At 35.3% G+C, this 66202-nt stretch overlaps 1 long non-coding RNA gene across 1 annotated transcript; it reads right to left on the bottom strand.

The window, feature by feature from the left end:
* Nucleotides 1-25078: 25078 nt before the first annotated feature.
* LOC108544365 (uncharacterized) lies at nt 25079-53461 on the bottom strand. Its single transcript, XR_001889815.1, has 5 exons — nt 51478-53461; nt 47674-47767; nt 35516-35567; nt 31698-31742; nt 25079-27712 (listed from the first exon to the last, which is right to left on the bottom strand). It is a non-coding gene; the product is annotated as an uncharacterized LOC108544365 (long non-coding RNA).
* Nucleotides 53462-66202: the final 12741 nt, after the last annotated feature.

Below are 66202 nucleotides of genomic sequence, written 5' to 3'. Positions count from 1 at the left end.
TTTCTCTTGCCTGATTGCCCTAGCCAGAACTTCCAACACTATGTTGAATAGGAGTGGTGAGAGAGGGCATCCCTGTCTTGTGCCAGTTTTCAAAGGGAATTTTTCCAGTTTTTGCCCATTCAGTATGATATTAGCTGTGGGTTTGTCATAAATAGCTCTTATTATTTTGAGGTACGTTCCATCAATACCGAATTTATTGAGCGTTTTTAGCATGAAGGGCTGTTGAATTTTGTCAAAAGCCTTTTCTGCATCTATTGAGATAATCATGTGGCGGTGCTCTACACGTTCAGAGAAACTTCTCTAGTAATCAACTATAGAAATGATCCCTGAAAGTATAGTCTAGAAGGAACTTGTATCTCTGAAGACATTGTTCTACTAAACCAACATCTGCAACCACTTCCAAACTTCTTGTTATGTAAGAAAAAATTTGCTTCTATTTGTTGTATGTTACCATTGTCCAGTTATTCTTTTATTTTCAAGTTTAAAAAAAGTTCCTAACTGATATACTGGGTTTAGCCACATAAAATTGCTGATATTAACCACATTTAAGTTATAACAATAATAAATTTCATTTGGTCAATGTAATATAACTTATTTCATTTGATTTAAATATAGGTCATTGAGCAAGACTTCCATCTGGTATCACAAAGCTAAATATAAATACAAGTTTCAGTATATAAAAGTATTTCCTTACAATTCATAGTAAACCAATTTCCATCTTTACAGATGTTCATTGTGCCAATGATATGATACATTGGATATAACACTCTCCTACAAAATATAAACAAAGAGATAGAGGAAAAGAGGGAGAGAAAGTCAATATAAACACTCAAGTGAAAATTTAAGATATAATAATGAAGGTTAAGATGTACATAAACTCGTATACATTATTTATTTTATGATCTCTGTGTATTTCCCAGAAATTAATTTTGAAAATATGTTCTGAGGGAATTGTACAAGATAATGACAACCAACGAAGAAAACTCCATTACAACATTGAATATAAGAACAATGTACTACTTGGAAACAGAATAGGTAAACAAATTCTGGGGCATCCACTACAATGTCCACTATGTAAAAAAATATTGATAAAAAGCTTAAATTGGCAAAGTTACACTCTGTAACACATATATTGCTGTTCCTTTCAAATACTATCCCTTTCTTGTAGAAATTATGTCTACTTTCTTCTAGAAATGATCTATCATAATTCTCTTCTGACTTATTTTTTTAAATGTGGGATCAAAGAGATCATAAATAGTTATTTTTGCCGATAAAAGCTATAACATGGGATGTTCAGCCTTAGCTAGATATACAAAGAGAAATCAAAAACATGTCAGAGAGAGTCCAGCGATGGTTTGAGTGCCTGGTAGTTCTTGAAACTAAGTAAGAGCATTCATCTTTTCAGAGACTGAAGGTTAAAATTTCCTTCAGTTGTTTAATATAAGCTTTTATCTTTATAACAATTGCCTTTTACCCCCTCAAGCAGTTTGATTTCCATTTCTGTCACGTGCGTACAAATGTATCTTGATATAATCACATTAGAATGTTAGGTGAAAAAGAATATACAGCTGGACATAAAACTATACTTACATGTACAGAGACAGCAATTACATATAAATAAATATATAAAGTAAAATGTTGTTTAAAATTCTACAAAAATTTTGAACTCATTCAAGTCAATAATTACTATTGAGCACATACTCTGTACCAGATACGCATGTCAGAAACTGAAGTTACAAGTAATTTTTGTCTTTTGGTATTAGGATTATTGTTAATTTTGTATGTCTTGTTTTTCTTTCAAGATGTTGTAAAATAAATTGGTATTTTAAGAAAATATTCATAGCAGAGAATGGGGAAAATATAATTTTGCTACACTATGCTTCTAGTGTGTATAAATGTATATAAGTATAAAAATTTTAGTTTTAACAAGTATGCTAAGATATTATATTGTTAAAATTATTAAAAATGAAGACAATAAGACATTAATTTTATTTATCAGGGTTTCCTAACATGCGTGCTGAAGGAACACAATGTTCTTACAAATAGGTTAGAGGAGTGCAGAGTTATGATACCAGCTTCCCTCATAGCTGAGTGGAGATTGGGTGGCCAGATGCCTAAGGTGATTGCCACAAAGTAAAAGGAGGCTTATACAATCTACATCAGTAAGCTATAGATTTATTATTACCTTACGTATGGGTTATAATTGATGTTTGGGAACATTGTTTTATGTGATCATCTTGGTTCTTCCTCTAGTTAGGATGTCTACTAATTTTGAGTATTATATCTCATTCCATCAAAATAACAGATGGACAAAATGTAAAATTCATCTGCCCAAATGGCTAGAAATCCTTGAAAGAAAATAATTAATTAAAATAATCTTTAATGCAAGTGGGAGTTGCTAAAATGGAAGGGAATCGAAGAGAAAATGTAGGAAACAATGAAAGACAATTTGTAAACTGTCCATGGTTTCAGTGGAGAAAAATTTGGTATCCAAAACATAGGGACTCTGTTTATTGTTCATATGGGGGCTAACGTCTGGGTGTTAGGTCCAAAATAGTCAGTGCTCAAAATAAATAAATAAATAAATAAACAAACAAACAAACAAACATTTGTAGGAAAGTAGGAAGTATACCCAACAATTGGCTCAAATAAAAGATAAGAATATTATTTTCTTTTTGCCTTGTCCCTGGGCAAAACAAAAATATGTCTCTTCTGAGAAATCAAAATCCATAAACTTCATCTTGAATAGATTCAGGTTCAGAATTATCCATGAGGTCTGCATAACTCCAATAAAAAATTAACGTTAAAATTTTGTACCCTCTGGTGATAAATCTGGGATATTTGGCAGAAGCATAGGAAAGGCACTTAGGAGATAATTTCCACAACCAATAGTACAGGGATAGCAACACACACATATACGAAGAAATAAAGTTAAGTTAAAATATAATGACAAAAATGTTACAAAATGTAAAAGAGAACAATCTACTTGGCCCCTGAATCAACAGACTCAACAAATATGGCAAACTCAGCCCCAAGAAGTCAGTAGAGTACAAACAAACAAACAAACAAAAAACACTATAAAATAATTAAATATGCTTAAAAAAGTTAATAGGAGAGTTTTAATAAAATATCCATAAAAAAGACATTTAGGAAGTATAAGCCCATTTGAAAAACAGCAACATTTTCATGTTTCCTGAGAAACTCATTGGATGGGATAAAACCCTTTAAGGAACAATTCAGTATGAAAATGCTAAACTTTTAAAAACCTGGAAAATTTACAAAGGTGAAACACAGAGTGATAAAGAGGTGAAAAATACCAAAGACAGTAATACACAAAAGTCAACAACTTTCTTATATACAAGCAATGAGCTGGCAGGATTTGAAATTAAAAAAATATATACTATTTACGTCAACCCTCCAAATAAAACACTTTTGTGTAAATCTGATAAAACATGTTAAATGTTTACATGAGGAAAATGACAAAACTCTAATGAATAATATCAAGGAAGACCTAAATAAGTGGTGAGATATTCCATGTTCATGTACAGGAAGACTCAATATTGTCAAGATGTCAGTTCTTTCCAACTTGAGTAATAGATTTAATGCCATACCAATCAAAATCCAAGCAAGTTATTTTGTGGATTCTGTGAAGGGCAAAAGGTCCAGATTAGCCAATTTAATAGTGAAGAAAAAGAGCAAAGTCAGAGGACTAACACTACTGCACTTCAAGATCTAGTATAAAGCTATAATAATCAAGACAGTGTTGTTGAAAATATAGATGAATAAATCAGTGGAACAAAATAGAAAGTAATACACTGATGTGATTATAGTCAACTGGTCTTTGACAAAGGACCAAAGGCAAGACCTGGTCAACTAAGCTTCTGCATTCAAAAATATGGATCTAGAAATAAACTTCACATCATTCACAAAGATTAACTGAAAATGCATGATAGACCTAAATGCAATCCACAAAACTATAAATAAATAAATAAATAAATAAATAAATAAATAAATAAATAAATAATAAAACTGTAGGAAGATAACACAGTAGAAAATCTAGATGATCTTGGGTTTGGGGATGATTTTTTGCTACAATACCAAAAATACAGTCCATGAAAGAAATAATTGGTAAATTAGATTTCACTCAGATTGAAAACTTCCGTTCTACTAAAGACAATGTCAAGAGAAAGAGAAGACAATCACAAACTGGGGACGGAGGGTATATGGAAATTTTCTGTAATTTGCTCAATTTTACTGTGAACCTAAAACTTTCTGAAAATAATGTTTATTAAATTTTAAAAGAAAGGAAATAAAAATATTGCAGATATATTATCTACAAAATATGACAGCAGAAATAAATCCAAATACATCAGTAATAACAATAAGTAGACACAGGCCAATGTCATCAGTTGACAAAAACTCTCAAATTGAACTAAAAAATAGAAATCTGTAATATGATATACACTAGAATTACACATAAAACAAAATGACACGGAAAGATATTATATGAAAGGATATAAAATGATGTAGGCAAATACTCAAGAGAGGAAAGCTAATATAATATTAAGCAGACAGTTTTGAATTTAAGACAGGACCATTTTTATAGATAAAGTCACTACTGTACACATGATTAAAGGAAAAATTTGACAAGATAGTGTAATTCAGAACAAGTATGAGCTTCAAAGAGAGTCTCAAAACACATCATTCAAAATTTGTCTGTATTGTGAGAAAACTGGACATATCTTAAATTAGTATGGGAGATTATAATACCACTGTTTCAGAAACTAATTCATCAAGCAGAGCAAAAATAAGAATATAAATTATTTAAACAAAACAAATAAGTTTGGTCCTCACAGATTGGCATGTACATATAACTCACCTTTATGATTAGTGAATAAACATTACATTCAAGCAAGCATTTATAAAAGTTAACCATATATTAAACTATAATACAGTAAATACCAAATATCATGTATGGACTGTACCTACTATAGCCAATGTTTTAGAAAGTAAACTCAAGACATAGCCACCCTAGGTAACAATAATAATTATAATAGCAAATAACAATTATAATAAATACTATATAATAATTACACACGTTATCACTTTTACACAAAATACGACAAATTGGTATTTATCTGAAATCTTGTTTCCAGTTTCTGGAACAGCCCTTATGTTTTTTTACTTCTAATTGGATGTTAAATGTTATATGATTTATTATTATTTCTTTAAGATTCATAAATATGAACTTTTAAGAGGAAAATATAAGTAGGACTAATGAAAATTAGCCATATTTAATAATAAATAAGATCATACTGTCTTCTAATCCATAATAAGGTAAGAAATTTTATCCTGTTTCCTTTTCCAGTAATATAGTAGTCTCCCCTTATCCACGAGGGTTAAGTTCTAAGACCTCCAGTGTATGCCAAAAACTGTGAATGGTACCAAACTCTCTCTATAGTCAGCCATTCATATGTGCGAGTTCTACATTTGTGGACTCAAACAACCATGGATCAAAAATACAGTATTAACAGAAAGCAAGACCCACAGATATGCAGGGCTGATTTTTCATATCTAAGGTACCGCAGTGCCGACGGAGGGACTTGAGCATTGAGAAATTTGGTATCAGCTGGAGGTCCTGAAACATCCCACACAGATATCAAGGGAAGACTGTATTGTTTTTTTCCATACATGATATAGAATGATAAAATTTAATGTATAAATTAGGCACAGCTAGGAGATTAATAACAATATCATAATAAAATAAAACAATTATAACAATATGATGTCAAAAGTTATGTGCATGCAGTCTCTTGTCTCTCAAAATCTTATTGTACTGTACTCACACTTTTAGATCACAATCGACTGTGATAACTAAAATCACAGGCAGCCAAGCAAAACTACAAAAAAGAGGAAGCTACTGTATTTGCCTTAACTGCCTTCAGCATTTACGACATCATTCTTTATTTTTATTTAGAGGTAATACTACAATCAATCCTAAGATTCATTGTGATTTCCAGCTCTGTTTTTAACAAGTCTCCATTATGCTGATTTCTGGTGTCAGTCTGATTGATAACAAGAAGCTAAGCAGCCTCTATGCAAAAGCATTTGAGCATAAAATACTTAGTATTTTATCTTCCTGCAATAGCAAATTTTAAAACTTAGGGGAATTTTCTCAAAACACCCATATACTCTATCTACAGGCCTGTTTTGGTAGACTAGCTTTTGCAATCAAGTCCTTTGCATCTATGAATTCATAATACAGGATATCCATCTCTAAAATATCCATAATTTTAAAACTCACATTGAATGACATCAGAATTTAAACTTCTTCTTCTTCTTTTTTTTTTTTTTTTTTTTTTCAGGAAAAGGGGATTTAAAGCAGGGAGCTAATTAGAACTTGTGAAGTTCAAAGTAATAGCCAATTAAGTAACAGTTTTAGTGAAAAAAAAAATTGAGAAATCCTGCTTACCCTTACCTTTGCCATTTTCTAGTCATATATTTTGGGACTCTAAAGCAGTCTGATTTCTATTTTAAAAGGTCGTGTTTTCCCAATCCGTACTTTTATCACCATCTACACATAACAACAGCAAATATTCCAGATGCATTTCATTCATCTTTTTTTAAGACTGCTCATGGCTTCTTCAAAAGACTGTCATAGAGTTTTGGGGGAACAGTACATCAAATTCTGTTTTGCTGTAATCATTTTCTTCTATTTTCATTGTCAATGTATTTCCAAATCAGAAATGGGCATTCTTTTTCTCATACTTTGAAAATATACTTTTACAGGAGATTTTAAAATTGTTTCTATGGTGGGCAACAATGATGTACATCTTGTAGGCCACATGTTTAGGACGTTATCTACTTTTACTTCTACGAATTGAAAATTTTATTGTGTGGTTCTACACATTTTGAAGAAATGAAAAATGACAAAATACATTCATTATGAAAGCCTCAATATCACAGATAAGCAAATTACACCTCTTCTAGTAATCTTGCATAGAAAGCATGCAGGACATTTAGCTAAGTAAGAGCTATTCATTTTCCGTGGTTGAAATTTATGGAGAAATGGAATTCGCCAAAATTTGTATTTGTAATTTTTGCTGAATATGCAGGTAGATGAGCCTGGCCTAGTTTGTATTTAAACAAAATATCAGCAATCTATTCTTTTCTGGTTTCAGTGGTTTTATTAACTTTTTGTAGAATTAAGTGCTGTATTTGATTTTACAAACTGAAGTACTTCAGAGTACCCTGTTGTTTTTGTTCTAATGATCTGACATATCACTTGATATACTAAGAAAGCATGATCATTAATATTAATAAAATCTGACAGAATCAGCTCTACACTATAAGGGGCTGACTTCAGACATTTTAGCTACAACCTCTGTATCAGGAAATGTAACTTTATTCATTTTCATAGAGCAATCAAGGGATAGATGTGATATTATGTATTTGTTTATGTGGTATGTCCACACTAATGCAGCAGTCACTATTTTCAATAGACCATCTGTGTCTTTTGCTGAGATAAAAAAGCATTTTGATTGATTTAAAAGTACTTCCTGGTGTTGGCTTGTGAGATTCAATCTTTATATATGCTTTCTTCACCTCCTCAAACCCAGAATGTTTTCTGTATATTTTATAGTAAGCTCTGCTTTGGTTATTTACCTCCTGAATCCTCTTTTATATATTCTTCCATCTGCCATTAAGTTGTACAGCCATTTAAGCTTCTTTTCCACTGAAGGTTATGTCATTTTGATGTTGGTATTATATTTGTTCTCATTTCCATTATGGGAATTGTTAGAAAACCTGGTCACAATATTCACAATGCTAACAACTAAACTAGCAGTATCTTGATACAAATCATGATAGTTAATCCATCACCAAGATCAAGGACAAATTATGCATGCTCACAAATAAAAACACACTTAAGTTATACAATTAACTTGCTTCAGTCAGGTGATACAGCATTGGATGATCCATTATTAGAAACTGCAAAGCATGATTGCCAACGTAGGTGGCCGGGGAAAAAAACAGCAATAGGGACTATAGGACGCAGATGGCCCAAGCTGCATGCATTTAATGTTAAAATAATGCTGCTTTCAGATTCTATATTTTGGCTGTCCTAGAACTTCTATACCGTTCTCCCAACCTTCCACACCTATTGTTGAAAATGGCTGTTTTGAGTTTCAGGGAGGGATTCCCTGGTTGTAGAACTTTCAGTGCTAAAATCAAGACAGTCCCCATAAAATGAATAGTGGGCCAGCCCAGCTCCCCATGATGCAATAATATGTAAAATTATTACAGAAAAGAAAACATGCTCCTAATCCCTATGCATTTACAAAATTTAAGGCATGTTTCTAGATTTCTAAATGTATCTTCTGAATTCAGATACTGAATTTTAGATAATCCACTAACATTATTCACCATATTAATATATTAAAGGAGAAACCCATAGGATAATGTCACTAAGTGCAGAAAAAAAAGTAATACAACATTTGTTTATAATCAAAACTCATAGAAAACTCCTAAAATAAACTTCTTTAACTTGGTAATGTGTAACTAAAAACAAAACATGGAGAATATACTTACTGCTGGATTTCTAGAAATATTATTTTTAAAATCAGAAGCAATAGAAGATTTTCATGATCCTTGTATCTATTTACATGACACTGGAGATTCTAGTAAGTATAAGAGAATAATAGAAATCTTGATGTGGAAAGTTAACTAGCATTATTTACAGTTTCTAGATAATCTATTAGAAATAATAAGAGATACAATCAGGTTTGAAGAATCTAAGAAAATTTTCTGAAAACAATAGCACACTTTACCACAATAAAATAATTAGGAAATCGAAGTAATAAAAATACCATTCTCAGTACAATCCCAAGTCATAAGGTTTATGGAAATTAATCCAAGACTACATGTACCCAAAGTACATGTTCTTTATGAAAGAAAGTAAAAAAATTTATTAAAGAACATAAAATAAGGCAAATAAATGGAGATATTATAACTTAGTGATAAATTAGAAAATTTAAAATCATAAAGATTTCATTCTCCCCAAGTAAAATAAGAAATTAAATACAATTTCAATCAAAATCTTATCAGGATATTTTACGAACTTGAAAAACTATGCTAAAATGTATATGTAAATACTAAGGGCCAAGAACACCCAGCCAAATTTGGATATTTTCCCAACAACATATCAAAATTTACTACAAAACTAGAACATTTTTAAGAATCCTATAGAAACAAGGCAATGTAATAAATGTAAGAACAGATACAGAGTCATGTGTTACTTAATGACAGGATACATTCTGTATTATTAGGCAATATTGTCATTGTGCAAACATCACTGAGTGTACTTACGCAAACCTAGATGGTGTATCCTACTAAACACCAAGGCTATATGGTACAGCCTACTGTTCTGCTTCCAGGCTTCAAAACTCTATAACATGGTACTGTACTGAATTCTGTAGGCAATTGCATCAGAATTGAAAGTGTTTGTTTATCTAAACATATCTAAATATAGAAAATGTACAGTAAAAATATGGTATAATCTTATGGTACTAACCTTGTCTATGCAGCCCGTGATTGACTGATGCATGTGGTGCATTACTTTATACTATGAGAGATGGAATTTTAAACCCCTGAGAAATAACAGAATATTAGCAATCTAGAGAAAAAATTAAAATTGAATTCTGAAACACCAAATGTATTAAATTCCAAATGAATTAAAAATATAAATGTTAAAATTATAATATACTTTGGAAGATATCTATATGACATTTAATAATGCTGTTAAATGACATTTACACTTAAAATTTTATTTCAATGAGCAAACAGAAAAAAAGATCAATGAAATGAAAAAAAAAAAGAAAGCCTGGGGAAAGTGTTTGTAACACATAAAATTACCAAAAATACAAAATTGAGAGACTATGAAAGTCCTATAAATCTATTAAATTAAAAGAAAACACTCTTCCTCAATTAAATAAACAAAGTTAGGAAAAGACAATTTATAAAAGGAAAATCAAACTAAAATACCTTCAAATTTGTTATTAATTAGAAAGTGCAAATTTAAATTTCAAGGTACCATTAAAACCATATGAGGATTAATAAGTTTGTAATCGTTAGTAAGTTTGAAAACAGTGTTGACAAAGCTGTGGGGAAATAGAATCTTTTATGCTTTCCTGGAGGTAGAGAGGCACAATAAATTTCGAAAGCAAGATGACAATATCTAATAAAGTTGTTAACTTGTATGAACTTTATTATTTCTGCGAGCTCACAAGGGAACAGAGTTAAGCATGTTAATTGCATGACTATGTGTAATAGAAAAGAGATGGTAGCAACCTAATTATTCCTCTGTAGATTAATAGATAAATAAGTGGCTTCAGTACATGCATTCAACATAGGTGAATAAAGAATAATTAAAACGAACAAACTAATTCTACTTTATGAAGTATGGATAAACTTTAAAATATTTTGATTTATAAAAGGAAATTACAGGCCAAGCACGGTGGTTCTTGTCTGTAATCCCAGCACTTTGGGAGGCTGAGGTGGGTGGATCATGAGGTCAGGAGTTTGACACCACCATGGCCAATATGGTGAAACCCCGTCTCCACTAAAAATAAAAAAATTAGCCGGGCATGGTGGCATTCGCCTGTAGTCCCAGCTACTGAGAAGGCTGAAGTAGGAGAATTGCTGGAACCCGGGAGGGGGAGGTTGCAGTGAGCCAAGATCCCGCCACTGGAATCCAGCCTGGGTGACAGAGCAAGACTCCATCTCAAAAAAATAAATAAATAAATAAAATAAACAGGAAATTACAAAGCAGTATATACATTATACATTTTTTTGTATGTTTAAACCATAGAAAACAATGACACAGTGTTTATGGATGCATGTATATCTACCAAGCGACCAAAGCATATAGCAGATTGACATACACCAATTTCAGGTGAGTGTTCCTTTGTAGGGATTTAGGAAATGGGTAGGGATGGTGAAAGTGAACTTTAATATACCAGTCACATTTCACATCTGCATGAATCAAAAATAACAAAATGTTAACATCTGTTGATAGTTGGGGGGTATATTGCTATCCATTTCATTGTTTTATGATTATTTGAAATATTTTGTAATAAAAATTTGGTGTATGTGTATGTGTTTGTGTGTCCCTGTGTGTGTATTCCAGACAAAGTATGAATTCCACTGAATTGTTTGCTTATTATTCCACATACAGTTTATTACGCCTAGCTATTGTACACTGATTTCAGTGCAATATTTTAAGAGAGATGTTGACCATTGACAAAAGAAGTACCTCTACATGTACTTGAAGAAGAAGATAAGCATTAATTGAGATAGGTACCCAACAGTATTTTAGTATCTACTGTATTCCAGATTTCCTGTATGTGTGTAATTAATGTGTGTATATGTATAAATCAAATAAGTCAATATGTAGAAAATGAAACAACTAGAATTGCTGAAGCCAGTGTTAAACCCACTTATCTTGATGAAAATATCCATGGTCTTTTCTGTAATTCATATTTCCTTCCTGAAAGGATGTGGAGCAAGATGGTATAGTGAAATTACCCTGAAGGACTGGCAATCAAGCAAAACTGAATACATGTCGCCTTAAGAAGAAAATCGTGAGAGTTACAAGGAGCCAGAAGAAAGAAAAACAAATTAACATATTTTTGGTAGTTGAGACATCTAGATAGGATTAATTGGTGAGTAACAATTAGAGTGAGGAAAATATCAATTCACTAGGTATTGCTCTAGTTTCCAGTGGCTGCTGTAACAAGTTATCAGAAATGTGGTGGCTTAAAACAAAGAAAATTTATTCTCTCGCAGTTGTGGAGGCCAGAAACCCAAAATCAGTATCACTGGGCCAAAATCAAGGTGTTGGTAGGACTGTGCTCCCTCCTGAGACAATAAAGGAGAATCAATTTCTTTCATTTTTGGAGGTTCTACTGGTTGTATCCCTCCAATCTTTACCTCTATGGTCACAATGGCTCTCTCTCTTTCATCACGTGTCAAATTTCTCTCTTTCTGCCTCCCTCAAAAAGGATACATGTGATTGCATTTAGGGACCACCCTGCTGATTGGGGATATTCTCCCAAATCCTCATTGCCATTTTAGATAACATTTATAAATTCCATGGATTAAGATGTGGACATCTTTGAGGGACCATTATTCAGCCTACCACAGGTATGAGGCAACATTTTTACAAACTAATATGGACACCTAATCTTTCTAATTGTCCACCATTTCTCCACCCTTTTGCTGATTATGGGCACCCCAATATTGTGAAACACTTCTCCACAACTCCATATAGGTTTGATGAGAGGCGCCTAATCATAGCTCTCCACTTCTCTAGGATTGTGCATATGCTGTGGGTTTCTGTCACATTTTGTAGGTGAAGAGTCATACTGTGTTCAGAATTCGTGGGTTCTTGGTCTCACTGACTTCAAGAATGAAGCTGCAAACCGTCACAGTGAGTGTTACAGTTCTTAAAGATGGTGTGTCCTGAGTGTTAGGCAGGAATCTAGACCTAACATGGCGGTATCACCAGGCATGGCAGGCCCTTTGTTAGGACTCCCCGCCCTTCACTTCCTGCTAAGACTCTCAGCACCTGAGAAAAGCCTGCGCCCGCCAAAAATCCCCACTCTGCGCAAGCTCCTGGACACGTCATTCCTCAGAGATCCAAACCTAACTCAGGAAAACTGAAACCTACAAACTCTGCCTACCTCGCCCTATAAAAGGCCCCAATACCCGCCCTGAGCGTGACTTCCTCGGCCCTCCTCCTAGGGAACCGGTGTACCTCGCCCGCGAGCCCAATAAAGGCTACCTCTGTTCTCATCTGCCTCATGTCTTCTTGCTCAGGTCCCCATTACATTACATTGGTGCTGAAAACCCGGGAGGAGACCCCTCCCCGGACTCCTGACGGTTTGGGCAGGCTGTCCTCTCCCTGAGCTAGGACCTCCTCTCCGAGCTGGGAGCCCTTTCACCAAATCCAAGACTCAATTCGATCACTGCTGGGTAAGTTTTCCCCTGTCCTGCAGGCTCCGGGAGGCCCTGCCCGAAAACGTGGCCATGTCAGGGCCTCCCCCATCCGTCACTTGTGACCTCAGCACCGGGGACTAGGAGACGTCCAACCTCCCCAGAAGCTGCCATACCGCGCACTCCGCGTGACAGTGGGAGGATGCTCCCATTGCCTCGGGACTGCCTGCCTCAGGATCATGGGGACTGCCCAGTCCAAACCAGACCCAAAATCCCCTCTGGAGTGCCTCTTGGCTAATTTCCAGGCTTTAGGTCTCAGCCAAGACCTAAAAGGAAAGCAGCTTATTTTCTTCTGCACAGTGGCATGGCCGCAGTATAAATTAGATAATCAGTCTCAGTGACCTGTAGAGGGCACTCTAGACTTTAACATCCTCACAGACCTGACCAACTTCTGCAGGAGACTAGGCAAACGGTCCGAGGTACCCTACGTTCAGGCCTTTTAGGACTTGAGCTCCCGCCCAGACCTCTGTGCCCAATGTTTCTTGGCCCAGGTCTTGCTTGCGACATCTTCTTCCTCAGGCCAGAAGAAGAACAATCTCCCCTCTTTCTCTGAGCTCCCTAATGCTTTTTTCCAACTCCCCTTCAGTCCCCCGCTCAATCCCCCCCTCTTACTCTGACCCCTCGCCGTCTCCACCACCCCTTCTCTCCACTCCTCTTGTGTCCCCACCAAATCTGACAGACCCTGTCTCTCCTACCTCCCCCTCCTCCTCACCTGCCTCACCCCATACCCAGTCCAGGACTGACTTCCTGTGCCCCTTGCAGGAAGTGGCAGGCACCAAAGGAATAGTCTGGGTCCATATGCCGCTTTCGCTGGCAGACCTAAGATTGAAGAGCGTGCAGGCTCTTTCTCGGCCAACCCCACTCTGTATATCAAAGAGTTCAGATACCTATGCCAGGCGTATGACCTCACCTGGCATGATCTCCATGTTGTTATGACCTCAACCCTGTCCCCTGAGGAACAGGAGCGTACCCTAGCAGGAGCCAGGCAGCATGCTGACCAGGTTCATTTAACTGACCCCGCCATGCCAGTCGGCACCGAGGTGGTGCCCCTGGCCGAGCCCGGCTAGGACTACCAGGTTAGGCAGGCAGGACGCTGCTGCCAAGACATGATGATCCAGTGCCTTCTTCCTGGCCTGCAGGCCGCCTCCAATAAGTTGGTCAACTTTAATAAATCAAAGGAGCTAGTCCAAGGCTCAAATGAAAATCCAGCCGTTTTTCTTAACCGACTGACTGAAGCACTCATTCAGTACACCTGCCTTGACCCTGCCTTCCCCGCAGGAAGGACTGTCTTGGCTACCTACTTTATTTCTCAGTTGGCTCTGGATATCCGAAAAAAAAAATTAAAAAAGGTAGAGGACGGCCCTCAAACTCCCATCCAGGATTTAGTCAAACTGGCCTTCAAGGTCTACAACTCCAGGGAGGAAGCAGCTGAGGCCCAGTGACAGGCTAGGCTAAAACAGAAGTTGCAACTCCAAACCCAGGCCTTGGTAGCAGCCCTGAGGCCGGCTGGCTCCAGGAGCTCTCAGAGAAGAGGTACTCCCCAAGTGCCACTTGGTGCCTGCTTCAAGTGCGGCAACGAAGGCCACTGGGCCAAGCAGTGCTCCCACCCCGAGGAACCAACTCGCCCTTGTCTGAGCTGTTGGCAGATGGGCCACTGGAAGTCAGACTGCCTCAATCTGAGGACAGTCGCTACACCTCCACGTGACAACCCTCCTCCAGGTACTGGAGGCACCTTCCAGCTCCTAGACACTGACGAAGATTAAAAGGCCCAGGCTGGAAAATCCCTCCTACTCTCGCCGAGCCCAAGGTTATGCTCCAGGCAGCGGTTAAGTCCATATCCTTCCTTATGGACACAGGAGGCTACCTACTCTGTTTTGCCTTCCTCCAGTGGCCCCAGCCATTCCTCTGCTCTCATGGTCATAGGAATTCATGGCACTCCCTCCACCTACCACCAGACTCCTCCTCTGTCTTGCCACTTGGATGGCTCCCTCTTCTCACACTCATTTCTTATCATTCCTTCGTGCCCAGTCCCCTTTTTAGGACGAGACCTCCTCTCCAAGCTAAAGGCCTCAGTTCACTTCCAGCCCAACCCCTCCTCGCACCTCATGCTTCTCTTTCCTCTCCTCTCACCTAATAAACCCCGCCAGGCTGATACTTCACTCCTGGTTTTCGGTCCCCAGGACTCCACCAGAGAAACCTCGGATCGGGGCCCTCATTTAGGTGGTGGCAGTTGTCTATAGCAGGTTAGGTCCTACCCATTCTAAGCCCCTTACTAATCATTGGCTTCTTGCTACTCATAGCTCCCTGTGTCCTCTGCTTCATCCAGGACCGCATAAAGGAAGTCTCCCAGGTCACTTTCAGTCAGATGCTACTCCACCCCTATACCCGAGTTGCGACCTCCAAAGAACCCCATGACGGCCTATATCAGCAGGAAGCAGCCAGATGAATACATCGCCCCCTTTTCTTATTAGAAAGAGGTCAGAATGTTAGGCAGGAATCTAGACCCAACATGGTGGTATCACCCGGCATGGCAGGCCCTTTGTTAGGACTCCCCACCCTTCACTTACTGCTAAGACTCTCAGTGTGCAAAAAAAGCCCGTGCCCACCAAAAAACCCCTGCTCTGAGCAAGCTCCTGGACACGTCATTCCTCAAAGATTGAAACCTAACTCAGGAAAACTGAAACCTACAAACCCCGCCTACCTCGCCCTATAAAAGGCCCCCAATACCCACCCCGAGTGCGACTTCTTCGGCCCTCCTCCTAGGGGACCGGTGAACCTCGCCCGGGAGCCCAATAAAGGCTACCTGTTATCATCTGCCTCATGTCTTCTTGCTCGGCTCCCCATTACATTACACTGAGTTTGTTCCTTCTGGTGGGTTCGTGGTCTCACTGGCCTCAGGAGTGAAGCTGCAGACCTTCGCAGTGAGTGTTACAGTTCATAAAGGTGGCACATCCATAGTTGTTCTTTCCTCCTGGTGGGTTCGTAGTCTCACTGGCTTCAGGAGTGGAGCTGCAGACTTCCGCTGTGAATGTTACAGCTCATAAAGGTGGTGTGGACCCAAAGAGTGGACAACAGCAAGATTTATTGCAAAGAGCGAAAGAATAAACATTCCCCAGCATGGAAGGGGACCGGAGCAGGTAGCCACTGCTGGCTCAGGCAGCCTGCTTTTATTCCCTTATCTGACCCCACCCACATTCTGCTGACTGGTCCATTTTACTGAAAGGTGATTGGTCCATTTTACAGAGAGCTGATTGGTCTGTTTTGACACGGCACTGATTGGTGCATTTACAAACCTTGAGCTAGACACAGCACTGATTGGTGCATTTATAATCCTTTAGCTAGACATGAAAGTTCTCCAAGTCCCCAGCAGATTAGCTAGATAGAGAGTGCTGATTAGTGCATCCACAAACCCTGAGTGAGGTACAGAGTGCTGATTGGTGCATATATAATCCTCCACCTAGATATAAAACTTCTCCAAGTCCCCACCGTACTCAGGAGCCCAGCTGGTTTCCCCTAGTGGATCCCGTGCTGGAACCACAGGCGGAGCTATCTGCCAGTCTGGCGTTGAGCCCCTGCACTCCTCAGCCCTTGGGTGGTTGATGGGACTGGGTGCCATGGAGCAGGGGGCGGCACCCATAGGTGAGGCTCAGGCTGTGCGGGAGACCACCGGAGGGGGGGTGGGGGGGCTAAAGAAGTCAGTTCCACTCGTGACTTCTTTAGCTCTGTGAGGCAATTAAAATCCTGTTGTTGACTTCAGTTAGCTTGAACTGGATTTCTGACACTTGAACAGAATTATTTATTCTGTGGGGGAAGCAATTCACAATGGATGTACAACTGGACAGGAAGATCTCAAAGTTCCCACCAAACTCTACAACCTCTTGCTTCCAAATGTGCTTAAAAAAACTAGGTAAAATAAAAAAAATGAAAATATTGTCAGTTACGATACTGCACTTTCTGTGACTTTTCTGAAAAGGGATACATATAACACAGTTATGCTACAAAGTCACTGTTGAAGAAAAGGATACAATGTCAAACACAGACAACCTAAACTTTTGTTTGCTATGGAGGATATCTCAATTATCAGTAGAAGCTATAAAAATAAGCATCCATAAACCAGCTTCTAAATAAATAAATAAATAAATACTCAAAATCCAGCAGCTATCCCTGAGAGTCCTAAAAATATCTTGAAATTTCCTGAAAAAATTGCTCCAAATGATTCATTTAACTTCTATGTTCCCAATTAATGTTTCCTTTACCTCATTTCTTAAAAACATTCTAGAATTCTGTCTCAGAATTTACAAAATTTTATATATGTGGATACTATGTTGTCCAATTCAATAAACACACTGAAAAAATCATACTATTGCTCTTATAAGTATATTTTTATATGTGATTTGAGAGTTGATGAGATAGTTTATTTCTAGCCATTTATAAAATAAAACAAAAAAATTCATCAGGAACTTCTTGTGGAACATAACTTCCTGTTATAATATTGTTTCTATGGGGACATCAGATCTGAGATCCATCATTTCAACCTATAATGCCTTTCCAGTAATGGAAGCATAAGAATATTTGAAAGATAGTTATAAAATATTACTTCTAAAACACAATTTTTGAAAGCATAAGATACCACATTCTAATTGAAATTAAAAACACCACCACTGTGAACACATTGAACAAATAATCAATAGATCTTGATACCCTGAATGTTATCCCCAGTCATCTAATGGATCACCCTTGAGATAATTAGCCCAAGAGTTTAAGTTGGATGTGAAGGATCATGATATTAATTAAATATGTACTTGTAAGATTTGTAAAGCAAAACATTATCCACACTAACAGAGCAGCTCTTGTTCTTTGTGCAATGTGGAATAAAGCTGCTTTTTATCTTAAGAAAAGACACTGGACAAAAGATTTTGCTTCAAAAGAAGATTGGTTGTAGTGAGCAGGTTGATCACTTTTGCAGCCCTTTCCCATTTAATAATAAAAATTTTAGTTTAGTTACGATATCTTAAGTTTTAGCACACAGCCAAGCCTTGTATATACCTGCCCATATCCACATTTCCTAAGATAGGCAATACTTGACTTAAGTTAACCAGTATATTCTATATTCATGAGCAGCATAGGGGCAGACATGTTGTGAACATTCCAATCATGAGGAATCTCAGAGTTTTCTTGGAGTGTTAAGACAAAGCATTCTCTCTTCCTCTGCATGCTATAGTGTGCGAAATGTGAAAACTAGAGCCACCTTGAGGAATGTTGCCTGAAATTTAAACCAACATGCACAATTAAGATTACACACACACACACATACACACACACACACACACACCAGGACACTGAAATAAACTATAAACTGTCACTAAAATGTACCCTATCTTTTGACTTCCATTGATGAGCCAACAAATTCTCTGTTGTTGGAGCAGTCTGAGTCAGATTTTCCATAGCTGAATTCATTTTATCAGTTACAGTCACCATTAGTAAATTATGCATATTATGTTACTAGTATCTTTACCTCCAGTGTTTAAAGAAATCTGTAAATGAATGATAAATTGTTGATATTAAAACAGAATTTAAAGTGTATCAACAAAATAAAAAAATAGTTAAATCTAATTAACCAGAAAGTCGAGGAAGAAAGGAATTTATTTTTCAAAATGTTCGTTGTGTTGTGTTCACACAGGTTACAAATAATATGGATTCATTGATTAATAATATTTCTATGCAAAATCCCCAGGAAGCATCTATGTATTTAAAGAGAAAGAACAGCTTACTTCAACTGATCATGAAATTCTTCTAATTTAAGGACTAGTCGTAATGTCTAAGGACACTCAAAATGGGCCTTGCTATAATGGGACTCCTTAGACATTTCTCAAAGAAAAGGGTTGCTTGGCCTTGGAACAAAAGAAGAAAATACAGATTCACTCAAAACAATAGTCTCTTAGAGTTTCAAGAGTAGAAATATATTAAAATAGTATATAGATTTAAATTTTGCTGAAATTACTAATATTGAAATGAGACAGGTCAGAGTAAATTATGACAGTCATGCAAGAAGAATTATTCATGTTTAAGCCTCAGAAGTATATTTAGCATCTCTTTTGGTATAAATGGTCTCTTGATCACTAAGAAACTGGGATACATATCTAATCTCCCAAATATAAGCAGACATCATAGTATAGGAGAATATGCCCTTTCTATTTTCTGCATCTATGATAAAGAAATATCTCCCTATAATCTCTGCTGTTCCAAGAAAGTATAAGTAAAAAGTTCCTCTCCTTCCTGCACCTCTTACAGGCTTTAACCCCTCCCCGTAATACAGTAGTGACTTATTCTCTAATCCACAGAAAAGCTAGTATTTGGACTATTGCTGAACCTATCTTACCTCAATTTGTTCAGAACCCTTAAAGGTCAACTTAGAGGTCAAGTCACATCTTCAAATTCCAACAGAGAATGTATATGTGTTGTGGGAAGTCAGGGACCCCAAACAGAGGGACCGACTGAAGCCATGGCAGAAGAATATAAATTGTGAAGATTTCATGGACATTTATTAGTTCCTCAAATTAATACTTTTATAATTTCTTATGCTGGTATTCACTGCAATCTCTGAGCATAAATTGTGAAGATTTCATGGACACTTACCATTTCCCCAATCAATATCCTTGTGATTTCCTATGCCTGTCTTTAATCTCTTAATCCCATCATCTTCTTTGTAAACTGAGGAGGATGAATGTTGCCTCAGGATCCTGTGATGATTGTGTCAACTGCACAAATTGTTTGTAGAGCATGTGTGTTTGAACAACATGAAATCTGGGCATCTTTAAAAAAGTACAGGATAACAGCAATGTTCAGGGAACAAGGGAGATAACTTTGAACTGACTGCCGGTGAGCCAGATGGAACGCAGCCATATTTCTCCGCTTTCAGAAGCAAATAGGAGAAATATTGCTGAATTCTTTTCTCAGCAAGGAACATCCCTGAGAAAGAGAATGCTCCCTGAAGGTAGGCTTATAGATGGTCCCTTTAAGCCGTGCTGCCTTTTACGGTCTAAGCCGAAGGGATGAAATAAACCCCGGTCTCCTGTAGTGCTCCCAGGCTTATTAGGAGGAGGAAAANAAATTGTTTGTAGAGCATGTGTGTTTGAACAACATGAAATCTGGGCATCTTTAAAAAAGTACAGGATAACAGCAATGTTCAGGGAACAAGGGAGATAACTTTGAACTGACTGCCGGTGAGCCAGATGGAACGCAGCCATATTTCTCCGCTTTCAGAAGCAAATAGGAGAAATATTGCTGAATTCTTTTCTCAGCAAGGAACATCCCTGAGAAAGAGAATGCTCCCTGAAGGTAGGCTTATAGATGGTCCCTTTAAGCCGTGCTGCCTTTTACGGTCTAAGCCGAAGGGATGAAATAAACCCCGGTCTCCTGTAGTGCTCCCAGGCTTATTAGGAGGAGGAAAATTCCCGCCTAATAAATTTTGGTCAGACAGGTTGTTTGCTCACAAACCCCGTTTCCTGATAAGATGTTATCAATGACAATGCGTGCCCAAAACTTCGTCAGCAATTTTAATTCCGCCCCATCTTGTGGTCCTGTGATCTCACCCTGCCTCCATTTGCTTTGTGTTATTTAATTACCTTGTGAAGTATGTGATCTCTGTGACCCCCACCATTTTTCGTGCACTCCCTCCCCTTTTGAAAACCGCTAATAAAAACTTGCTGGTTTTACAGCTCAGGGAACATCACGGATCCTGCTGACATGTGATGTCTCCCTCGGACACCCAGCTTTAAACTTCTCTTGTGCTCTTTCCCTTTATTTCTCAAACCAGCTGAGACACTTAGGAAATAGAAAAGAACCCACGTTAAACATTGGAAACGGGTTCTCCCGATATATATGTACTTTGAACCACTTAAAACTTGTATTTATATGCTCACATTTTAAGTACTGAATGAATACTTTTTGATAAGTAATAATTTCACTAGAGAAAAAAGAGATTTCAAAAAGGAACACTGATAGAGTTAGATGATTACTTATAGGGAAAAGGATAGATGTAAAATAATGTCTAAAGAGAAGAGTAGGAATGTGGCTGGATTATAATGTAATAATACTATGCTATATCTTTGTCATCACAGTAATAGTGTTAAAATTGTACCATAGGCATACACTTTGTCATTAGATTTTGATTTGGATTATTACAGCAGCGTCTGTGTGTTAACTGCTTACACTGGTTCACATATTTAAATCTATGCAAATATCTCATTTAATCCTCACTACACTCCATAAGAATGATAACATCAACCCCATTTGACAGACAAAATTGTGAAGAATAGTGATACAAATATCTGCAAATTCTAGAGCACTAGTGGGAGATAAATATAAGAATTATTTTTCAATGCATAGGCTTTCACTATAAATTATACATTTTACTATTTAACATGAACTTATGATCTCCTATGAAAAGGAATTTTCAGGGTTATCAAGTTTCCTAGGAAAATAGGCAAAAGTACTCTTAATGCTTTAAATAAAAGACCCCTAGAAACTGTGATATTTTAATGAAAACACATTATTTAATAGGGTTTTATTAGATTTTATTATAACATTTGAAAACAATGAACATATAATTGAGTAAAACCATTCACTCTACTTTTCCCAAGAAGCAGTGAACATAATCCATAGTATGTCTTTGTGCTTGTTTTAGTATTTGGATTGTATTTGAGAAAATAAATAATATTGAATCACAAAATGACACATCTTGACTGAGTCATTAAGTTTTCAGTTAGACTGGCAAAGAAATAAAAATCTCTTTCAGACTCATCAGAATTTTTCTGCATAATTTTCAATCCTGAGTCCACAAAGCACAATAGCATTTTCCATAAAGTTATGGTGGAGAGGACATGCTTAATTTACTTTTTTCCAAAAATTATTGTAAAATAATACCATTTTATCCTATAGTCTCATAGCGCCCTATCTTCAATTCATTGCATTTTACTTATGGCATTCCTCCATTCTTTTTGTGTTTCCCTCTTCCTCTCTATTTATCCAAAACTTACGCATTTGTAAAGTCCATTATTTATCATGCCTGGAAAAGTTACTTAATAATTCATGCTAAGAACTACTCTTTTACATTTTGTATCACCAATATTAACATTTTTTTTGCATATTAACACCATTGTTGACAAATTAATGTATATTTTATAATCATAAAAAAGTTAAGTTCTATGAGGATATTGATTTTTTAATTAATCCTACCACAAAACGTAACACTTTTAGGTTATAATAGATGTATGTTTACTAAATTGAATAAATTGCCTCCATGAGATAGGTGGGTCCAAGCAGAGTACATCTATTCAAACCTTCCTTAAGATACAGCAAGTTCCCATGACTTGTGTTATTGTAGAATGATAGATATGAATGCAAATCTTTTCTCTCACCTTTTGCATAACTTCAAGGAAATTTCTGTGGCAAACTCATGGATCAGATAACAGAGAAGATTCTATTATTGCTGTAGTTACGATTCTATTATTGCTGTAATTACAATTCTATTATTGCTGAGGTTCTATTTTATCTAAACACTTTGTTATATTTTGATGAAGTTCTGAGGCATTTCTTATAATACCAATGAACTAATATATACAGGGAAGCCTCCTATTCCCGACAGCTGATCATGACACAAACAAGATAAGATAAAAATGCTCCTATCATTTATTATAAAACAATAGCTAAATTCATATAATGCAGACATGATTATTTTGCTTTTCCAGTTTAGAATTGAAAACCACTATGGTTTTCCCATTTGAATATAAAATATATGTCCTCCCTCTCACATAAGGACATCTGAATGGATGAGGAAGACCACTCTTCCAATGATGACCAATCCATCAATTGATTGATTCAATCAGACAGTCTCTTCTGACAAATTGGAGACAAAGATTCTGAAAAGATAAGAAGATAGTTAAGACAGAGAAAAAAGCTAAAACCAATCTATTATCAAAATATGACAGTCCACTTTTTTCTTTCTGATGACCTAATCAGCTTTTGTTTTATTAATATGTGCTTAATAAATCTCACTTTACTTGGACAAACTTGAACAGGCTTATGGTGATTGAAATTAAACAAGACCCAGACATCAGTATTTATTACTTGTGTTGGAATTGCAATACATTCTCAGAGAAAACCTAGAGAATGTAGAATTACTTTTGGATCAAGCTGGCCTTACGTCTTAAATTGGGAAATAAGTTTTCATCTGTAGTCACTTGACACTATATGTCCACTAAGGTTGTAAAATTAGGGAACCAAATACTTTCTCCTATAGGATAGTCCAAATGGATTAGTAATATAGAAATATATGGGTCAGATAAGTACTTATCAAAATACTAGGCAAGATTTTGAGAAAATAATTAATTTAATTGCTGGATTGGCAGTATTAGCACACAAAAAGAAGCACACCCATCCTGCAGTAAGAAGCCTTTACTACCTGTAGTCAACATGTTGAGATCTCTAAAAAACAAGTTCAGAAAGAGGTTTACATCATTTCTAAATTTTTCCCAACATTTTTTGTTATGACAGCTTTAAATATACAAGAATATTATAGGAATTATACTGTAATATCTGTACACCTGATGTCTAGATTCAGTAATTGTTAAATTTTAACTATATTATATACATGTTATGTACTCAATTGTTTTAGCACATGTTATTTTATATATTTGCTCATAGGTTTCAGATGTCAGATTTCTTTTTCTCTAAATCCTTCATGTTGCGTTTTCTAAGAATAAGATATTTGCCTATATAAAGGTCATTTGCATACCTAATAAAATTAGCAGTAATTTCCTAAAATCATCTAATATCCAGTTCTTCCTCAAAAATTTTCAAACCTAACAATTTAGCATGAGGCTCATAGAACTAAGAAAAATAAATAATAAAATTCGTAACTATGATAGAAAAAAGAGACTCACATAAGTAGCTTATTTGTCAAGGTAGAAAACATTGGAAAGTAGAAAATATTTTGAAATGTATATATTGCAAAAAAGTATGTTTAAGTCAGTTACTTAAAATGTCTGTAAAAGTTAAAAGAGCTAATTAATGCTATCCCAAATTGAAAATGGAAAATAAAATAAAAAAGATTAAAAAATTGAAAAGGAAATAACAAATATTATTTTAAAAGAGCACAATTTCATGAACTAGAAAGTCAACAAATGAGAAAACAATGTACAAGCCCAATTTTCTTTTTTTTAAAATTGACATTAACAATCCCATAAAACTGAACTAAAATAGGTATTAAAAGGGCACAAATATTAACAACGAAAAGGATAAAATATTACATCAACAAAAGTGAAAAGAAAATGAGTATGGTAGATTGACTGCAAAAATGGCTTCTATGCTTTTCCCCTCTATCTTTTCTTTCACAATGTGACTTTGCAGGTCCCCCTATAGAAAGGTTGATTCTACTTCCACATCCTTTGAAGTAGGTCTTGTAGTGTTTCTTGACTGACAAAATGTGGTGTAAAATGTTGACGTGTGAGTTCTAAGCAAAGGTCTCAAAAGGCCTTCCACGCTTCTACTCTCTCTCCCTCTTTCTGTTAGGCACCTACTTTCTCCTTATGAACAAGCTCAAGTTGGTCCAAATGGATGAGAAACCATGTGAAGCAAAGCCATTCAAGCCATAAAGGCATAGCAGAGGCTCCAGAAATGTAAGAGGGCACAGCCAAGAAAAGCAGAGCTGCTCAGCTTAACACAACTGACTGCTGCTGCATAAATGATCCCTCCAAGCCCAGCTCAGACTACAAGAACTGTGCCATGTTGCCAAGCAGAAAATACAAATTCGAGAAAAATAAACTAAATAAACAAATAAGTAAACATGTAATAGTGAAAAGGGAGAAAGAAAATTTTCACTATTTTCACATAAAGTGATATCTTCGCACAGTAAATCCAAACAAATCTACATTTAAACCAAAATTAATGAATTTATGTAGTTCATCAGACCAAAAAACAAAAACAAAAACAAAACAAATCCATCCACACAAAGCAATATATATTGTTTTAAGCCGGTAAATCTTAAGATAGTTTGTTTCACAGGGTGATTGTGGGAATACATAATCAAAAAAATCAGAATATTATAAACAAATTTATGCCAATAAATAGAAAAAAATAAATAAAATTCTAAGAAAAAACACAGATTTCCAAAACCGATAGAAGAAATAAAAAACCCAATTAGAATGAAATTTAGAAACCTATTAGAATTGAATCTAATTAAAACAATTATCTGAATAAAACTCCATATCCAGAAGAAACTCCATATGAAAACCTTTAAACAAATAATAAATTATACCAGTCCTAAATAGCCACTTTTATAAACTGAGAATATGCCACATTATTTTTATGAGTCCAGCATAACCTTGATACCAACATCCTAAAAATATAATATCTTTCATGACTAGGTACAATGATAAACAAAATATTATCAAGAAAAAATTTATCAATTAATAAAAATACAATGTGTAATTTTAAAAAAATGAATTGATTCCAGGACTTCAAGGTGGCTTAAAATTTTTAGATCAATTAATACAATTTTCTAAATTAACGAAAAAGGAGAATTATCATAATCATCTCAAAACCCATTTGTAATGTTAAATAACAGAAAACTAGAAATAAAATAGAATTTTCTTAGTCTGAAACAAGGCATTTATTTTAAAAATGAAAAGAAATATTAGATTTAATGGTGAAATAAGGGAAGATATATGGCTTCTGTAATGAGATAAAGATATCTCCTATGACCCGTTAATAGTTATCTGGCAAAGCCTGGCCTGTACAATAAGCCAAATAATTATATTGCAGAAATAAAAATCATCTTATGTGCAGACATGATTTTTTTTCATAGAAAATTTAAAAAAAATACCTCAAGTTATCGGGATTAGTTAATTGAGCTGATCACTCTACTGGACATGAAACTAGTATAAAAATAAATTGTAGTTACATATATACTAGCAACAAACAATTAGAAAGTTTTTTTTTATGATACCATTTATAAAGGCGTGGATCTAATGAAGGCTAAGTCAAAACTTCAAGTAGAAAATAAACCATTGTTAAGAGATATTAGAACAGATAAAATAAATTGGGATATACTATATTTATGAATTAGAAGACAATTCTCTTGTATATATAGATGCAACATAGTCCCAATAAAAATGGTAGTGTTTTTTATAGGGGATGGGAAATGACAAGCTGATTCTAAAAGTTATGTAGAAACGCAAAGCAGGAAATAATAAAGTCAATCTCGAATAATTACAAATCAGAGATTTTATACTATTAGCTAAAAATCGTCTTATAACACTTTGCTAAGTAAACATTGTGGATTGAAACAAGGGTTGATAAATAGGCCACTGGAACAGAATACAGGGTTTACAAACAAACCCACAAAAATGGATAAACCTAATCTATGACGAGGGAGAAACTGTAGAGCCATAGAGGAAGCTTCATCTTCTCAATAAATAATGCCTCCTAAACTGGACACATATATAAAAATAATGTTGGCACCTATGTCAGACCATATGCAAGATTTCATTTTAGATGGCTTGAATTTCTAAATATAAATAAAAAGTTAAAATGCTTTTGGAAGACTTTGAAGAAGAATTTTTCCAGCAAATTCTTAAACAAAAAAAAAGTCAAAATTTTTTTTGTAGATTCAGGAGGTACATGTACAGGCTTGTTACGTGGGTATGTTGCATGATGTTGAAGTTTGCGGTCCAAACAATCCTGTGTCCCAGACAGTGAGGATTCTACTCATCAGTATTTCAATCCTGTTAGTCCTTGTAATCTATTGTTCCATCTTTATGTCCATGAGTACCCAATGTTTAGCTTCCACTTTTAAATGAGACCATGTGTTGTTTGGTTTACTGTTCCTCTGTTAATTCACTTGGGATAACGGCTTCCAGCTGCATCCATGCTGTTGCCTCAAAATACATGATTTTGTTCTCTTTCATGGCAGCATAGGATTCTAAGGTCTATATCTACTACATTTTTTAAATCCATTCCCCTTTTGATAATCACCTTGGTTGATTCCATGTCTTCACTATGGTGAACAGTGCTGTGATAAACATACAAGTGCATGTGTCCTTTTGATAAGAATTTATTTTCTTTTGTATATATAACCAGTAATGGGATTGCTGGGTAGAATGGTATTTGTCTTTTATGTTCGTTGAGAAATCTCCAAACTGCTTTCAACAGGTGCTAAACTAAATTACATCCCCATTAACAATGTATAAGCATTCCCTTTCCTCTGTAGCCTCACAAGCCTCTGTTGTTTTTTCTTTTTAATAATAATCATTTCAGTGGTGTGAGATGTTATCTCACTTTGGCTTTTATTTGCATTTATCTGATGATTAGCGATGTTGAGCATTTTTTTCATATGTTTAGAAACTTAAACAATTCAACAAGCAAAAAACCAATAACCTCACTAAAAAGTGGGCAAAAGACATGAACAGACACTTCTCAAAAGATCACAGCAAATTTTGATGATGTTCCATTTGTATCCCCCAGCCCTCATGTGAATACACCTACTCGTATTATGGACTGGTTCTGTGTGTGCAGATAACTTTTCACATCAAGCATTGAGCTTGTCTTCTCTGTGTCAGGATTTTCCCTGGCAATATCGCTTGAGGTAATGATTCTACTCCTGCTGTTTTGGTTCTTCTTGGTTAAGAACAATAATATTTGAATCAGCACACCGTCTATGTTTTACTGATATTATTTTCCAATTTTCCCAGTCAGTATAAGCTAATTAGCTTCATAAAGGTTTGTATTATAGCGGAACACACTATACTTCTTCTTCTTTTTTTTTTTTTTTTTTTTTTTGAGACGGAGTCTCACTCTGTTGCCCAAGCTGGAGTGCAGTGGCGCCATCTCAGCTCACTGCAAGCTCCGCCTCCCAGGTTTACGCCATTCTCCTGCCTCAGCCTCCCGAGTAGCTGGGACCACAGGCGCCCACCACCGCACCCAGCTAATTTTTTGAAGTTTTTATTAGAGATGGGGTTTCACTGTGTTAGCCAGGATGGTCTCGATCTCCTGACCTCGTGATCCACCCACCTCGGCCTCCCAAAGTGCTGGGATTACAGGTGTGAGCCACCGCACCTGACCAGGAACACACTATACTTCTTAGGAAATATACTATTTATTGAATTCTGCAGAAAACAGATGTTGTTAACTTTCCCCCTGTTGGTGATGATAAATTTGATTACTTCATTAAGGCAGTGACCACCAAATGTTCTCCATTATTTTTTAAAATATTTTTCAAAATGCAAATAATCTGGAAGTGACATTTAATGATCACGTGAATCTTCTTCTCCAAAATAATTCCTCTTTAATTTTAGGTGAATGATAATTTTGCCTGAGTCCATCATTTCATTAACAGTTGAAAATGTCTTATTAAAAGAATTTATTAGCTAATGTTGTTCTGTAAAAACATTTTCCTCACCACTTGGGATTCACTGTATCTTCTCATTACACAAAGTAAATGTCTGGTTTCCATTTAATTATCAATATTTAGGGTAAGAAATTGGTGTTGTAACCACTTCTGAAGATGAATATTTGTTATGTTAATTTGCTTTTATTATTCTTGCTTTTTTTTTTTCTTTTGTTTTTTAGAAAATCATGGCTTTCTTTTTCTTATTCTTTGGGGGACAGGGTCTCACTCTATTGCACAGGCTAGAGTGTCGATCATAGCTCACTGCAGCATTGAACGCCCAAACTTACGCAGTCCTTCCACCTGAGGGTCCTGAAGAGCTTGGGACTTTTTATTTCTTCAACCTTTCCTTCTCTGTCTCTCCCTCCATTCTGTCCTTCTTTTATTCACTTGATTCTTTTTTTTAACTTTTAAGTTCAGGGGTACATGTGCAGGTTTGTTACATAGGTAAACTTGTCATGGGGGTGAGTTGCAGAGATTATTTTATCACCCAGGTATTAAGCCTAGTAACCATTAGTGATTTTTCCTGATCTCCCTCCTCTCACCCTCCACCCTCTTATAGGCCCCAGTGTGTGTTGTTCCCTTCTATGTGTCCACGTGTTCTCATCATTTAGCTACCACTTATAAGTGAAGACATGCAGTATTTGGTTTTCTGTTTGTATGTTTGTTGCTAGAGAGAACGGAATCCAGCTCCATCCATGTCCCTGCAAAAGACATTATCTCATTCCTTTTTATGGTTGCATAGTGTTCCTTGGTGTATATGTACCATATTTTCTTTATTCAATCTATCATTGATGGACATTTAGGTTGATTCCATGTATTTGCTTTTGTGAATATTGCTGCCATGAACATACATGTGCATGTGTCTTTACAGTATAATAGAATTATTTATATTCCTTTAGGTATATACCCAGTAATAGAATTGTTGAGTCAAATAATATTTCTGCATTTAGGTCTTTGGGAAATCACCACACTGTCTTCCACAATTGTTGAACTGATTTACACTCCCACCAACATTGTATAAGTGTTTATTTTTCTCCACAATCTCGCCAGCATCTGTTTATTTTTTCTTTTTGCTTCTCAATAGTAGCCATTCTGACTGTTGTGAAATGGTATCACATTGTGGCTCTGGTTTGCCTTACTCTAATAAGCAATGATATTGAGCATTTTTTCATATGAGTTGGCTATATGTATATCTTCTTTTGAAAAGTGTCTGTTCATGTCCTTTGCTCACATTTTTTTCTTGTAAATTTGAGTTCCTTGTAGATGCTGAATATTAGACCTTTGTCAAATGCATAGTTTGCAAAAATTTTCTCCAATTTTGTAGGCTGTTTACTAAGTTGATTCTTTTGTTTTGCAGAAGCTCTTTAGTTTGATTAGATCACATTTGTCAATTTTTGCTTTTGTTGCAATTGCTTTTGGCATTTTCCTCATGAATCCTTTGCCTGTGCCTATGTCCTTAAAGGTATTGCTTTCCAGCGTTTTCATGGTTTGTGGTTTTACATTTAAGTCTTCAACCCATCTTGAGTTAATTTTTGTATATGGTATAGGAAAGGTACCCAGTTTCAATCTTCTGCATATGACTAGCCAGTTGGTTATCTCAGCACCACTTATTGAATAGGGATTTCTTTTCCCATTGTTTGTTCTTATCAGATTTGTTGAAGATCAGATAGTTGTAGGGATGCGGTCTTATTTCTGGGTTCTCAATTCTGTTTCATCCGTCTATGTGTCTGTTTCTGCACCAGTACTATGTTGTTTTGGTTACTGTAGTCCTCTAGTATAGTTTGAAGTTGAGTAGTGTGATGCCTCCAGCATTGTTCTTTTTGCTTAGGATTGCTTTAGTTATTCATGCTCTTTTTTTTTTTTTTTTTCCGTCTGAATTTTAAAATATTTTTTTCTGGTTCTGTGAAGAATGTCAATTGTAGTGTAATAGAAATAACATTGAATCCATAAATTACTTCGGGCAGTATGGCCATTTGAATGATTTTGAATCTGTGTCTAACTAAAATCTTGTATCCTTTGACCAATATCTTTCATCTCAATCTACCATCTTCCCCCGATCCCTGGTAACCACCATGACACTCCCTGTTTCTGTAAGTTCAAAGTTTTTAGATTCCATGTATAAGTGACATCATACATTACTATCCTAGCTTATTTCACTTAGCATAATGTTCTTCATGTTTATCCATTCTGTTGCAAATTGCAGGATTTTCTTTTCTAAGCTAAATAATGTGTCATTTTTGTGTTCATGTGTATACATATACAAATGTATACAATATTTTCTTTTTACATTCATTGATTGATGTTAATTCCATATCTTGGCTGTTGGTAAACAATTTCATAATTAACATGAGAGTGCAGTTATCTCTTTGACATATTTTATAAATATTATGAGTTAATATGAAAGTATCCAAATTAAATTAGTTATTACAGGTTGCTAATTTTCTTGAACTTATATTTGTATCTCTTTTCAATTACATTTAAAGTTTAATTCCTAACAATATTAATATAATTACTAGTTTGCTTTATCCTATAATATTTATAAAATGATTTAAAATTGTATTATCAACATAAATATGAACAGTAACCTAATAAGTAAAGTGTAAGATTATTTTGCAGATTATTAAATGTACTATGTTACTAATATCAGAATCTGTTTGATAAAAATCTGCTTCATGCAAGTGAGCACAGAAAACAATCTGCAGAGAGAACAAATAAAAAGACAGTATAGAAAGAGAAGTGAAGATGTGAGACCATGTATCCCTAGATATCACAGAGAATATCCTTGGTTCATTTTTGATTGATGTCTTTATGAGTCTTTGTTTCTAGATACCATGAGGCCTGTTGCTTGATTCATCTTTGGTTATTATGACACATATTTTAATATATTAAATATTTTAAGAATAAATAATTAATAATAAAATGTTAATATTCCACATGACCATACTTTGTTTTTTTGTTTTCTTCACATGTTGTTTGTCTGTTTGTTTCTTGGAAGTAATAAATTCCTTGATAAATAAACAAATTCATTTAAAAGTTGATAAATCTAATGATTAAGGCTATGATAAAACTAGCACAAAGCTCACAAGTAGGATAAACCGGTATTAGGTTTATTTAACACTATACCAATATTATCCTTTAAAATATTAGACACTTCCCATTTTCCCACACGATCCAAGAACTTATTTTCAAGGTTTACCTTGGCTCTTCGGTTTGAAGTAAGTTAATTACCAGAATTTTCTTCCTGCAAAAGATTTGGCCATTGAGGATATATCTTATGAGCAGAGGAGAATATTTTGGAAACTACACAATTGTGAAAAACTGTAGCTCAAATGCATTTGGCCTCTTACACTTAATCCAAATAATTAAGAAATAAATATGCAAGAATCACTACAGGCATGAGAATCAAAATAGGTCTGTTTCTAATGATACCAACTTAGCAGCAGGAGTCACTGGAAAATGACCAGAAATTTTTTGCTCTTTACCGTTTTCAGAAGAATAGAACTCTCTCAGCATTAGGTTTTTCATGCCAGCCAAAGTGAAAAGAAGAAGCAAAGTTTTCCTATATTTACTTTATCCTATACCTATCTCATATAAGAATATTAGCAAAGTTTTCTCTCTGGATTATAAAAACAGAAATCTGGTTGTGGTAGATAAGTGAGAATCTATGTAAGAATATGTATAGTTATAGCAAAAATTAATTAGTTGCTGATTTATGAATTTTACATACAGTGTGTCTAGAACTTTTATAGTAATCAGGACATTAATATTTTAGGAGTCAAATAACCCACATAAAACAAATCTATTTTCAATAACTTTTAGTACCTCACACGTTAACTTCTAATTGTTAATTTTACCTCAGTGTCCTACTAGGACTATTTCCTCATTTGTATGCAGTTTTATAAAGTTATTGGAATATTTTAGATTTGTATTTGAAGAAGTATTCTGTAGGATATTTTAAAATATGCATTGCTGAAAAGCAATTTAAAAGTACATGATAAGTGATACCTTTAAAATAAGTTTCAAGTTTTGATAGAAGCAAGTAGTTAATGGCAAAAAAAAAAATGACTTTCTTTCTATGACAATTCCAAAATTATATGTAAAGCCATGGACAATAATATTAGCTGTTATCTGCACAAAATATGCCTTATTTCTCAAGTCCATCATTTATCTTTTATGGATCAATTTGTAACTTTATTCAATAAATTTTTTCCTTACTTTTAAACTGCTTACTTTACATTACCTTCCAGCAAATTGTGATGATATTGTTCAATCTTAAGGCAGATAGATTTAGAATTAGAGTATCCTCATAATGTAATATTTCACTATTAAATTTTATATTAGCACCATATATATAAACTTTTTAAATAATTTTTGTAAAAAAGAACATTTTAATATATTATAACTATACAGAGTATATAAAATATCATATGATTGATATGAGATTGATTATTTTTAAAGGAAATAACTATTTCATTGATAGAAAGAAGCAAATTGTATAGAGTCATTTTAGGATTAAGCACCTGCAATATATTCTGATATCCAAGAACAGAACTAGGCTGAAGCTAAAATGAAGCCTTGTGTGATCATTTTCAGCATTATAATTTTCTGCAAAATTTGAGTGATTTGCAAAACTGTGATAGATTTCCCTGAATAGGATGGTGGCAAAGGCTTTGTAGATTCAAAAATAGTTTTGCTGAGGCAATGAGAAGTAATATACTATCATATGAGAAGTTGGTTTACCAAGTTAAAAAAAAAAAAAAAAAAGCTGAGAAAATTTTGCCTCTAAACATTGCAAAGTTCTACTTCCCTTATTTTTTATTATTATTTTCATTTTGTTTTAATATCTCTCTACTGAGGAAAATATAATTGTATTTGCAATTCAATAATAAATGTTGTCACTAAACTAATAATTTTATGAATGTAGTTATAAAAATTGTGAGTTTATATTTCTGGAATGATTTGACAATGTTTCTAAACTGAAATATATAAATGTAGTCATCATTTAGCTTTCGCTTATACATGAGAACATGCAGTATTTGGTTTTCTCTTCTTGTGTCACTTTGTTAAGGATAATAACCTTCGTTATCCTTATTAAGGATATCTGGATGATGAAAAATTCTGTACAACAAACCACCATGACACAAGTTCACCTATGTAACAAACCTGTACATGTGTCCCTGAACTTAAAAGTTAAAAAAAAAGAAACTAAATTAAGAACAATATTTTTAGATGCTGGGCTTTTGAATATTTAACATAGGGCAATATCTCATAAGCATGTTTTCACCTTATCTGAAGTAATATTACCCTCTGTTTTTGCTAACCTTGAAAAAGTTACTTCATGTAAAATTTTAATATTTGTAGTTGTTTTTTATAGGATGATAAGGCTCCTATCATAAGAATATCAGCTACTTCATCATGGCCAGAACCAGAAGTCTCAAGTACAGGTAAATCATAACTTTCTTCAAAAGTTTATAGCTTAAACTATTTCTAAATTTTTTTTATAATTGTAATATCTCATTTGAAAACTTTGAGTTCTGATATCTTGTGTTTTTTTTTGTTTTTTTTTTTCCCTACAATTCTTAGAAATTGTAGAAGGGAGCACAAGCTTCCCAACTGAACTAGAATTTCCATAAATAGCAAAGACTCTGAGCAAAACTTATGCCTTAACTCATTTAACTGTAGACCCAGTTGAAGCTTTCAGTCAATTATGGTTTTAATTTAAAGTAATAAAAATAACGTCTTCCTAAAAATTAAATTGAGGCAATTAAATATTTTGTGTCAGTTCTAGAATGATCATGAGATGTCATAATACTTGATCACTGACAATAGACACTGAATTTACATGTAAAACTTAGAGGTAAAAGCCTTCATATCCCATGATGTGTTCCCTCAGCCATGAAACTGAGACTCTTTAGAAACTGCAGTATAGAGATTTTGTGCTTATTAAGGAAGGCCAAAGTGTGATGATCTAATGAAATGTGACCAGTTTAGAGGGGAAACAGTCACTCTTTACAAATGGTGAAGGATTTAATAATTTATTTAAAATTTAGGAATATAAGGAATGTTAATAAGACTCCTACAATACATATTCATCAGGCTAAACTGCTTATGGTTAGGTGCCAGTAAGCAGATTTGTTTATGTGGCAGGAATTTGTTGTTGTAAACTATGTGCTGGAGAAAGAAGAGGTCACAAATGTACAATTAATATTTTTTTCCAGTTTAGGCCATAGGTTTTCTTGCTTGAATCCTTGAACGATTCAAGGATTCAGCAATTTGGCTGTGGTTTGGATTCTTAATTTCCTGCCAAACTTCTTGTTGTTCAGAACAGGCAAAAATACATCTATTTTGACTGTAATTATGCCAAGCATCTTTAACAGCCTATACACAAGACATAAAGAAAAAGTGAAAGGAAGATGCTTACTTAATTCAGCTGAAGACTTAATTAGGAACTCAATTCTATCATTTAATATTGTATTTTATTCTCATTTTTTTTTTCTAATAGAAAATAATGGCATGCCAATTGTATATGATTATGGATAGCTATTTATGGAACCGGTTCTTGCGTCTACACTTAATTATATTTTGTTTGGAGGTTAACATTATATTACAACTGTAGCTTTTATTTCAATCTATTCTTACAGTTTTTCTTTCTCATTAGGACTTAGATTGCTGGTTTGTTGGATCTCTTGTTTATGATTTTTTCTATTTTTGTTTTCTATTTCTAGGCCTAGTCTCTAGTGCATTATTCTCGATGACTTTAAAGTCATTTAGAGGTAGAAGAAAAGAAATAATTCATTTTTGCTATATGCTGAAGTCTTGATAAACAATGTATTCATATGCTAGATAAAAACATCCTGTATATTTTGTGATTCCTAATGAATACCTATGATTTTTGTTTAGCTTGTCTTCTGTCTTTACCCTGGTATCTACCTATCCTGCTACAGGATCATAATTCCTAAAGCCTACCCGTCTCAAGTCACACAAATATGCATTGAAATAATCATGGATATTCACCATAAACATGGAATTGTTCACTATGTTTCATGGCTTCATGTTGCTTTCTAATCTGCAACATAATTTGGAATCATTCCTTTATTTACAAATATCATAGAACTAATGCATTTTATGTAACCAATAATAAGTCTCAAGAAAGATGAGACTAGATTCATGTTTCCATTAACACCCCTACTTGACAGCGGCATGATTTCTGTAACATCTAACACTATACCTGACCTAATCATTTTCATTATTTAGTGATCCCTTGCTAAGAATTTTACAAAGTTACTCTAAATTATATTGGATGAGTCTATTTAAATGAATAAATCACATAGTTACATTTTATTGTTATTTTATGTTACCTAGGAATGAAGTCAATATTATACTTTATAAATTGAAAGCATGTCTTGCTAACATGTTACAATATGCCAACCAACAAATAGATTCTTATTTTTATTCATGGAATTCTATAACCAATAACTGGCTGGTAAAGAATGTGTCGAAATCAATCAAGTTGTAGATACACACTCAATGGATGGAAAAGGAGAGGCACTAAGTCTGCTCATAAAATTGCACTTTACACCTAACAATAGAAGCTATTTTTTCATTAGAGTTCCAAATATCTCAGTGTTTGGGGAAGTCTCCAGGTAATATATGCAGTGAATAACATTACTAGGCACTGGGAAACAATAGGCTTCCGTCAATCAACATGTATTTGAATATGAACAGCTTTTAGGGAAGCTTTGGGTATTTTTTCTTTCACTGACATTGATGTTAATTAAGTATCATAATTTAATGAACCCCCAAGAAGATTGACATTTGTACAATTAATCTTCACCTGGCACATAAACCTGATCCTCTGAATCAGAATTTCAGACAACGGTACTGCCGCTGTGCACATACAATTCTGACACCGACTTGGCTTCTAAGTCTCCATTATATTCCTAAGCATGGCAGCATAAAATAAATGAAGCTACACAAGGCTTCAGACACAATTCTTGCTTTACTCACTTGAGATAAGTATATAGAATGAGTAGGGACACCATCAACTCTGCTAAGGTTTACTAAAGGTCCAGGGCAGCCATGGTGGGATAACAAAATAAGAATTTATAAAGTGTCTTCCATTATATTTGCATATGTTTTTATATGCATTCTCATTTATTCTAGATTCCAGTTGAGGTATTTGCTTTTATCTGCTCAAATTTGCCAAGTAATTATCCCACTGGAGGACTCATTACTTCTGAATTTTTATTCCGCCTTTGTTTTGGGGGGCAAAATGCTCAGCTTTCTTAAAATAGTAACTGGTCAGATAATAGAATCACAATGAATGGCTTACTCCAGTGTTTTTCAGCTTCTAGGGTGATGCACTGATGGGTTTTTTATAACAATTTGTTGAAGTGTAACTAGCATTTGTTTACTTATGGAATAGAATGGAGTAGACTAAAGTAGACCAGAATAGAATAGAACAGAATAGAGTGAATTGCACGTAGTAAAACTAAGTGTTTTTCAGTTATATATATGTGTGTGTGAGATTAGGTCACTTTATAATGCAAAGACAAATGGATTTTGCAGATATAATTAAGGTTTCCATTGAGTTGTATTTGTGTTAATCAAAAGAAAGATTATCCTAGGTGGGTCTGACATAATGACATGAGCCCTCTAAAAAAGGATCTAGAGGTAAAAGAGAAGAAGCAGTAGTAGATTTGCTTTCCTTGGCCTTTGAATATCAAATTGCCATGTTGTGGAGAGGGTCATGTGGCAGGGAATAGTGGATGAGTTCTAGAAATCAAGACCTTCTATCCTACTACTACAAGGAAATGAATTGTGGCAACAACCAAGGAGCTGAAAGGGGACTTTTAACTTCAGATAAGATTGCAGTTTCGCAGCTGACATGTTGATGTCAGCCTCGTCAGACACAGATCAGAGGAGCCAGTTAAGGTGTGGTCAAACTTCAGGGAAAACAAAACAAAACAAAACAAAAAAACCTGAGGTAATACATGAGTACTAAGTCATTACATTTATGAAAATTTGCTATACAGCAATAGAAAACAAATATAGTTGTCTATCTAGATTCTAGGAGTATGGCACCCTTTTTTCTTTGTCACAAAGCCCTAATTGATCACTACTGGGAGAGACAACATTTGTTTTTAACTATACAATTGAGTTTCTGTAGCCAGATCTATCATTAGCACAGTTCTCTTCAAACTAGTGAATGTCAAATGAGTGTCTTTCCCCACCTGGCTTTTCATTATATGCCCTAATCCTTCTGAAAAGCACAGGGAAAAATACACCTGGGTAAGAAGGAGCTTTTGGAATATAATCCTCACATATTTGTAAAGTAGATAATATTAATCTGCTTTGCAGTGAGAAAGCTAGAATTCAGAGGGATTCAGGGATTTTTTTTATTTTTTTTTTTGAACATTCAGTTACTATAGCTAAGTCTTATTTTCTCATGCAATTTCTCATCTCTCTCTTTTTTTTTTTTTTTTTTTTTTTTTTTTTACAGTGTCTTATTCTGTCAACAGCCCAAGCTGGATTGCAGTTGCTTGATCTCGATTCACTGGCACCTCCGCCTTTCGGGTTTCAAGCAATTCTCAGCCTCAGGCCTTCCTCGAGTAACTGGGATTACAAAGCAGCACATCATGCCCGGCTAATTTTTGTATTTTTAGTAGAACGCATTTCACCATGTTGGCCAGGCTGGTCTCCAAACTCTGACCTCGTGATCACTTGCCTCACCTCCCCAAGTGCTGGGATAAAGGCGTGAGCCACCGCACTCAGTTCAATTTCTCAAAGCAATAAGAAATTAATTTGTTCACCTAAAGCAGAGTTCCAACAGTAAGATAGGTTGTGTGATTTAGCAATTACCTACCTAGCTGAACCTCTGTCTTCACATTTCCATATTGCATGCATTGCGGCGTGTGTTGTGTGTGTGTGTGGGTGCGGGCGCGCCTGGATGGGCGGGGGCGGGGGGCGGGAGGAGAGAGGAGAGAGAGAGAGAGAAAGGGACAGTGGATTTAGCCACAGTTTAGAATTGGAAATATGAGATACTACTGAATACAATTTTTAATATTACTTTAATCACTGTCCAAATTCTGTAAGCTCTCTTTATTATGTAACAAAACAGTTTATAATTTAATTTCAAAGTTAAAATGGACTAATCCCCCAGCAATTCAGTAAAACCATTGCAATGAAATTTTTCTCTAATTGAAAATTTAGGATGATTTAAATAGAATGAGATCTGAAATTAAAGAGGGAAAAAGAATAAGCTATGCATACTAATAGAGAAAAGAAGATATCTAGAAGAAATTTAATATATTTAAAAACATATTTTATTTTAATAATATACTATTTACTATAAATTATCCTTAGGTAGGTTAAAAGATCTATATATAGTAAATTTTATTAAATATTGTCATAAATATTTGTGTATGTATTTCTTACCTTGCATTAAGAGTAACTCTTTATGTTATTTGAATTTGTCTAATTGAATTTCCTTCCTATAATTTATTTGTCACTTTAACGAGGTTTTTTGTTCAAAGCTTAAAAGTTGTAAATCAAAATTATCCAAATGTGTTAAAACATCAGAATGTCTAAGAAATGTTTGTAAAATAAAATCTAAGTCTAATTTCTAAATGATTTTACCACTTCCCCAAAAGAATCAGTTCTCATGGCTTAAAATTGTACACGAAAAGCATCATTTGACAAACAGTGTTTAAAACTGGAAACAATCCATGATTATGGATCTCAGTAGAAGTTAATTGTGCACTCACAGCACACATCTGAACTAGATAGAAGCTAACCCTTTCATTAGTAGAATAGAATAAGAAGATGTCTGCTTTTGCAAATCCAAATTAATGACATTCTGGTGTCTCTGTATATGTACATTTATGGTTTGCATGTCTTCACTTATCAGGGATCATGGTGACAATGACTAATATTCCCTTTTACATTTATCAGAGCTTTTTTTGCCAAAATTTATTATAGTACCTGATATATGGGAAAAGAGTTCTCTTCAGATTTATAGAACCTGTTTTTAAACACTGAATGGCAGGGGTTTTGTTGATTTTTTAATATAATTTGTTATACCTAATATTGATATTTACATTTAATTATCACAGCATCTACTTCCAAGGGTTCTTCCAAATTCTTCTACCTTATTTTGGATATGAAGAAAATATTTTTGTACAGCTGTGCAAGGTGTTTTGGTTTTAAACTAAGTGTTATTATCAGAGTCAAAAAGTTAAAATTTTATAAACTTTATAAAGAAAGGAAGTTATAGTATGCTAAGATTAATATATAATTGAAGAAAGAAATTTCTTTATAAATTTAGTGTAACCAAAGTTTGGAATATTTCTGAAGTTTACAAAGTGCACATTAATGTCCTGGGCCTTCACATTCACTTACCATTCACTCATTCAATGACTTACCGAGAGCAACTTCCAGGCCTGCAAGCTTTACTCATCGTAAGTTCCCTACACAAGTGTAATATTTTGAAAATCTTTAATACTGTTTTCTTACTATAACTTTTTAACGTCTGTAGGTAATTGCACATAATTGTACACAATTTCTTACCATTGTGTTCAATTGGCCACAAAATTCAGTAGAGCAACATGCTGTACAGTTTTATAGCCTAGGAACAATAGGCTACACCGTAGAGCCTGGGTATGTATTAGGCTGTACCATCTAGTTTGTGTAAGTACATGCTATGATGTTCCGCAATGACTAAATCATATAATGACATATTTCTCAGAACATATTCCTGTCATTAAATGACATATACTTATTTTACTTCTTGTCTGGCAATTTTGGCTATTCTTTTCAAAGTGAAATCTCTGAGTTATAATTACTAAATAACCAGGTGATAACACACTGTTTTTCCAGATAAAGAGCAGTTTGGTAGAAGAGTATATTAATTAACATTTGCCACAAAACCTCGATAACTTTTACAGCAACAATCCTCAAATGTTTTGATCATAGAACCACTTTTTTTCCTTAAAAACTAGATCCCAAAGAGCTTTTATTTCTGTAGGAGATATAAATAAATAAATAAATATACATGTGTATGTATATATATATATGTATATATTCCTTATTAGAAAACATTGAATTCAGTTTTAAAATATTCTTATAAATAACATAAATTCATTGCATGTTAAAATCGATATAATGTGTTTTATTAAAATAACTATATTGTTTAGAAAATGATAAGAGTAGCATAATTTTTCAGTTTTGTAAACGTCTGCATTGCCTCACTTATTAGAAAATAGCTAGATTTTCATATCTGCTTCTACATTCGGTCTGTTGCAATATGTTATTTGGTTGAACTATATGAAGAAAATCTGCCCTCACACAGACATGGATTGGGACAGAGGAGAAACTTACAGACCCCCGAAGGGTCTCAGAGACATCTAACTCTATTCCTTTCATTGCTTTCATTTTTACTTTTCTTTTTTAACCACTTTACAGTGATTACCCTTGGTCTTTCTTTTCTTTCTTCCTTTAATGCCTTACATATTTTATTTATTTTCCTTTCCTTTCATATCGTTCTTTACCTTATTATCTTTTAAATTACTCCTTTCCTTGCTGACCTCTAGCTCCCTTCTCCACTTTTCCTTCCTCCCGTTGAAACTCTCTCTACCCTGTTCTCTTCAAGTGATATACAAAACCGAAGTGTCCTTCTGAAAATGGAATTATCTTGGGAGATATTGGAAAGATACTGTATTTTTTGTATCTCCTTAATTTTTTTTTCTGTAAAGAGCACTATCCAGTAATGCAGGCCAAACCAAAACAAAACAAAACAAAACAAAAGGTGGTGAAGGGGTCATGTTTCATTATCCACTTTCTGTTAAACTGGGGCTGGACGCAGAAAAGAAGAGTTGAAAGAAAAGAGATTTATTTATTCTGTATTATTATGTATTCTGGAAGGAGATGTAAATCGAAACATCACATCTCATGACTCTTCTTCCAAAATACATCCTAAATCTTTTTTTTTTTCAATCAACTCCTCTTTTCTACATCTAATGCCAGTTTAATCAATGATTTCCCCTTTTCTGTGGTATTACAACAGTCTACTAATTGGTTGTCCTACTCTCCACTTGCCCAATCACACTACCACCACCACAATTAATTCTCCATTCAATGGCCAATGTGATTGTCACAGACGCTCTTGCTGATCCACTTTGATGTCCTTTTCCACTCATTGTTCAGCTATTGTGTCAGCTGATAATAACTCACAGCTGACCATGGTCTTCTCTGGAGTGTTGACTTACAGCAAATGCGAGTTCCAATGAAACTTTTCAATAAATTCCAACCTCTTCATTATTACCTACAAAATACTGCTTTAACAGGTTCCTGCCCACCAGCTCACTTTGTTTCCTATTGGCAAGCTAGGAAAGGTCCTTACCTGGGGCATTTGCTCTTCAGTCCAGAATGCTCTTCCCTGAATATTTGTAGAGTTAATTGGCAGTGTTCACATTTCAACTCCAATATTAACTTCTAGTAGTGGGGATTTTTCACCACTCTGCCCAAATGTACCTTCTGTCTTCCCTTTGTCAGTAATTCTGTTAAGTTACTACAGGTGTTTTATATTTTCAGATAATTAATTACCATAAAATTATCTTATTATGTATTTGTTTATTTTATTACATCTCCTTACCCATATTAGACTTTATATTAGTACAAATAAACTTTTATCAGCTTAATCTTTTGAGATTTTATTTTTTACATCTGCAGGCATGTATTATCTAGACTAAAAATAGAACATCAATAGTATGTATCCTTTTCTTCATAAAGTTCATAATCTAGTAAAAGAGAAAGCAAAGATATACAACTGTATTAGCTGTCTTTTGCTGTCAAAGCAAATTACTCCAAACTCAATAAAATAAAACAGTAAACATTTATTATCTCACAATGTCTGAGGGTCAAGAATCTAGGTGTCTTATCTGGGTGGTTCTGTCTTGGGATCACTCACAAAGTTTCAGCCACATATTGACTGCAGCGATAGTTATCTCAAGGTTCGATGGGGAGGAGTGAATATGAATATCATTCATTTCAAGATAACTGATATTGGTGGGTTTCAGTTCCTCACGATGTGGGCCTTTCCAAAGGTTGCCTGAGTAGCCACAATATTGGTTTCCCTAGAATGAGTAATTCAGGGAAGAGAAGAAGAAAAAGAGAGTGAGAAGAGCAAGAAAGAAATAAAATTCTGGAAGGAAACCACAGATTTTTATAACATAATCTTGCAAGTGAAATCTTATTACTTCTGCCATATGCTATTCACTAGAAAATAATAACTAAGTCTAGTCCTCACTCAAAAGGAAATGAATTAAGCTGTGTATTTTGCAATGAGGAGTATCAAATAATTTAGAGATACGTCTTTTAAATGACTACAATAAGTTAGCAAGGTTATATGTGAAAAATTCCAGTAATATAGGCAAAGCATTCTAAGAATTTATAAATATATAAGAACAAGTTAAATTAAAGTGATAAGTAAAGGTTTAAATGAAAAAAAAATGGTTACTGATGCCTTTTGATAAATGAATATTTGATAAAAATCATTTTAGAGAGAAGAAAAAAGAAACTGTAGAATTTGATTGAGGAATAGAAAATAGTTTGACCAAGGCAAAATTTTATGTGAGAGAGGAGTATTTGGATTGGTGATCTGTTGCTGAAGGAAGAAAGCCACCTATACCTGTTTTTCTATGATTTACAGATGGCCAGAAAATAATAAAAGAAAATAAAAAAAAAATCTTTGCAAATGCTTATGGCTTAGTCAGCATAGCCCTGCTCTTAGAGAAAGTGAAGCAGCAGCTGTGTAAGATGTGATTCAGGATTCCATCCAGTTGCCAGCTTCCCAGCATCCTTACAACTTGCATAGTGCTAGACGTACATGTATCCTTCCCTCTAGCAAGAAAATGTGTCAATTTTTCAATAGGAGCTTGCACTCCATCTGAGATTGCACCCTATAAAATTTCAATGAATAACTCATTTTATTGACTAATACATCTCAGAAGCATGATAAATACTTTTATGGCCCCTTTTATTGTGCAAGTGCTTTATCAATGTGCATATTCGGATTTGCTTTTTCAACTGAGAGTATGCTAATACATAAAATCAGGCAAATATGTTACTCAGATAGACAGCTAAATCCTGGGGTGGGGTAAAAGTAAAGTAAAGGAACTAGCTAATAATTTTCCAACTGATCGATTAAGTCAAAAGCTCAAACTATCCACCAGATTACAGCTTTGTTTAAACCCTATTAATTACAAACTTGGAGGACAAAAGAAGACTGACCACAAAAGCTTAGAATTCTCGAAGTGGGCTTAAATTCTTTCATTTATCTTGGGAGGGAGCAAAGATACTATTTTTATCAAAGTTTATACAGGAGTAACCCTAATGGTGAAGTTAAACTCTTGAGACATTTTATAGTACATAAATCTCCAATATGTGACATGTTTTCTGATGTCTCACCAAAGGCAAACATATTATAAGATGCAACTGACACACTACTTCCAAACAGAAGCCAGGGAACTGCCAACACTTGTAATGGCCAAACATAAAAACAATTAGGTCATCATATCAGATTGTTTACCTGTTTCTGCAATACAATTGGAAAATATGTTCTGACAGTTTCAAAAACAATATAATTTTTTGAGAATTGAGGATGGCATAACCTTTTTATGATTTTACAAATGTTATAAAATATAGGATCTATCTAGAGGGTAATTTCACCTTGATTTTCAATTAACTTAACCAAACAAGGTAAATGCCATTAGTCACAATAACTTTTATAACCTCAGTCATTATCCATCAAACTACTTTGTAGACCATTTCTGTTTTTATAGTTGGAATAAATAAACATGGCATAAAACACATCAAGTCTTTTTATCCTGCAGTAGCTAAACTTGTCTATCTTCTATGCACATTTCAAGCTATGAAGAGTTTTTTTGTATATTCTACATCCTTTAAAAAAATGGTGGGCAAATGTTTAACACAGTAAACTATACAGTGTGGAAGTGGAGAAAATGTGTGCTTATATTTAATAAAGAATAAGGGCAGTGTTCTTTTAGAAAATATATGGTTTTAGACTCCGTCTCAAAAAAAATATATATATATATATATATACACACACACTTTTAGTATTAATCAAGAATGTGCTGTGTCACACTATCAATTTCTTTCTTTTTTATTTTTATTTTTTAGACAAAGTTTCACTCTTGTCACATAGGCTAGAGTGCAACGGCATGATCTCCACTCACTGCAACCTCTGCCTCCTGGGTTCAAGTGATTCTCCTACCTCACCCTACCAAGTAGTTGGGATTACAGGTATGTGCCACCACACCCAGCTATTTTTTTTTTTTTTTTTTCAGTAGAGACGGGGTTTCACCAAGTTGGCGAGGCTGGTCTCGAACCCCTGACCTCAAGTGATTGCCTGCTTCAGCCTCCCAAAGTGCTAGAATTACAGGCATGAGCCACCACAACCAGCCCACACTATCAATTTCTTTTTCTTTTTGTTTCTTGAAGACAGAGTTTCACTCTGTCACCCATGCTGGAGTGCAATGGCATGATCTCGGCTCACTGCAACCTCTGCCTCCCAGGTTCCAGCAACTCTCCTGCCTCAGCCTCCCAGGTGGCTGGGATTACAGGGGCCCACCACAACACCCAGCTAATTTTTGTAGTTTTTAGTTGAGACGGGGTTTCACCATGTTGGACAGGCTGGTCTCGAGCTCCTAACCACAGGTAATCCTCCCGCCTCAGCCTACCAAAGTGCTGGGATTACAGGCGTGAGTCACCCCACCTGACCCACACTATCAATTTCTAATGCTAATTGGGCACAGTTTCTAAAGGTTACCTATCAATCTTTAATAAGAAGTATACACATTGTACATTCTAAGGAGACGGTATTTTCTCACACTTGTAAGATAAATTACTGTTAGTTTTATTTGTGTTCCTTGTCCTCACTCACTCACACGTTTGAGCCCGTAGCTCTCATCTTAACTTCCAGGAAAGAATAATTAACCCAATACTTTAACGCTATCACAGGGGTCTCAATGTTCTGTATTTCTCCTCCCAGTCTCACCCTGTGTTTTCTCTCCCTCATGTTTTGTTTTCCTTCTTTAACAAATTACTCATCATTTTTAATAGCACTGCTTCTGAAATCAATCAACTCTACTTAAATGGTTCAAACAATTGGATGCAAAAGTACAGTTTAAAATTTCACAGGTTTTATTTTAAAGAGGAAAAGCAAACTTCCTCAGGAAGAACAATATCCCATCAGGAGTGTGGAAAGGTTCATAAGACAGTCAGTGGTGGAAGGCTTAAAATATAGTTCCCTAAACATCTTTCATATAGACTAGCTCTTCTTTCCTCAAAATTGCTCATTTCTCAAATACTCCATCTTTCTCATAATTCCTTTAAAATGTAGTGTGTGTATATATAGTGTGTATATATATGTATATATGTATATGTATATAGTGTGTGTGTATATGTATAGTGTGTGTATATATACACACACACATATATATATAGTGTCAGTATCTGAAATGAAGAAATTATGATGTAATATCTTACCTTTAATTTTCTATTATTGTTTCGACACATAAGAGTATATATCTTATCTCATTTAGAAATACACACAACCCTATGAAAGATCTTCAGTAGCCCTATCTTATTCCTGAGGAAGGTATAGTTACAGACATTTTTTAAGCCATCTCAAGAGTTTTAGGCATTCAGCCCCACAATGGAACTCAGCCCCCTGTCTCTTTATCTTAAGTTCAGCATTCCTAAGATGATACCTGCTGGAATCCAAGTGTTTCTTCATAATCTGAAAAGCAATTTTTTTCTGCTCATCTTAAATATTTTTTTTTTTGTGACTGGTGTTATGGACTGATTTCAGTCTCCCCAAGACTCGACTCATATGTTGAAGTCCTAATGCACAATGTGATGGTATTTGGAGATGGAGACAATGGGAGGTAATTAGGGCTACATGTGGTTATGAGGGGCCCTCATGATGTAGTCATTGGTGTTATAAGAAGAAGAAAAGCGAAAATTGCTCTGTCTCCATCATGTTATGACACAGGATGAAGATGAAGATGGCTGTCTACAAGCCAGAAAGAAGACTTCTACTAGAAATTGTATTTAGTGGCACCTTGAATTTAGACTTTCCAGTTTCCAAATTTGAGAAATAAATGTCTGCTCTAAAGTCATCAAGTCTGTGATTTTTTGAATAGCAGCCCAAGCTAACGCAAACAGTTATACAATTCTCATGTTCATAAATTCATTAACTTAGAAATATGATTTTTTGGGCCCTCTATTTTTCTATTGCTTAAATTTTTAAACAATTATATTAGACTAATTAATACTAATGATATTTATCCATCTCTCACTTTGATTCCCTTTTATTGATGGGATATTTACTTTTACTTGTCTTAGTGGCTTCTCAGAAGGGCTTCGTAATGACTGGTTTAATCAGAATGTTTGCAGAAGCAAGTAAATTACGTTGCATCACTAGGTAGTCAGTTTAAATGAAAATCATAGATACAGAAGGACCAAAAAAATAAAATTAGTTAATATACTAATTTAGTTAGGAAAGTTATTCCAATTCTAGAAACTTCAGTAGAAGTCACCATCCAGAAAACTCACTATCCTTTGCAGGAATTCAAATAAATGGTGTTTTAGTTAAAAAGCAAAGGAAGGTTCAGAACTTTAGATAAGTTTCAAATAAAAACTAAATATATCATGTTATATTCTAATTTATCACTATCATTATTAATATTCAATCATTGTCTTATAATTTATTTGAAGTATTATCTCTTTTTAAGGCAAACATGCTCATATTCATAAAACAATGGACACCTGTCATAGGTTGAGTTCCTGAAGCAAACACTGAGGTGATATTTGGGATTCATGATAGGATTAAACATATCAGATGAAATGTTTAGAATATTTTAATGCTAAAATATTCAAAGGATCACTTAAACTGAATAAAGCCATTGGAAAATACAAAATATTTGTTTTTCCTTCTTTCTTTTTAATAGACTGAAATCTTTAATCTGAAACTCTTCTTTGAGAGGAGATTAATTAGTAAAATTCTAGTCCCCTCTCTTTGTTCATTCTGTCCATGGAAGGTAAAGTGATTTAAGAAATTTATAAATTTGGGAAAGAATAACTGGACATACCTGGCTTCACTCTGGCCTTCTTCTTTCTCCGGGAAGCTGACCAAAGAGAATATAAGTTCTGCCCTGCTCTTCCCGGGCAGCCTTCTCTATGTTTCTGTTTGTGGACAAAGGGTAAACACCAGTGTAATTTTAGTGCTTGCTGCATATAAAAGCATAAAAGTCACATACTAAACTGGCCTCTGTTCAAAATAAAAGAGATATTTGATATTCACCTTTGGTCTTGGTGTAATTTTTCACTATTTCAGTATCTAAACATGAAAGTGGGTGTTCTGAGAGTTTTCCTCAGGAACTCCCAATAGCTATAAAAAAATACACAAAACAAAAATCTTAATTTGTCTCATAACAGTGAGTTCAAATTACTTTTCATATGAGTAAAAGAGAAAGGAAAATTAACAAGTAAATTAGAAGAGAATAATTCTGCTTTCACTTCAAGGTAATCAAAATTCTTATAAACAGTATCACTATCTGATAGTAATACAACACAATAAATAATGCAAAAAACTGAAATTTTTATCTACTATGCCAAATAGGAGTCCTCTGTCTTCTTTTTGTTTGTTTAAGAAAGTATTTTAAAAAGTTAAATTGACCAAATGGGCTACTTACTCTGGCATTGTATAATCAGAGTCAGAAATGTTGAATAAACAAATCAATAAAATGGAGCTGTATATTAAAAACAACAAGCAGGGTTTGTCCTAAATGTTTGCCCCATAGCCAGGTTTACTTTGAGCCAGCATATAAAAGATTTTGTGATTAGGCCCCAAAGCACAAAAATACCAATTAATTATGATGATTAGATATGTCTTCATTAGTAGTCTATAAATAAATCATGCAAAGCATTATGCAGTCAGCTATCCTGGAAAAATATTCTTCTAAAGGGCTGTGAAAACAGCTTAATTAATTATAAATGCTTTGAAACTTACCACATTATATTTTCAAATGTTAAAGCATACATACATACACATGTTATGTATGTTTGGAGGTATTTGTCAACCTGTTTCAGTGTTTCTTAATGCTACCGAGTACTAAAATGCTTCCCAGAATCAAGATGAAAGTGTGTTAAAAATCTGTATTTATTGTTAAAAGTAAAAATGTTATTTAGAACACTTATATTTCCAATTCCTCTCATGTTTTCAGATGACAGAGTGTTTTTCTTTGATATTTAACTTCTATGCTTCCAGAAATGCTTTGTAAATGTTCTCTTCTCTTCCCATCACATTCCCTCCCTGCCCTCAGAATATTTTCCTCATTTATTCAAAAAGATTTCTTCCTGAAAATATTCCATTATTAAAAATATTTCATTTATGCTTGTAATTAACCCATTTTTTGAAGCTGTATTCCATTCACTCCTTCAGATCTTCTGCCCTCCACCTCTCCCCAGCAGACCCACAGGACAATGGTCTCTATGAACGGCATTAAGTGTTTCCCTTGCCCTGCAGTTTCTAGTTGAGCTTGGCTAATGGATATCCCTGGCAGGAGATCAGAGGTAGGTAGGAAAATTTATTTTCCTTGCTCTTTTTCTGCAGGTTGATTGTATACCTCTGCCAAAGGTCACAGTTCTTGACGGGTGATTCTTGCTACACAAATCGCTCTATGGGTTTTAGTCCTTTCAGATATAAGGGTGATAACAGGTCTCTCCACTACAACTGGCCCTGGGGTATTGAAATCTCTTTTGATTTCTCTATACCCTGCTCTAGCTTTTGTAGATCATCATTTTATTAATTTCATCTCAAAGTGTCTCAAATTATCCAATTTGAGTACATAACCTGTTCTATGCAATACCCTGACATGATTATTTTGTAAATAAGCAATTCAAAATAGAGTAAAACATGAACATTCTCATTACATCTTTTGATTTTGAATACTGAAAATACAATTCAAATTGGCCTAAGCACTTGGATTTTTCTAGTTTTCTGAGTCAATATATCACATGCAGAAGGATGCACTTTTCATGGTTACTTATGGTTAAAATGGGCCAGAAATACCCTAGAATGAGTAAGTATCAGTCAGGGTCCATTCATAAGACAAAGTCAAATCAGTTATTTTCACAGAAATGGTTTTATATAAATAAGTGTTAATTAGGTACTAAAGACTTAAAATGGCAAAAAGAAAAATAATTGCATTGTTATGGAAGGAGTTTCTAAAGGCTGCAGTTACCCTACTAGGACTGGGTATGCAAACATACAATCTCGGAGGAGGGTCTGTGCAGAGCTGAAACTCAGATCTCGGATAAATCGTGCTGCTTCACCCATGCTTGTGTCTCTTTGCTTGAGGGAAATATCTTATGGGACTAGGACCCCGGCCTCTGAAGAGGAATGCTGATGGACAGCATCAGGGGCTGCTGTTTTTGCAGGAGCACATTGAGACTGATTCTGCAAATGCTGAAGAACTGCAAAGTCAATTAAACATTCTACAGAGACAAACTGCTGCTACTAGCAGGAAGAGGTGAGATGAGGCTAAGGTGATGCTCAATGACAGGAAGCAAACGGGAAGCCAGCACCAAACAAACAAGATGGAGCAAGTCTCTTTTCCCTCTTCCATCCTTACAGCTCCCTCTAGTGCTTTCTGCTAGCCAAGACTAAGAGGAAGGCAGCTGGCAAGGCAGACGTGAAGCTTGCAGATTTCTAGTCCAGCATCACAGAGCAGAGTGTAGAAGGAAGAGTCTGAGCTGAGAGGCAATAACTTAATAACCATGTAAGGTAACAGCCAGAGGTCAACTATACTGATTGATTAGAAACACAGTTGTAGAATTCCTACTTTACCAAACTTTATATGAGGCCAGATTGTTTTAACCACAGTAAAGTTTTAGTTCTTTCAACTTTCTTTCTACTTGGGAAATTAACATGACAAAGAAAACAATTATAACAAAATATGAGAAGTGACATGACAGAAGCTATAATCTGAAGCTTTTAGCATGGCATTTCAATTACCAATGTAGGGTCCAGGGAGAGCATTTGATTGGAGGTAATGTTGAAGTTGGATTTGAATCCTGAAAAGATTCAATTGACAGGAGCCTACTGAGTAGATACTAGAATTAACTCAAAAGCTTGATAACCATATTTGGGAAAATAGGAAGGTCAAACATCAGAAAATACAGGTAATTTCCACTAGAGGAATTTCCTGGTTACAACACAGGAACCACTCACTGTTGTTCCTGAATACCACTGAACTAGAGCTACTGTCACTGGGCACAGCTGCCATGAACACAGCGATGGTCAATAATTTTTCATAGGCCTTTTTAAAATTTTGTATCACTTCCTGAAAATTCAAAGTGGGCCATCCAGTAGGTTGAACCTAGGCCAGTTGCCCTGCTCTGGGTGCCAGGGGAAACAAAGAAGAATATATGACCTTGTTAGTCTGACCTTAAATTCTGGCTTCCTCCAAGATTTACATAGTAAGGAATTTTTTTTTTTTTTTGACAGTCTTGCTCTATCACCCAGACTGGAGTGGAATTAAGTAGCTGGGACTACAGACACATGCTATCACACCCAGCTAACTTTTGTATTTTTAGTAGAGACAGGGTTTCATCATGTTGGTCAGGATCTTCTCAATCTCCTGACCTCGTGATCCATCCAGCTCAGCCTCCCAAAGTATTGGAATTACAGGTGTGAGCCACTGCTCCCAGCCCATAGTATGGATTTTAATCCCAAATAAGGTAAACATGTGTATGATAGGGTCACAATATTCCCACTAGCAATAATCTCTTTGGCAACCTAGAATTCATACAAAATCTTTTACCCGTTCTAATAAAAAAAACTTCCTGTCTTATACCATGAAACTTCCTCTCATAGCAAAAATCCAGTTTACCAGTGTCCCAAAAGGAGACAATTTTAACCCTCTTCAGTTACAGCATATAGCTCCAACACTAGAATCCTTGGATAATCTCCATATTGAACCGAGATCTCCTAGATCCAGTCTTGATCTTGCCACAGCAGTGACTGAAAGAAAGGAGAAGTAGATTTATGTAAATCCTTCATTCCTAGGGGTTCTGAACTCTTACTAGTTTTATCTGTATAGTTCAGTCTTTTACAAATAAATATGGTCACATAAAAATTACCCATGGAACCAACTGGAGACCCACCCTTCCTGATGTATTATGTATCATAAATTATCTTTCCTCTTGACTTTCAATATCAATTACCCTATACAACCCACTAACCCATTTTATTGTTTGCTGACTCAGGTCATAAGATTCTGAATTGACCAGTTGGCAATGTTCACTCCATGCAACCATCACTGAATACCCTGGTGTAACATTTCTGCCTTGAATATTGTTAGTTTCTAAACCAGAAGTTCCCATTATTTCAGAGATAGGAATAAATATATTGTGAATAACTAATTAGGTTTAATTGGGAGATGTACTAATTTCAATTCTATTGTATACTGACTGTGAAATAAATAGAAATATATACGTTTCAAATGTTTCAAATCATGGGTAATATCCTATGACATGATACCTAACTTATTCTTCAAAAAAGTATATAAGACTAAACAAACCTAAGGGCATTATCCCATTTTCCCGCTTTGTTCATAGGAAATTGAGTTCCTTGTTTGGAAGAAATTATGAGAAATACAATGACATTGAATAAAGCATTCAGTTGTGTAAGGTATAACGATGCTGACTTGAGGCATTACGTGAATTCTCCATGACAAAAGCAGTAAAACAATCATCAACTGATTCTAAGCAAACAGTTGTCCAAACAATTATCCTATAGTATTATAGGTTTATATTTACTACTTTTGGTAAAATATCTTGGTACAGAGGTAAAGGGAATCCTGTGTTGTTGTGCTTGAGTAGCTGCTATCTTTTCAACTATGGTCACTTTGTTTTTTAAATTCTAAAGTTTCTATAGAAGGAAGATGACCTACATTGAGAGATTAGGTTAGCTCGTCCATCTAAATATTATGAGTTGTTTGGCTAGAAATGTCCTTTGGATTAACATGTAGCATGAATATTCTTTATAGTCTGAGCCTATTTTAAGAAATTCTTCCATGCTTCTCTTCCCCAATCTCCCCCCACAAAAAAAAATCTGCCATTAATCCCCCAGTTCAGTTCCTTTGAGATCCCTTATCTAGTTTCTAGGCAAACTGGCAGCTATTTGCCATAAATACTGGTAAGTTGACATTTAAGGCAATTTGAAACTATTATCAAAGCACAAGAGAAAACTGGACTTCTTGGGGCATTATTTTGCCCATGAGCTTCACAAGTCATCCAGTAGGTTTTAGAGAGAAAATCCTCCCAATGGGCAAAATAGATTAATGTGTTTAATGCTTGTGTCTAAGAATCTCGAAAAGATCTTAGCATTTCCATTTTTCCAGTGCAGTCTTCCCCTGGGAAGTCGTGATGGGTGCCTTTAAGAAGAGGTACAAGGAATTTTCATAGCGTATTCTTCAGTGTCAATGGGCTATCAATGGGAGTTAGTGTTCAGGATGCCAAAATACTCTTTCCCTACCAATTCTCTGATTTTTACATAAGAGATGAGGAAAAGCTCTGAATTCAACTGATAGTCTAATTTTACTATCTCTAATACCACATTTTGTTTTTTGCCAGCTCAGTCCCTGCAGCAACAAAAGATAAGAGATTCTTTTATCTTGATCCTAGAAACTCCCTGGATTTCAGTCAGTGCTGTGAGCCTAGAATTCAAGGATTTTAACTTGTCATTCTGTTTCTTTAAGCTGTCCATTGATGTTCAAAACAGCTGCCCCTTCTCTAAGTCCATAAATTCTTCATGTACACCCCACTATTCTGTGGTGGGGGCAACTCAATTCCCAAAAGCCATCACTGCAATGAGCACCTGATGCCAGGTGACTACAGACAACAATTTGATTAGCTTTTTCACTATTACTGAATTCCTGCATTGTCATTTAAGCAAGATTTTGACTGGTTTCTGCCCCAGCTATGCCAGACGAACAATTTAATAGTTTCCACATTCCTTGAAAGTATCTGATGCACCCTATCCCCAGGTAACAATTTCTCTCTCAGTTAAAAATCTTGGATGTGAGCAGAAAAAGCAGTTCTAGCTAATAAAATGAGAATATAAATTTGTTGAAAGAATGTTGGGTAGCTCACAGAATTAGCTGGCATGATGGGGTACCTGCTAAGAAAATGGGCAGAAAACAACAGAAGCTTTGTAGAGGGAACCACAGCCAAGATTATGATGAATAAATACTCTTGTTTGGATGCCCCATAGGTACTACCAGTGCCATCAAGAAGATCTGCTGCTGGATACTACCACTGCTACATACAGCAGAAAATAATAAATGGTGGATCCAAAAGACACAAATCCAAACACAGATCATTATCATGCATGAGAAAAAATGAAAAACAAACAGGAGAGAAACAGAAGTTCATCTCTTGGTGATATGCAGCAATATAATTGAGGAAATCATTATTTGAGATTTAAATGGGGAGGGGTTTTGAGAGGCATTTGGCTAATGTGCCAATACCCGATACCTTCCATTACAGCCAGTAATCAGCTGGATGGCTTTGAAGATATTACTTTTTCTTTACTATAACTGGTTCAATGTTTCTACAATAAAGACAATAATGTCTCTACCAAATGATATACCTTGAGGAAAAATTGGTGTGTGTATATATATCTATATATATATCACATGGAATAGGGCCCAGCATGTAGTATGCACTTTATATGTGTCAGTTAACTATTTGTGGTACTATTGAAGTAATAGCAACATTAAAGTCACCTCAATTTTGAAAAAAAATAATTAAAAAGGTATGAGTACAAAGAGAAGGAAGCATTTGTGCAACTGTTACTGTAATCAATTTTTAAACTGTCACTGTAACAACTTGGTCAATTAAGTATCTCCCACTTTTTATCTTATCCTAAACAAATTAAGCAGTAATCATTACAAAATTGTTTTTCTCAAAGCTGAAACACTTGTCTTCAGATTAAAGTTTCTTTATTAAAAATACTTAATATCCTAAGAATAGAAAGAAAATTTAGCTAAGTGTATCTAATAAGAACCAAAACACAATCTGTGTACTGATAAAACATTAATGGAGAGTCCATTAAAATGAGAAACAAGACAAGGATGCCACTGTGGCTACTGCTTCTGCTTCTAGTTAATGTGATTATACAAACTAATACATATAGGACATGTGAGAATGATAGGAAAATATTACTCTTGCAGAAAAGATGATTATCTATTTCAAAAGAAAACAAAGGAGTTAAGAAAACACAAATTTTTAAAAGTAAGCCTAATAAAACACTTCCAAAAAAAAAAAAAATGAGAGCAAGATGGCCAGCTAGAAACCCCCAGCACTCATCTCCCCTACAAAGACAGCAGAAACAATAAGTACATTCTGATGAAAATAACGGAAGGAAAGCACTGGTGTACATGAAAGAAGTAGCAGAAACTTTGTAGATCAAAGAAAGCCCGGATAGCCACACAGAGAACAGAAGAAAACATCTCACCTCTGTCATTTCATCACCCAGATGGAATCAGCTTGGAACCAAGGGGAAATTCCTCCTATAGGGAAAAGGTAAGCAAGAGGACCCCATCATCCCCCATCACCAACTTGAGTACCTACAATTCTCACAGTAAGGACTACTGCAATTCTCACAAGCACCAAGCCCAGCTGAGGGAGCTGCCAGGGATGCACACAGCTGCACCCCACCCCCCGACCCAGAGAAGGCATCAACACTGTGTCCATCCCAATCCTACCACCCAGCATGGCCCAAGCCATTATCATACTATACCATCTTGGAGCCATAAACATTGCTCTGGGACAAATAATCAAGATACCCTTCTATCAGTTAGGTTTTGTCACCTCTGAACCACTCTCACCTCGTGGCTCATCACTCGTGGGCCAAGCTTATAGTACATGCTAACATATGGGGACAAGTTGCCATGAAGCCATTCAATCTGCTTTTCTCAGCTACTGCTGTGTCATGACCCTCAGGGACTGAGCTGAAGCAGTGTGCTGCCTCACAGGGAAACGATACTTAGCTGCCCAGAGCATTCACACCCTTCCTGTGCTTGAGCTGAAATGGAACCCTGACTCATGGGGAATTGGTGCTTTGGCCAAGTCAAGCATTCTGTACATCCCAGAACTTAACTGACATGGCACCCCACATCGCAGGGAAACAGAGTGTTGACTGAGCTGAGACACACTCCCATATAGCCAAACAGCTGTAATACCCCACTCCTCTGGAATTAGAATAACACCCTAGAGTCTGAGCTGCTGACACAACCTCCTACCCAGGGAATGGAATCATCACTGAGCTGTCCCCTGTACCCGAGGGCTCAAGCGATAGCTTTCTCTGCCATTCTGGGTTTATTGCTGCCACTGAACCTGAAAATACTGCTGTAACCCACCATCTTAGATCCAGAGTCACCATTATGTGATGCTGCATCTTCTGGTGACTGAGTAGCCATGGCGCCCTGTTGGATCTCATTCTCAAATTCCAGCTGTACCCTGCTACTTGTGCTCGAATCTTCAGAGAATCCTCTTTTCCCTGGAGCCAGGGCAATGCTATACCCTGCCCTTCAGGGACAGAATTAGAACTAAAACTTGTCCCCCAGAGCCTGAGCTGCTGGGGGTGCTCAGAGTCACAGACCCTAGCTTTGTAGGCAATCTGCACCCTACACTGACTCAGAAAATGAACCTGTGCCCTGAGACTCAGGTGGCACAATAGGTTCTTTGGACCCTGAGACCAGAAACTCAGCACCACAACCACTCTGAGCACTTTCAGCCTAGAACCCATAACTTCTGCAGCTGATTGTGGGCTGTATCATATTCAACATGAAGAGGGATCCCCTTTGTGGTATTGAAGAGGGACCCCCCTTGGATCCCAAGAAGGAACCAAAACTGTCTATTGTAAGGAAAAATGAGAAGAGGAGAATCCCAAAAGCCCTTGCCATCAAGGTTCTTAACAACCTACACTTCCATATCCATTTCCATAGACTTCTGCAGCCTACGCCACTGAGGCATCCAGAGTCATCTCTGATTTTGAGTGCAACTGAAGGAGCTGCATGGATGCTATACTATCGCATCCACTCAGAAACAGTCAACATACCCTTTCCATCTGGCATCTTTCATCTGAAGGTGAAAATCTTTTTCTGTGAAAGCCACTCTAAAATTTGGAGAGGTGATGTAATCTTTCTACTGGATATGCAGACATCAACATAGGGGCACAAACCACATTAAAAAGCAAAGAAGTATACACCCCTAAAGGAACACAATAATTCTCCAGTAGCTGAACCTTAAAGAAAATTTACAAATTCTCCGCTAAAAAACTCAAAATAATACTCTTAAGAAAACCCAACAAGATAAAAGATAATACAAAAAGGCAATTTAAAAAAATAAGAAAAACAGTTCATGCTTTAAATGAGAAATTTAACAAAGAGATAAATATCATAGAAAAGAACCAAACACAAATCTTGAAGCTGAAGAATTCAATGACTGTAACGTAAAATATCATCAAGAACTTCATCAATAGACTAGATATAGCAGAAGAAAGTACCTATGAACTTAAAGAAAGGTCTTTTGAAATTACTCAGTGACAGGAGAAAAGAAAGAAGAATAAAAAATAATAAAAATAGCATATGAGACTCCTGGGACACAATTAAGTAAATAAATATTCACATTATGGGAGTTCTGGAAAGAAGAGAGACAATGATAAAGTCAAAAAGCTTATTTAGTGAAATAATTGCTGAAAAAAAATCAAGTCTTGGAAGAAATATAGACATCCAGATCCATGGAACTCAAATATCTCAAACAGATTCAACCCAAAAAGGTCCTCTCTGAGGCACATTATTATTAAACTATCAAAAGTCAAAGACAAATTTGACAAGTGGCAAGATGAAAGTGTCACGTGACATAGCAGAAACTCATTTATACTATGAGAACATTTCTCAGCAGAAACCTTGCAGGCCAGAAGACAATGAGATGTTTTATTCAAAGTGCTGGGAAAACAAAACAGAACAAAAAACTGTCAACCAAGAATACTATACTCACTATACCTGTCCTTCAGAAATGAAGAAAAAATGAAAAAAAATAGTTTCTCAAATGAACGGCCTAACATTATGCCTCAAGAAACTAGGAAAAAAAAACAAACTAAATCAAAAGTTAGCAAAATGAATAAAATAGTAAATAACAGAAAATAAATAAATAAGGAATAGAAAACCTATAATACAAAATAGCAATAAAACTAATGATTATTTTAAAATACACAAAATTAACAAAATTTAGCTAAATTACCTAAGAAACAAAGAGAGAAGATTCAAATATGCAAAATCAGAAGTAAAATTGGATATATTACAACAGATTTCTTAGAAACAAAAGGATCTTAAACTATTAGAAAATTATATGCCAACAAGTTTGATAGCCTCAAAAAATGGATAAATTCCTAGAAAATTACAACCTAACAGGATTTAATCAAAAAGAAATATAAAGCCTGAAGAGACCTATAACAAAAGAATAAATTAAAGCTGTAATTAAAAGACTCCCCACCTCCCCTCAAAAAATGCCCAGGACCAGATGGCTTTACATTTGGATTCTACAAAGCTTTCAAAGAAGAATTAATACCAATACTTTTAAAACTCTTCCAAACAGTAGAATACTTCCTAACACATTTTACTAGACCCACATGACTATCATATGTGAGCCAAAGATACCACTAGAAAATAAAACTACAGGCAAATATCTCTTATGCACATTAATGCAAAATTCTTCAATAACATATTAGCAAATCAAATTCAACAGCACATAAGATAAATTATGCATCATGATCAAGTGGGATTTATTCCTGGTATGCAAAGCTGGTTTACCAAATGCAAATCAATGAATGTGATACATCATATTAATAGAATAAAAGGCAAAAACCACATGATCATATCAATTGATTCAGCAAAAGCATTAAACAAATTTCAATGTCATTTCTTAATTAAAACTTCTAAGAATTTAGGTATACAAAGAAAGTTCCTTAACATAATAAAAGCCATTTATGAAAAAACCATAGCTAACATCATAGTTAATGGAGAGAAACAGACTTTTTCTTTAAGATCTGGCACAAGGCAAGCATTCTCACTCTAGTTCCTTCTTTTCAACATAGTATTGGAGGTACTGTCAAGAACAATTAGACAAAAATAAACAAAAGATATCCAAATCAGAAAATAAGAAGTAAAATTATCTCTTTTTGCAGAATACATAATCCTATATGTAGAAAATGCCAAAGATTCCATTGAAAAACTGTTAGCTTTAATTAATGAGTTCAGTAAAGTTGCAGAATATAAAATGGATATAAAATATATGGCATTTTATACACACAGCATTGCCTACCCAAAAAAATAAATCAAGTAAAGAATTCCATTTATGATAATATTAAATAATAAAATAAAATACTTAGGAATACATTTAACCAAGAGGTGAAAGATTGTCCACTGAAAACTGTAAAACATTGATGAAAGGAATTGTATTAGTCCATTCTCATGCTGCTAATAAACACATACCTGAGACTAGGTAATTTATAAGGGAAAGAGTTTTAATTGACTCACAGTTCAGCATGGCTGGGTGGGGCCTCAGGAAACATACTCAGGAAACATAAAATCATGGCAGAAGGTAAAGCAAGCACATCCTTCTGCACATGGTGGCAGCAACGAGAAGTGCTGAGGAAAAGGCCTGAAATGCCCCTTACAAAACCATCAGATGTTGTGAGAACTCACTCACTATCATGAAAACAGCATGTGAGTAACTGTCCCCCTGATTAAATTGCCTCCCACTGCCCACTGAGTCCCTCCCACAACACGTAGGGATTATGGGATCTACAATTTAAGATGAGATTTGGGTGGGGACACAGTCAAACAACATGAGAAATTAAGGAGAAAACAAATAAATAAAATATATATTCCATGGTCATGGATGAAATGCAATCCCTACTAAATCCCAGTGGCATTCTTCACAGAAGTAGAAAAAATAATGCTAAAATTGGAACAACAACAAAAACCATAAATTGCCAGAGCAATCCTGAGGCAGAGGAGTGGGGAAGCAAAGTTGGAAGAATTACATTTCTTGATTTAAAATCATGTTACAAAGCTATAGTAATCAAAATAGCATGGTTTCAACATAGAAGCAGACACATAGATGAGGGGAAAAAATAGAGAGCCCAAAAATAAATTCAAACATATATGGTCAATTACTTTGTGACAAGGGCACCAAAAGACACAATGGTCAAAGGATAATCCTTCCATAAATTATTTTAAGAAAACCGTGTCTTCATTTGCAAAAGAATAAAATTAGACCTTTATCTTACACCATACATATAAATCAACTCAAAAATATATAAAAGATATAAATGTAAGACCTGAAACCATAAAAATCCTAGAAGAAAACACAGATGAAGAATTCTTTGACATTTACCTTACAATGATTTTTTGTATATCACATCAAAAGCTCAGGCATCAAAGGAAAAAATAAATAAACTGGACCACATCAAACTAAAAAGCTCCTGCACAGAAAATAAACAACCAAGAAAATAAAAAGGCAATCTACAATTTGGAAAAATATTAGATAAGGGGTTAACATCCAAGAATCATAAAAAATTCATACAACTCAATAGTAAGAAAACATATAACCTGATTTTAAAATAGGCAAAAGACACATATAAAAATTTCTCCAAAGATGTCAAAAAAATGGTCAATAGGTAGTATGAAAAGATGCTAAAATCACTAATCATCAGAGAAATTCAAATTAAAACCACTATGAGATACGACTTTACACCTGTTAAATTAGCTATTATTAAAAAGACTTGGTAGGCTGAGGCAGGTGGATTACAAGGTACTGTAGTACCTTGTAGTCCCAGCTACATGGAAGGCTGAGGCAGGAGGATTGCATGAACCCAGGAGGCGGAGGTTGCAGTGAGCCAAGATCGCATCACTGCACTCCATCCTGGCAACCGAGCGAGATGCTGCCAAAAAAAAAAAAAGGACAAAGAAAAAGAAAAGAAAAGAGAAAAGAAATAAGAGGTATTGGAGAGAGTGTAGAGAAAAGGGAACTCAGGGATGCTGTTGGTGGGAATGTAGATTGATGTAGTCATTATGGAAAACAGTATGGTGGTTCCTAAAGAACTTAACAATAGAACTATCATGTAATCCAACAATCTTACCCCTGTGTATATACACAAGGGAAATAAAATCAACACCTCATAAACATAGCTGCGATCCCATGTCCACTGTGGCATTATTCACAATAGCCGAGCTAAAGAAACAACCTAGGTGTCCATCAATTGACTAATAGATAAAGAAATGTAGTAAAAATGCAATGGAATATTATTCAGCTTTAAAAAAGGAAGAGACACTGAGATTTATTAAAGTATGGATGAACCTAGAGGACATTATGCTAAGTAAAATAAATCACATACTAGACACATAAATAAAGTATTGCATGCTCTCACTTACCTGTGCAACTTAAAAATAAGGGTCAAATATGTACACAGAGAGTAGAGCAACAGTTATCAGGGTGGAGGGAGAAAACAAGGAGAAGTAGATGAAAGGATATAAAGTAGCAAATACGTGCCACAAACAAGTACAAAGGTTGAGTGTACAGCATGAGGACTACAGTTAATAACAGTGTATTATTGTATTCAGGAGTTTTGCTAAATTAGTAGATTATAGCTGTTCTTGCCATGCGGTAGGGGAGGACAATGTGTAGCTATGTGAGATAATGGATATGTTAATTTGTTCCACTGTGATAACTGTTTCACTATATCTTATAACATCATGCTACATATCTTAAATATACACAATAAAATGTATTTAAAAATAAATAAATTCCCAAGTGAGAGGAAAAATAACTGAGTACAATTTCAACAACAACAACAAAAACATATGTCTTTACTAGTCAGATGCACCAGCTATCATGACTAGAAAATCTAATGGATATACAGAATGAAAATGTAGTGAAAAACTTTAAAAAATCATTTACAGTGATAGCAAATTCTCTAAATTTCCTTTAGATTATTCTGAGAAGAATGTGTAAAATCTAAGCGGAGGGAAAAATACAACTTTCCTGTAAATATAAAACACTTAAGAATGCTTTTTTCATGGATAAGCATCAATCTTAATTTTTAGTTATCTGTAATTGTTCATTCTCCTCAAAATCAGCTAATAAATTTAAAGATTTCTTAATCATTCAAATTTTAAACTGTACTTGATAAACTGATTCTAAACTAGTTTGATTGATTTCTTGCTGCTTTTTTCCTTGAAATCAATTTCTCACATAATTATTATTGTTGTTATTATTTGAGATGGAGTCTTGCTCTGTCACCCAGACTGGAGTGTGATGGTACAATCTTGGCTCACTGCAATCTCAGCCTCCCGGGTGCAAGAGATTCTTCTGCCTCAGCCCCTTGAGTAGCTGGGATTACAGGTGCCCACCACCACACCTGGCTAATTTTTTTGTATTTTTAGTAGAGATGGGATTTCACTATGTTGGCCAGGCTGGTCTCAAACCCCTGACCTCAGGTGATCTGCCTTCCTCCGCCTCCCAAAGTGCTGTGATTACAGCCATGAGCCACCATGCCTGGCCTAGAAGTATTACTGACACTTTGGTAAAGGTAATTATTTGTTGGGTTGCACTTTTTTTTTTTCATTTATTCGAATATGTTAACATATCTGGCCTCACTTATCAAAGCTAATGATATACCCTCAGTCATTGTGAGGCTCTAAAACACTTCACACCTTCCAAAAATTCCCTAGTGATGTGAACTGACATAAGATTGAGAATTAGTGGTCTGGAAAATATCATATCATAATAACAAGCCAGACAAGTAAAACATTGTAGCATACACACAGTAATGGACAGATAGGTCAGTAAAACAGAATAAAGAGTGTATTAGTCCATTTTCACACTGGTGATAAAGTCATACCGAAGACTGGGACATTTACAAAGAAACAGGTTTAATTGACTTACAGTTCCACGTGGCTGGGGAGGCATGAGAATCATGGTGGAAGGTGAAAGGCACATCTCACATGGCAGCAGAAAAGAGAAGAGAGAGAGCTTGTTCAGGGACGCTGCCATTTTTCAAACCATCAGATCTTGTGAAACTTACTCACTATCATGAAGAAAGATCTGACCCCGTGATTCAATTACCTCCCACTAGGTCTGTCCCACAACACAAGGAAATTTAAGATGAGAGTTGAATGGGGACAAGCCAAGCCGTATCATTCCACTCAAGCCCCTCCCACATCTCGTGTCCCCACATTTCAAAACCATGCATCTCATTTTAACATTCCCTGAAGTCTCAACTCATTTCAGCATTAAGTCAAAAGTTCTTAGTCCAAAGTATCTTCTGAGACAAAGCAACTCCCTTCTGCCTATGAGCATGTAAAATCAAAAGCAAATTAGTTATTTCCTAGATCCAATGGGGATACAGGCATTGGACAAATACAGCATTTCCAAATGGAAGAAACTGGCCAAAATGAAAGGGGCTACAGGCCCCATGCAAGTGTGCAACCAGCAGGGCAGTCAAATCTTAAAGCTCCAAAATTATCTCCTTTGACTCCATGTCTCACATCCAGCTCATGCTGATGCAAGAGCAAACCTCTGCCTGGACATCCAGGTGTTTCCATACATCCACTGCAATCTAGGCAGAGGTTTTCAAACCTCAATTATTGACTTCTGCGCACTCCCAGGCTCAATATCACGTGGAAACTGCTAATGTTTGAGGTTTGCACCCTCTGAAGCCATGGCCTAACCTCTACATTGGCCCCTTTCAGTCATAGCTGGAGCAGCTGGGTTGCAAGGTATCAAGTCCCTAGGCTACACACAGCAAAAGACCCTAAACCTGGCCCATGAAACCACTTTTTCCTTCAAGGCTCCAGGCCTATGACGTGAGGGCCTGCTGTGAAGACCTCTGACATGCCCTAGAGACATTTTCCCCTTTCTCTTGGGAATTAATGTTCATTTCCTCATTACTTATGTAAATTTCTGCAGCCAGCTTGAATTTCTCCTTAGAAAATGAGATTTCTTTTTCTATTACATTGCCAGGTTGCAAATTTTTTATGCTGTGCTTCCCTTGTAAAACTGAATGCCTTTAACAGCACCCATGTCATATCTTCAATGCTTTGCTGCTTAGAAATTTCTCCTACCAGATACTCTAAATTGTCTCTCTCAAGTTCAGAGTTCCACAAATCTCTAGTGCAGGGGCAAAATGCTTCCAGTCTCTTTGCTAAAACATAACAAGAGTCACCTTTGCTCCAGTTCCCAACAAGTTCTTTATTTCCATCTGAGACTACCTCATCTTGGACTTTGCTGCCCATAACGCTATCAGCATTTTGGGCAAAGCCATTCAACAAGTCTAGGAAGTTCCAAACTTTCTCACATTTTCCTGTCTTCTTCTGAGCCCTTCAGACTGTTCCATCCTCTGCCTGTTATCCTGTTCCAAAGTCACTTCCACATTTTGGGGAATCTTTTCAGCAGTACCCCACTCTACTTGCATCAACTTACTGTATTAGTCCATTTTCACGCAGCTGATAAAGACATACCCAAGAATGGGTAATTTACAAAGAAAGACATTTAGTGGATTTATGGTTCCACGTGACTGGGGAGGCCTCACAATCACAGCAAAAGTGAAAGGCACATCTCACGTGGCAGCGGAGAAGAGTAGAGAGTTTGTGCAGGAAAACTCCATTTTTAAAACCATCAAATCACATGCAACTTATCCATTATCACAAGAACAGCACTGAAAAGACTTGCCCCCATGATTCAGTTACCTCCCATGAGGTCCCTCCCACAACACATGGGAATTTAAGATGAGATTTGGGTGGAGACACAGCCAAATCATATCAGAGAGTGTGAAATAAGTCTATTATATATATAAATGTTGCTAGCAGTAAGCATTATTTTTCTAAACATTAAGAGAAAGTTTCATTCTGTATAAAATGGAGTCAAAGACAAAAATCACGTTAGAGATTAATCTCACCCAGTATATACACACACACATGCATATACATACAAGTTATGCAGATTGATTAAAACATTAAATATAAATACACACATAAACATCTGGAAGAAACTATAGAAGAGTACTTACAGAAACTTTACATAAGCAATATCTTCTGGAGGAAGAAAAAAATAAAAAACAATGATAAATTTGTCTACAAAAATATTTAAGATCTTATGCTTGTATACATCATTAAAATGTCAAAAGCAAAGTGGCCTGAAGTGAAACAAGAAAAACATTAGTGAATGATTAATATCCATAATATAAACTGTTCCTAGAAAAGATAAGAAATACAAGTCAATTTAAAAAATAGTAACAAATAAGCCAAAGAAGAAAACATAAAATCAGTTTGACAATTTATACTTTACTTTTAACTTTTATTTTAGAATCAGGGAGCTACATGTGCAGATTTATTACAAATGTATATTGTGTGATGCTGAGATTTGGAGTACAAATGATTTCATCACCCAAGTAGTGAGCATAGTACCCAAAAGTTAGTTTATTTCCACCCTTAATGCCCTCCCAACTCTTGTATTCCTCAGTGTCCATTGTTACCATTCTTATGACCATTTGTAAGTGACAACATGTGGTATTTGGTTTTCTGTTTCTGTGTTTGTTCACTTAGGATAATGTTTTCCAGCTGCATCCATGTTGCTGCAAAGAACATGATTTCATCATTTTTAATGGCTGTATAGTATTCCATAGTGTATATGTACCACTTTTTGTTTTTTTAATTCCAATCTGCCATTGGTGGGCACCTGGGTTGATTCCATGCCTTTTCTATTGTAAATAGTGACAAACATATGGGTACATGTATCTTTCTGGTAGAATGATTTACTTGCCTTTGGGTATACACCTAGTAACAAGATTGCTGGATCAAATGGTGATTCAACTCTCAATTCTTGAGAAATCATCAAACTGCCAGTGAAAAAATGTTAATCACCACTAATCATCAGAGAAATGCAAATCAAAACTGCACTGAGATACCATTTCACACCAGTCAGAATGACTATTATTAAAAAGTCAAAAAATAACAAATGTTGGTGAGGCTGCTGAGAAAAGGGAACACTTATACACCGTTGGTAGGAATGTAAATTAGTTTGACAATTTTTGAAACACACACACAGACAGACACACACACATATCCTGTAGGAACATTGCTTGAGAGCAGATGCAAATAAATTAATTTGTTAATTTGTAATGACATCATTACAGTATTGAGACTTCCAACACAGCATATCATTTCACTGAAAAAAAAAAAAATGTTTTCTGGACATTAAAATCTCCAGCTTTCTTCAATTGACAACTGATTCTGATTAATAAAATGTCCCTTCAATATCATAAAAGAAAAGCATAAAACAAAAAGACAGAAGGAGAGAGAGTAAAAAGTAGAGAACAGAAGGAAGGGATGGGAAGGGAAGGGAAGGCAAAGGCAAAGGCAGAGGGAGGAAGTGGGAGGAAAGGAAAGAGGGAGGGAGGGAAGGAAGAAGGGAAATAAGAAAAAGAAAAAAGAAAGTGAGAAAGAAGGAAGGGGGAAGGAGGAAGGAAGGAAGGAAAAGGGGAGGGAG

This window comes from Rhinopithecus bieti, unplaced genomic scaffold (assembly GCF_001698545.2).
Source record: "Rhinopithecus bieti isolate Rb0 unplaced genomic scaffold, ASM169854v2 scaffold_25209, whole genome shotgun sequence".
Lineage (NCBI taxonomy): Eukaryota > Metazoa > Chordata > Mammalia > Primates > Cercopithecidae > Rhinopithecus > Rhinopithecus bieti.
This window is presented reverse-complemented; position numbering and strand designations above follow the sequence as displayed.